The sequence below is a fragment of the Crotalus tigris genome, unplaced genomic scaffold (genome assembly GCF_016545835.1).
Source record: "Crotalus tigris isolate CLP2741 ecotype Arizona unplaced genomic scaffold, ASM1654583v1 scf7180000017791.1120302, whole genome shotgun sequence".
In the NCBI taxonomy this organism is placed as follows: Eukaryota; Metazoa; Chordata; class Lepidosauria; order Squamata; family Viperidae; genus Crotalus; species Crotalus tigris.
This window is the reverse complement of record NW_024096638.1, coordinates 1,018,768-1,086,274: the sequence shown is the minus strand read 5'-3', so window position 1 is coordinate 1,086,274 and position 67,507 is coordinate 1,018,768. Positions and strand designations below refer to the sequence as shown.

The 67,507-nt window shown below is 49.9% G+C and overlaps 4 protein-coding genes across 9 annotated transcripts; 2 read left to right on the top strand and 2 right to left on the bottom strand.

Annotated features, from left to right (window-relative positions):
• Positions 1-9,401: 9,401 nt before the first annotated feature.
• Positions 9,402-12,315, top strand: COPS6 (COP9 signalosome subunit 6). The gene is made up of 10 exons (XM_039342459.1): positions 9,402-9,563; positions 9,657-9,782; positions 9,888-10,019; positions 10,098-10,186; positions 10,273-10,335; positions 10,436-10,483; positions 10,672-10,786; positions 11,002-11,094; positions 11,193-11,293; positions 11,606-12,315. The coding sequence occupies exons 1-10, from the start codon at positions 9,476-9,478 to the stop codon at positions 11,744-11,746; spliced, it is 996 nt and encodes a 331-aa protein (XP_039198393.1). The 5' UTR covers positions 9,402-9,475; the 3' UTR covers positions 11,747-12,315.
• Positions 12,316-14,306: 1,991 nt separating this feature from the next.
• Positions 14,307-23,532, bottom strand: MCM7 (minichromosome maintenance complex component 7). The gene is made up of 15 exons (XM_039342456.1): positions 23,427-23,532; positions 23,248-23,324; positions 22,986-23,150; positions 22,767-22,894; positions 22,454-22,634; positions 22,237-22,374; positions 21,645-21,794; positions 21,445-21,556; positions 19,451-19,582; positions 19,170-19,253; positions 18,397-18,790; positions 18,223-18,306; positions 17,905-18,073; positions 14,712-14,821; positions 14,307-14,603 (listed from the first exon to the last, which is right to left on the bottom strand). The coding sequence occupies exons 1-15, from the start codon at positions 23,461-23,463 to the stop codon at positions 14,396-14,398; spliced, it is 2,169 nt and encodes a 722-aa protein (XP_039198390.1). The 5' UTR covers positions 23,464-23,532; the 3' UTR covers positions 14,307-14,395.
• Positions 23,533-23,589: 57 nt separating this feature from the next.
• On the top strand, positions 23,590-31,373 carry AP4M1 (adaptor related protein complex 4 subunit mu 1). The gene is made up of 15 exons (XM_039342455.1): positions 23,590-23,700; positions 23,788-23,873; positions 23,954-24,063; positions 24,133-24,229; positions 24,310-24,420; positions 27,740-27,820; positions 28,404-28,466; positions 28,564-28,630; positions 29,134-29,187; positions 29,536-29,642; positions 30,407-30,498; positions 30,593-30,637; positions 30,719-30,769; positions 30,881-30,998; positions 31,125-31,373. Exons 1-15 carry the CDS (start codon positions 23,640-23,642, stop codon positions 31,323-31,325), a joined length of 1,344 nt encoding a protein of 447 aa, XP_039198389.1. The 5' UTR covers positions 23,590-23,639; the 3' UTR covers positions 31,326-31,373.
• STAG3 (stromal antigen 3) lies at positions 31,361-61,164 on the bottom strand. Of its 6 annotated transcripts, XM_039342453.1 has the most exons (30): positions 60,777-61,163; positions 60,603-60,695; positions 60,355-60,451; positions 60,183-60,262; positions 59,835-60,039; positions 59,593-59,744; positions 52,581-52,654; positions 52,375-52,498; positions 50,357-50,455; positions 48,162-48,241; positions 47,873-47,980; positions 47,620-47,722; positions 47,404-47,515; positions 45,269-45,375; positions 45,102-45,194; positions 44,678-44,767; positions 44,306-44,506; positions 42,169-42,239; positions 41,907-41,994; positions 41,659-41,742; positions 41,494-41,586; positions 36,682-36,850; positions 36,441-36,574; positions 34,683-34,784; positions 34,451-34,596; positions 34,203-34,331; positions 33,967-34,124; positions 33,709-33,862; positions 31,897-31,939; positions 31,361-31,584 (listed from the first exon to the last, which is right to left on the bottom strand). In XM_039342453.1, exons 1-30 carry the CDS (start codon positions 60,993-60,995, stop codon positions 31,564-31,566), a joined length of 3,429 nt encoding a protein of 1,142 aa, XP_039198387.1. In that variant the 5' UTR covers positions 60,996-61,163; the 3' UTR covers positions 31,361-31,563. The 6 variants fall into 6 exon arrangements, with proteins under 6 accessions (XP_039198387.1, XP_039198382.1, XP_039198385.1 ...); XM_039342448.1 differs by lacking the exon at positions 31,361-31,584 and having other exon boundaries at positions 31,591-31,939; positions 60,777-61,164; XM_039342451.1 differs by lacking the exon at positions 31,361-31,584 and having other exon boundaries at positions 31,591-31,939; positions 41,494-41,583; positions 60,777-61,164.
• Between the last annotated feature and the right edge of the window lie 6,343 nt (positions 61,165-67,507).

Here is a 67,507-nt window from a genome sequence, read left to right as displayed (position 1 = left end):
CAGGCGCCAGAGTTTTGTGCTGGTCCGCCTCCTTCCTCTGAGGCTGGTCTCGGTTGATGGGGAGCGAGAGGTGCTGCTTATGGCCCAAGCTCTTCTGGGGGCTGCAGAGGCCTCACTGCTCTCTCCGCTCCTTTCGAACATCTCCATGAAACCTCTGGGCAAGACCACCCCTAAGCCTCAGGAGGCAGAGGATACCCCACTGTGCACCTGTCCCCGGCGAACAAAGTGATGCGCTTGGAAGCTGGATGTGGTGGGTCAGGCTTCCCACTAAGATGGAGGTGGGGCCCTCTTGTGTTTCTGAACAGGATTGCACTGCCCCAGACGAATCAGGGGTGCGATCTGGGGGACTTCCTGGACTCACAACTCCCTCTTGGGGAGCAGGTGTCAGTTGTGGCTAGGAGGGCCTTTGCTCAGCTTCATGCTGTGTGTCAGTTATGCCCCTTCCTGGACCGAGAGGCTCTTCTTTCTGTCCTGCCCTGATCACCTCCTGTACAGATTGCTGCAATGTGGCTGCCCTTGAAGAGTATCCAGAACCTGCAGTTGGTGTCAGATGCAACAGCAGGAGCGGCTTTGGGCGCTCCCAGAGTGGTGAACTGTATACAGAATTCCTCTGCTATGCAAGCAGCCTTGGCGTCAGTACGCTTCCAGGTTCCCATTCAAAGTGTTGGTTATTACCTTTAAAGATCTTAATTTCATGGGACCAAGTGACCTGGGGTCTTATCTCTGTCTGACAAGACCTACCCCATCTGGTCAAACAAGGAGAGTTAAGTAGTGGACCCTGTTGTTTAAAGAATTTTGCTGGTGAAATCTGGGAAGAGAGCCTTCTCCGCTGCTGCCCCTGCTCTAGGGAACACCTTGCTTCCTATCTGACTCTAAAAACCAAGAATGACATAGGACAGTGTTTCTCAACCTTGACAATTTAAGGCATGTGGACTTCAACTCCCAGAATTCCACAGCCAGCATTGCTGGCTGTGGAATTCTGGGAGTTGAAGTCCACATGCCTTAAAATTGTCAAGGTTGAGAAACACTGACATAGAACATGGAATAACAGGATGGGAGGGGACCTTGGAGGTCTTCCAGTCCAATCCCTTGCTCAAGCAGGAGACCTGCTTATACTATTCTGGCCACACGGTCCTCTTCTTCAAACCCTCCAGTGATGGGGCATCCACAGTTTCTGGAGACAAGCTGTTCTCACCGACTCCTTGGTTCTAGGTTGGATAATTCTTTAATGATCCTCTACCGGTTACTTCTTATCCTGCCTTCAGGTGCTTTGGAGAATAGGTTGTGTTGAAAGAAAAATGTTCATCAAGGTCCAGTCCAAGCTGGGAATAAACAAAATGAAGACTGCTTTAGAAAGAAGTTTTCAGTTTGTTGAAGAGCAGAACCACAAGATATGAGGCTCTGGAGCAGCTGACCACATGTTGCTGGGAGTGGTGAGTTTTTATACCTTCTGGGGCTTTTGAGGTTGTTTCCTGTTCCTGTCTGAGGCTTTGTATTTCCTGTGCATGTACCTTGACCTGAGTCTGAGTGTGCCTTTTTGATATTGGTGGGTTAATCTTATTATGTTTCCTGTCTGTAGAGTCTTTCTAATCTCTTTAGTTTCTAGCTTCCTGGCTCCAATTTTTCTGAAAGGATGATTGAATTTGCATTTCTAAAAGCTGGCCTCGGCTAGTTTCTACTTGGGGTGTGTGTGTGTTAGTTTCTGTCTTTTTAAATATCTTCTCCATTATTCCTTTGGGGAAATATATTCTGCCTTTTTAATATCCCCCAAAATATTTCTCTTTCTGGATTCTTCCCACAGTTGATTCCCCCCTCTTCTCTGTGGCAGCCCCTCAAATATTGGAAGACTGCGATCATGTCACCCCTGGTCCTTCTCTTTGTTAGACTAGACATGCCTACTCCCCTCAACTGTTCATCATATGATTTAGCCTCCAGAGCCCTGATCATCTTTGTTGCTTTTCTCTGCACTCTTTCTAGGGATTTCAGCATCTTTTTTGTATCACGGTGACCAAAACTGGACAGTGTGGTCTCACCAGTGCAGTATAACTAGCAATACCACTTAGACTTATATACAGCTTCAATGCTTTGCAACCCTCTCAAAGCAGCTTACAGAGTCAGCATATTTGCCCCCAACAATCTGGGTCCTCATTTTACTGCCCTCAGAAGGACGAAAGCCTGAGTCAACTTGTGACACCAAGCTTTCGCTATGTCCCTGCACAACAGCTACAGTGCCCTTGCTGACCTTAATAGGGACATTAAGGAGACAGGTAAAGGTATTTGTGAAGATAACCCAAATAAGCAGGGGATTGTGGTCCGAGATGAAGAACTAGATTTCGACAGGGAGAAGTGTGAATCAGGTATTGCACATCAGTCATGCAAGAATAGAAAGGCACCCAAAAAGAGAAGCTACCTTCTGGTAGGTGATTCAATTATAAGGGATGTAAATTTAGGAAAGGACACAGAGGCTTTGAAAGAGGTCAGGTGTCTTCCAGGTGCTACTGCCAGTAGGGACAAGAAGCGTATTTCTAAAATAATCAAGAATGGCAGCAAGGACTGTGATGTGGAGGCTATTGTACATCTTGGCAGTAACGATCTGTCCCAAAAAGATGTACTCTGTGCAGAACGATTTCCAGAGCTTGGGGAAGGAACTTAGCAGAATAGGCTGTAGGCTTACTTTCTCAGAGGTTTTACCAGTGTATAAAGAGCAAAACGGAAAAGGCCAGCGCATAGCACAATTCAATATGTGGCTAAAGGAGAGGTGTAAAGGGGAAGGCTTTGGATATATTAGTCACGATGTCAGTAGCTGGTCCAATCAAAAGATGTACAAAAGAGATGGTTTGCATCCATCAAAAAAAGGGACTGAGTTACTCGGCTATAAATTCACAGATTTTCTGGAGGGAAATTTAAACTAAACAGCGGGGACAGGGAGTTAATTGATACGGAACAACCCTGTCCCCGGCAATTTAAAAATTATAGGGCTATCAGTGCATGTAGCATAGATGTGTGTGTGGACAAGAATACCAACCTTACTATCAAGCAAAATGAAGCCTCTAATAGCGAGTGCCACATAAAGTGCACTAACCAAATAGGTGGTAAGACAATAGGGGAATTCAGGCACCACACAGGTTATGTAGAAAGGAAACACAGGGCCACTCACAAAGGACTCAAATGTTTATACACCAATGCACAGAGTATGAACAGCAAACAGGGTGAACTAGAAATTCAGGTTAATGAGGGCAGATACGATATTGTTGCCATTACGGAAACATGGTGGGATGAAACCCACACATGGAACACACAGCTAGAGGGATTTAAATTATTTAAAAGAAACAGACCAAATAAAAGAGGAGGTGGAGTTGCTCTCTATATAAGAAATAACTACATCTCCACAGAAATAGAGCACAACAATGATAAAAACTGTCTTGAATGCATTTGGGTCAATATAAAAGGGGGGGAAATGACATTGCCATAGGTGTATACTACAGACCACCCAACCAAACAGAGGAAATAGATGAACTTTTTGCTAGTCAGCTAACTAAGGTATGTAGGAAGCACATCACAATAGTAATGGGGGACTTTAACTACCCTGACATCAACTGGGAGACAAACTCCGCACCAAGTGGAAGATCAAACAGGTTCCTGGCAAACCTAGCAGACAACTTTGTCTCCCAAAAAGTAGAGAAGGGAACTAGGGGATTAGCCATTTTGGATCTAATTCTCACTAACAGAGATGAAATGATAGAAGGTGTTGAAGCCATAGGAACCCTGGGAGGAAGTGATCATGCAATATTAGAATTCAACATTATAGAAGCACAAGCAATAGAACACAGTCAAACTAGAGTCTTGGACTTCAAGAGAGCTAATTTCAATAAACTTAGAGAGGGCTTGGAAAGGATTCCATGGATGAGAATCCTCAAGGGGAAAACAACTCAAGAAGCTTGGGAAATTTTGAAAAATGAGATAATGAAAGCACAGTCTAGCACAATACCAACAAAGAGGAAAAACAACAGCTCTCAAAAGAAACCAGCATGGCTGTATAAAGAACTCTCTGACAAATTGAAAGATAAAAAGGACAAGTATAGAAAGTGGAAAGAGGGGAACATAACTAAGTCAGAATATCAGCAAATAGCCCGAGCCTGCAAAGATGAAGTGAAGAAAGCCAAGGCTCAAAATGAACTAAGGCTTGCGACCAAAGTCAAAATAATAAAAAAAGCTTCTTTCAACATGTAAAAAACAAGAAAAAAGTGAAGGAAATGATTGGTCCATTAGTGGGTGGAAGTGGCAAGAAGGTGACAAGCAACAGGGAGAAAGCAGAACTATTTAACTCATTTTTTGCATCTGTCTTTACACAAAGGGAAAAAACAGACCAACCTATCAAAAATAGTGCCATAAAAAACAAAATAGAAACACAAGTTAAGATAGGCAAGAAAATGGTTAGTGAGCACCTGTCCAGCCTAGATGAGTTCAAATCGCCAGGACCAGATGGATTACACCCCAGAGTTCTCAAGGAACTGGCAGATGTGATATCGGAGCCACTGAACTATATTTTTCAAAGATCCTGGAACACAGGGGAACTACCAGAGGACTGGAAAAGAGCTGATGTAGTTCCCATCCTCAAAAAAGGAAAAAAAATGGATCCAGGAAATTACAGACCTATCAGCCTGACCTCAATACCTGGGAAGATCCTGGAAAAGATAATCAAACAACGAATCAACGAACACCTAGAGGCAAACAAAGTCATTACTAAAAGCCAACATGGGTTTGTCAAAAATAGATCATGCCAGACAAATCTTATTGCATTCTTTGACCAAGTGACAAAATTAGTGGATCAGAAGAATGCTGTGGACATAATTTACTTGGACTTCAGTAAGGCATTTGATAAAGTAGATCACAACCTACTACTTGATAAGATAGAAAAATGTGGGGTAGACAGAATCACCACCAGATGGATCCGTAGCTGGCTGACCGGCCATACTCAGCGAGTGGTCCTCAATGGAACTGCATCTATATGGAGGGAAGTGTGTAGTGGGGTGCCCCAGGGCTCTGTTCTGGGCCCAGTACTCTTCAACATCTTCATCAACGATTTGGATGAAGGGATAGATGGGGAACTCATCAAATTTGCAGATGACACCAAGCTGGCAGGAATAGCCAACACTCCAGAAGACAGGCTTCAGATACAGAAGGATCTGGACAGACTTGAACACTGGGCACTAACTAACAAAATGAAATTCAATGGTGAAAAAAGCAAGGTTCTACATTTAGGCAAGAAAAACCAAATGCACAAGTACAGCATAGGTGGCACCATGCTCAATAGTAGTAACTGTGAGAGGGACCTCGGAGTCCTAGTAGACAATCACCTAAATATGAGCCAGCAGTGTGCTGCAGCTGCCAAAAAGGCCAACACAGTGCTAGGCTGCATTAACAGAGGGATAGAATCAAGATCACGTGAAGTATTAATACCACTCTTCAATGCCTTGGTAAGGCCACACTTGGAATACTGCATCCAGTTTTGGTCACCACGATGTAAAAAAGATGTTGAGACTCTAGAAAGAGTACAGAGAAGAGCAACAAAGATGATTAGGGGACTGGAGGCTAAAACATATAAGGAACGGTTGCTAGAATTGGGTATGTCTAGTTTAACGAAGAGAAGGACAAGGGGGGACATGATAGCAGTATTCCAATATCTCAGGGGCTGCCATAAAGAAGAGGGAATTAAGCTATTTTCCAAAGCACCTGAAGGCAGGACAAGAAGCAACGGGTGGAAACTAATCAAGGAGAGAAGCAACCTAGAACTAAGGAGAAACTTCCTGACAGTGAGAACAATTAATCAGTGGAACAGCCTGCCTCCAGAAGCAGTAAATGCTCCAACACTGGAAGTTTTTAAGAAGAGACTGGACAGCCATTTGTCCGAAATGGTGTAGGGTTTCCTGCCTGAGCAGGGGGTTGGACTAGATGACCTCCAAGGTCCCTTCCAACTTTACTACTATTACTATTACTTTGAGCTGGTCAGGATCGAATTCCTGGCAGGGGGCAGAGTTAGCCTGCAATACTGCATTGTAACAACTTCACCACGGCTAAAGTGGTACTAACCCTTGATCTTGATGCTATCCCTTTTGATGCAGCCTAGGACTTAATTGGCTGTTTTGGCAGCTGCAGCACCTGGCTAGCTCATCCTTAAGAAGTGGCCCACTGGGACAAAAAGGACAAGTCTAAAAAGTAGAAGGAGGGGCAGAACCTAGCCCGAACCTGCAAAAATTAAGTCAAGAAAACTAAGGCTCAGAATGATCTAAGACTTGCAACAAATGTCTAAAATAATTTTAAAAGCTCCTTTCAATATACAGAAAGCAAGACAACGGTCAAGGAAATGATTGGTCTATTAATGGGAAAAAATGGCAAGAAGGTGGCAAGCAGCAGGGAGGAAGCAGAACTGTTTAACCCATTCTTTGCACAAAAGGAAAAAACAATCCAACCTACCAAAAAACAATACCCTAAAACAGCGGTCCTCAACTTTTAACGCTCTGCCGACTGACAGGACAAGAAGCAATGGGTGGAAACTAATCAAGGAGAGAAGCAACCTAGAACTAAGGAGAAACTTCCTGACAGTTAGAACAATTAACCAGTGGAACAGCTTCCCTCCAGAAGTTATGGATGCTCCATCACTGGAGTTTTTTTAAGAGATTGGACAACCATTTGGTATAGGGTCTCCTCCTTGAGCAGGGGGTGGACTAGAAGACCTCCTTCCAATTGTTATTCTGTCGTTATTCCTGGCATTTGTTGCAAGGTCATTCTGAGCCTTAGCATTCCTGACGCCATCTTTTCTGATTCAGGCTATTTGCTGATATTCTGTTTTATTTGGGTCCCTCTTTCCATTTTTTATACTTACCCTTTTTGTCTCTATTTATAAAAGAATTATTTATGCCACCATGCTGGTTTCATCTGGGGTCTTTTTTTTTCTGTGGTAGTGTGTTAAATCTGGACTTTTATCATCTGATTTTGCAGTTTCCCAAGCATCTTGAGTCCCCCCCCCCACTTGGGATTGCCATCTATGGAATCCTTCCTAAACTCTATCAGTTTGTTAGACGTCTAAGACACTAGTTTGATTTTGTTCAATTACTTGCACCTGCATTATGTTGAATATGACACGGTCACTTTCCCCACAACCTCAACCCTCTCCCTATCTTTTCATCTCTGTTAATAAGAATTATAAGTCCAATACAGCTGACCCACTAGTTCCCTTCTCTACATTTTGGGAGACAAAGTTGTTTGCTAGATTTGTCAGGAATCTGTTTGAACTTCCACTAGGTGCAGAGTTTGCCTCCCAGTTGATGTCAGGGTAGTTAAAGTCCCCCATTACTACATACCTTAACCCTAACTGATTAGCAAGACGTTCATCTATTTCCCCTCCTTGGTTGGGTGGCCTGGGTGAGACATACCCATGGCGATGTCATTCTTTTTTCTCTTTATACTGACCCATGTGCATTCAAGGAGGCTTTCATCCTTGGTTTTGTAGATTTCTGTAGAGATGTAATGATTTCTTACATTTAATGCTACTCCACCTCCTCTTTTGTTCAGTCAGGTTTCTTTTGAACAATTTGAATCCTTCTAGCAGTATGTTTCAGTCATGCATTTAATCCCACCAAGTTTCGGCTCTTCGCTGTTTGTTCCTCATAGTTTTGAGCGTCAGTGTACAGGCATCTCAGTCTTTTACAGCGGCCCTCTGTTTGCTTCCTGCCTCTCCGGTTTTATGTCTGAGCTGCCCTTCCTTCCCTTTCCCTCATTGTTGGATGGGTTGTTTTGGAGTCTGTGCCTGGGATTAGTCTGAAGCTCTTCGGAGAGACCGAGCCGCTTGTGGCCCAGGCGCAGCCTTCCCGGTTCCCCTCTTGAAGCACCAGCAGAGACTCTTCTGATCAGTTTCTTTTATGGCCAAACTAAAGCAGACTAAAGGTAGACCCGGACTTACGACTGACCCCTGAAAAGGGAGTCCCAGAGTTATGGCAGCCGCAGCAGCCCCGTGGCCCTTGCTCTGTGCTCCAAGGGTGACGCAGGGTCAGGGTGGGGAGGCCCGTGGGGCTCTCCAGGGGCAGGAAGTGGCACATGGGGCGGAGGAGGCCCTGGGAATCCTCCTCCAGGCACTTTGTGCTTTGCTTAACGACCTGCACATTCATGTAACGACCCCACTGGGAACAGCAGGGGTGGGGGGAGGGAGGGTCCTCAGGCGATGATGCGGGATGCTTCGCTTAACAGCTGTCTGGACAGTGATGAGCAGAGGACTAAAGCGCCCCCAGGGAGGAGGAGCCCCCCCCAACACCCCCACTTCCTCCTGCAGGGTGAGGAGTTTCTGCTGCCCTTCCTGGCCCTCCCCGCTCCCGGCCGGGGGAGCCTTCCTCCCAGGCCTCAGGCCTCGCTCCCAGGGGAGGAGGGAGGAGGAAGGGGGCGCTGGGCAGCAGCCGCTTTATAAAACCCTAGTGAGGCCACACCTGGAATATGGCAGCCAATTTTGGTCACCATATCACAAAAAACGATGTTGAGAGTTTGGAAAAATGTTCAGAGAAGAGCAACTACATAAGATGATCCAAGGCCTGGAGACTAAAACATACAAAGAACGGCTGCGGGACTTGGGTTTGGCCAGTCTAAAGGAAAGAAGAAACAGGGGGGACATGATAGCAGTTATTCCAGTATCTGAGGGGCTGCCACAAGGAAGAGGAGGGGGTCACGTTATTCTCCAAAGCACCAGAGGGAAGGACGAGAAGCGACGGTTGGGAACTCATCAAGGACAGAAGCAACCTGGAATTAAGGGGAAACTTCCTGACAGGGAGGACAATCAACCAGGGGAACAGAAGTTGCCTCCAGAAACGGTGGGCGCTCCAACGCTGGAGGTTTCTATGAAGAGGCCGGACATCCACCTGTCTGAGACGGCCTGGGTCCTCCTGCTCGAGCGGGGGCGGGGCTGGACTAGAAGACCTCCAAGGTCCCTCCCAGCTTCTGCTCTGATTCTCTATTCTGTTCCTCCCGCTCCGGGCTTGGGGGGGGCCTGGGGGGGCGCGGGGCGGGGCTTCAACCCCCTTCCCCTTCGGCACTTCCCGCCCTGGGGCTTCTCCGCCGCCCGCTCCCTGCCGGCCCGTCTGGGGCTCCTTTTGTTTTGTTTTGCCCATCCCAAATTGTTCGCAGGTCCCCACAGACCCGTCACGTGCCTCAGATGCGCGCAAGCTGGGAAAGCGCGAGGAGCGCGCGTACACGTGTCAGGGACGGCGGCCGCTTCTTTCCGGGACACGCGTCTCACCCCGCGCGGCTGAGGAGATCCGGGGCGGGAGGGAGCGAAGAGGCCCCGCCCGGGGAGGGGCGGGACTCGCGCCGGGCGGCCCGAATCTCCCTCGCCCGCAGACCCCGCCCCTGTTTCCGCTTCCGCTCGCTCCGCCCCTAGCCTGCGCGCGCGCGCGCCTCTCTACGGAGCCTCGGCGGGAGCTCCGCGGCCAAGATGGCGGCGCCGGCGGCTGCTGCTGCAGCTGCTGCTATGGCTTCCGGCGGCGGCAGCAACGGGGCTGGCATGGAGGTGGACGCGGCGGGTAAGGCGGGATCCGGCGCGGGGGAGGGGCGGGGGGGGAGCGCGGCGACCTCCCCCCCTGACTGCGCGCCCTCTTTCACTCCCTCCCCTCCAGCGGCGCCGGCGGTGATGGCCTCGGGCGTGACGGGCAGCGTGTCGGTGGCGCTGCACCCGCTGGTCATCCTCAACATCAGCGACCACTGGATCCGGATGCGCTCGCAGGAGGGCCGCCCCGTCCAAGGTGAGCGGGGGGGGAGGCCGGGAGGGGGGAGTGAAGCCGAGGGGGAGGGGGAGGCCGGGAAGGGGGAGGGGGAGCTCCCCCACCTGAAGCCCCGACTTTCTCCAGTGATCGGAGCGTTGATCGGCTGCCAGGAGGGCCGCAACATCGAGGTGATGAACTCCTTCGAGCTGCTGTCGCACGCCGTGGAGGAGAACGTGGTGATCGACAAAGAGTACTACTACACCAAGGAGGAGCAGTGTAAGCCGGCTGGGTGGGTGGGCAGGCGGAGGAGGAGGAGGAGGAGGCCCGTCTGAGCTGCATTTCCCTCCCCCGCAGTTAAGCAAGTGTTCAAGGATCTGGAGTTCCTGGGCTGGTACACCACCGGCGGCCCCCCAGACCAGTCCGACATCCATGTCCACAAACAGGTGAGCGGGTCTGAGGGAGGCGGGGGGAACACCTGGCGCTGGCTCTCTGTGTCGGGCAGGACCCTGAGGCACCCTTCTCTACACAGGTTTGTGAGATCATTGAGAGCCCCCTCTTCCTCAAGCTGAACCCCATGACCAAGCACACGGACGTGAGTACTTTCTCCTCTGTCCTGCCCATCGGAACTCTTCAGCGGCTGCCTCTCCAAGTTAAGCCCGATGGTAAGCTGTGTGCACTCTCTCTTCCCTTAGCTGCCTGTCAGTGTCTTTGAGTCTGTGATTGACATCATCAATGGAGAGGTAATACCCGCTGCAACTTTCCCTTTCTGTGTTCCTGGCATTCTGGAGTTCTGGGAAGCCTCATTTCACACCTTATGTATCGTGAGCTGCTTTCCAGCTGGGGGACCCCAAGGGCGTTCTTGCGCAGCCTGACTACGTCGGCTTTTGTGCCGTCGCCTGGAACTCTTCTCAATTCTCTTTGTTTCAAGGCCACGATGTTATTTGCCGAGCTGACCTACACGCTGGCCACCGAGGAGGCTGAGCGCATCGGAGTCGATCATGTGGCACGGATGACAGCAACAGGCAGTGGGGAAAACTCCACAGGTGAGGGTTAGGGTGCTGAGAATGCCGGAATGAGCTTCCTGTCGCTATTGCTGAATGTGGACAGAGTTTGGCTGGGAGGGGTATAACTTACCACTAGTATCCTGGGGTGGACACAAACTGTTATTCTTCACTGCACTCCAGCCCTTTGGACCTTTCCTGCCTCGAGGCCTCTATTGGGAGCAGAGCTCTGACTTCTCCTTGTTTCTCCTTAATAGTCGCCGAGCACCTCATTGCGCAGCATAGTGCCATAAAGATGCTTCACAGCCGTGTGAAACTTATTTTGGAATATGTTAAAGCTTCCGAAGCAGGTGAGACGGAGCTGTAGAAATGCAACGGGCAAACCTAACGATGCCCCAGCTCTCGAGAGGGCAGTGTTGATCTCCCAATGCATTTCCTCTCCGTGCAGGTGAGGTACCGTTCAACCATGAGATCTTGCGAGAAGCCTACGCCCTTTGCCACTGCCTACCTGTATTGAGCACTGACAAATTCAAGACAGATTTTTATGATGTGAGTTCTCGGGAGAGGGGAAGAGCTGTACCTTACAGCAGACTAAATGCAGAATGGAGTTGTTGCGGGGGAAGAGGGGGCTCTTCTCCACACAGAAAAGCAGCTGTGCTCAAGGCAGGCACACACTGGAACGTGGGGGAGAAGCAGAACTCTGGCAGCCAGCCAAGGGAACGCAGGAGGGAGGCAAGAAGGATTCCCAAGTTTTCCTACAACAGATGGCACCAAAATCCCCTCACAGGAGTTTCAGGACTGTGAGCAGCACATGCCCTGACCTCTCCCTGCTTTCTGATGCCTATTTTGTCTCCTGCCCAGCAATGCAATGATGTCGGCCTCATGACTTATCTGGGCACCATCACCAAGACCTGCAACACCATGAACCAGTTTGTGAACAAGTTCAACATCCTCTACGACCGCCAGAGCATCGGGCGCCGCATGCGAGGACTCTTCTTCTAAGATTTGGTGTTCCCTATAATAAAGCGATTGTGCTGAATGAGATGTGCGTAGGAGTGCTCCAGGATCACCAGGGTTATTTCTTCCCGTTAAAAGGCCCATCAAGCCCAGTATGTCCCTTCCTCCCCCTCCCCCCAAAGCACAACCGGGAATAGTTTTGAGCAGGATGCTCTGGCTTGCACCTTTTGTATCCCACCTACGTGCCCAGTGCAGTTTAACAGTGAGGAAGAAACCAATGAACAAGAACAGAATGAGAGGCAGTTTGGAAATGGTACTCAGGGGTGGTTGTGAACTTTGGGTAATTCATCAGCAAGCTGAATCAGACAGCACTATGAAAGCGTTGTAAAAAAGGCAAGTTTAGGTTGCATAAAATTTAGTGTGACTTCCAAACTGCAGGAAATGTTTGTTGTAGTCTGCTGGGCTGCAGTCAGGCCACCAAACAGTAGGAATCAGAAGCTGGAGGAGCTTCAGAGGCAGCGATGATCAATGGATTAAAAACTGGCCCTTATGTAAAAGTGGAAGGAGTTGTGTTCTCTTTGTGGTAGTTTCCAATTAAATATTAGAAAAATCTTCCTACGTGCAAGAGTGGAACTAATTGCTCGAGTGTGTGTGTGTGTGTGTATGCATGCATGCGTGCTTTCCCTTCATTGGATGCCCTCAGTGGAGTCTGCACAGGTACCTGGCAATGTGCGCTGGGGCAGGATGGGCTTTGAATCCCTGAGATGCTTTTTCAGAAGGCAACTGGACTGTTATTTGAAGGCGTTTCACGCCTCATCCAAGAAACTTCTTCAGCTCTGATTGGATGGTGGGGAATGGAAAGATTTATACTCCTTTCAGTCAGCTGGTCATTTGCATCCTTCTTGCTTCTTAGATGAGAAGCAAAACATCTTTGAAGAAAGATAAGAAAGTCCAGTTGCCTCATGAAAAAGCATCTTTGGGATAACTATGATCTGGATGACTGAGAATCTCCATAGATGATTGGCTTTGAATCCTTTCCAATTCAATAATTTCACTGTATTTAACTTGAAAGCATTGTCTCCCTTCAGAAAGACTTGGGGAGGGAAACTTGTCTACTTCTGTCACAAAAAAGGTTCTTTTTACTCTATAAAGTTCATGTATAAAAAGTATAAACTCTTGCATGCCTAGATTTGGTACCAAATCTACTTCGTGGGTGTCAGATGTACTAGTATAGCAGGGGTGTCAAACTCAATTTCATTGAGCATTGCATCAGCATTGCAGTTTCCCTTGGTGTGTGTGTGCGTGTGCGTGGCCAGGGTGAGTGCAGCCTACTGGGTGGGCATGGCCAGCTCTACATCATTCACATCAAGGGTGCCTGGACAGGAATGGGACAGATCTGAGGATCTCTGGCAGAAGGGGGTGGGACCAGGGCAAATGCCAAGGCATGGTCCACTGGAGGAGCCTCACTGTTCCTCTCAAGCCATGTGGGGGGAGCTGAATGGTGGCATGGGTTGCCCGGAGCCCTGGGCAGCAGAGGTCAAACGCCCAGACTGGCCCTCGAGCACCCTTGGCACCAAGCCCAGCCCCACTTCCCAAGGGGGTGCCCAGCTGCACTTCCTCCTCAAGGCTGCTGCTGATGTGCTTGCTCTCCTTAGCCAGATTGCTCATGATGGGTGTGAGGACGAAATCAGAGGGATGCCCATTCCCTCTCCACGGGAGGAGACCCGGCTTTGTATCCAAAGCTTCCTTCGCAATAGGATGGGAGACCCCAGGATAGGCCAGGAGGAGGGGGCAAGGGCATGGTGAAAGGGCAGCAGGGCAGGACTTCCCTCAGACCTTCCCTCTCCAAGTACAAAAGGGTGGGAAAAATATAGATGAGGGAGAAAAACAGGCAAGAAAGGCAGCTGGGGAAGTGTCGCCCTTCGCATGCACCCAAGGGGCGGGGCCAATGCAGCAGAGCCTGGCTCCTCACTGTTTCCAGGATGGCTTCGTGGGCCACATGAAACCACTTCGTGGGCTGCTTCTGGCCTGTGGGCCTTGTGTTTGACACGTCTGTAGTATAGCAATAGCGCTTAGACTTAACACTGCTTCGGTGCTTTACAGCCCTCTCAAAGGGGTTTACAGATTCAGCCTATAGCCTCAACAACTGGTCATTTTACCGACCTCGGAAAGATGGAGGGCTGAATAAACCTTGAGCCGGTCAGGATCAAACTCCAGGCAGTCGGCAGTCAGCCTGCAACACTGCATTCTAACCACTGGGTGACCCGGGCTCCTTCCCTTAAGAGAGGTTGGCATGTTCTCTGCACCACATGGCCGCTGAGATGCACTATCAAGGCCCAGCAGCCTTTTCTGCAGCAATCCTATTTCCTTGGCGGTTGTTGCTGGCCTAAGCAAGCCTCGCTCGGTGTGCCATTTCTCCACCGGGTCTGTTTCAGTTTTTGCGTTGCTCTTTGTTCTCCCACCCTCCCCCGGGGATTTTTTCCAGGACCCCAACTTCAGACTCCACAGTATTTACAACACGGTGCAGTTACTGGTTTAGCCCTTGTCACCCCAAGCATACCCAACAGCTTTCTTCCCTAGGCTACCACTTAAAAAAGATACCATCCAAAATACAGTTGATTTATTGAAAATAATACCCATTAAAATGTTTATTGAGAATAATTGCTTCAATCTAAGAAGAGCCACCATCACTGATCAAATGAAAGTGAGACGGGTCTTTTTCTGGTTCACCTGCCAGATGTTGAGTTCCTCGTATTCGCTAAGAGCAGCCTGGAACTGGGTGGGGGTGAAGCCCTTCGACACGCAGTGCTGCTCAGCCTCCGTCAGCTGGACGGAGTGAGCTCCCCCGGGAGGAACCAGTTCTCGGATGGCTGCAAAAATCAATTCGGAGGGACGTTGCATCCTGTGGAAGGGGAAAGAAATGAGTTCTCTTGAGTCTCCCTTCTTCCCCAAGCAGCAAATGGCCAGCAATGGCCAGGGATTTTAGAGGGCAAAGCACCCCCCTCCTCACCGACTGGGCTGTCCCCTGTCCACCAAAAGGGAATCTTTAGACATCTCCATCAGGCGCATTGCTTCATTGACATCTTCCTTCTCAACCATCTCCACACGCCTCAGCCGGGCCTAAGCAAGGGAAGGAACGGGAACGCTGTCAATTGGAGCCCAATTCCTCCAAGACGGCTCTAAGGGCTCAGATAAATCTCTGGTCATTGTCCCACGATGGGATTAGTTTATTTCAGCCCATCGCTAGGCGTACTGCAACACACTGACAGCAGCTGAACCATGCCGAGGCAAGAGCGGTCATGGGGGTGGGGGGCTCCTCTGTATCTGGGGGTTTATCATCTTTAGTCTTGGGATACCCCACACTGTCTCAGTAAGTAATCCGAGGGTCCCCTTGCACTTGAGTCCTGCTCGAGCAACTGACAGCAGTTGCAGGTAGGAGGGCCTTGGCTCAACACCCCTTATCTGGATCGGGAAGCCCCAATTCATTGTGAACTGCTGCGACGTGCGCTACCCTTGAGGCGCATCCACGAGCTACAACTGGTGCACAATCAGCCACGCAAACAATCTGGGGCGTCCTAAAAATGGCGCCTTTTGCTATGTTGGCCGCATTGGATGCTGGTCTCCTCCCAGGTCCAAATCAAGGTGTTGGCTATGTCCTTCAAAGTCCTGCGTGGCAGGTGGCCAGTTTACCTGAAGAACCATCTTATCCCCATCACATCAATCCACCCCGCCAGTCAGGCGTGTCACGGGCCCCTTCGGTGAAAGGATTGCAAACTGGCAGGGTCCATGGAGAGATCCTTCTCTGCCTTTGCCCCAGAGTTGAGGTGACCCCCACCCTCCTGCCCTTTGGGAAGACGTGGCTCTGCCAACTCAGGTGGGGCAGGAAGAGGGGCACGCAGCCCTGGAAGTGGCTCGCACCCTGAAGGCGCTCCCGCTGTGCCTTTTAACTTTTTATTCATTTTACTTGTATTTTTACTTGGCTCATTTTACTTGGTACGTATTGTATTTTTATATTTTTTAGGCTTTTATTTGTGAAGCCAGACCCCCTCTGATGGGTAGATGGGTAATATCTAAATTTGATTAAAATAAGTAAAATAAACAGTTCTGAAACATGGTTAGGAACCTGCAATTTCTATCTCATTATAAGCAAGTTGACACAGAGGATCAATGTTAATGGACGGGTTCTAGGTAAGGCCAAGCTTATTAGAGCAAACTGGGTTATGGTGGGTCACACTGGGGAAGTAGCCAAGGAGAGGAACCATTGGCAAGTAGCCAAGGAGAGGAACCATTGGCAAGAGTTTCCATTCTGTTTGGAACTCAACACAGGAGGTTCTCAGCAACGGCTTTAATTGGGGATCAGGATCTCCATCAATCAGTGGCCGGGTCATAAAGCGGGGACGTCACACGACCGTGCTGGCTATGATGGCAGGGCTGCCAGTTCCACTTGCCACTGATGGACAGATCCCAAGCGGTCCTTAAGGGTGGCGTCAGGGATCCCTATTTGTGACCTGCTGGCTTCCCCTTTGTCTTTGCTAGTCAGAAGCCGGCAGTGGAGATCACAGGGACACAACTGCGGAGTGTTGTGACATTGTGATTTCAAGCTAGCTGCCAAGCACCCGAGTCGTGATCACGTGGCAGCGAGAATGCTGCGACGGCCACAACCACAATAAGTAGTCCTCATTCAGTGCGGTCTCGACTGGTTGCTGAGCCAGCGATTGCAGAACAAGGAGTGCCAGCCACTGACTTCACTCGTATCTTCCATGGACACAAACAGTTCATGGAACGTTCTCTGGATTTTGGTCCTAGTTTGACGTAGCAAAGATAAAATATTTTGTAAATGTAAAGAATTGACTCAATGAAGCTAAAAGGCATGGCTACTTCTGTATAAGTTTAAATATACAAGGCTAAATTGAAACAGCATTTAGGCAGGAAAGGAAAACGTTCCATGCACCCTTTGCTGCACTGGCGGCACTCCCAAGTACAGGTAGTCCTCTCGTACCTCAAATAATCTCCTACGGCTCCCATGCTCGTTAAGGTGCATGCAGCTCATTAAGTGAACATGAGGTATCTCAGGGTGGAGAAAGCCACGGAGTGCCTAGTGATAGAACAGGCCCCAAGGCCTCCCCCAACCCACTAAGATACTGCATGCTGGAAAGAAAAGATGGAGCTTGGATCAGGGTGTCAGAGGCCTTTTCCAGACTGCTGCCACCCAGGAACAGGCTGCTGGAGGGGCGCAGAAGCGTCCCCCTGGCCTCAGATCGGAGCGGCAGTGGCCTAGAAAAGGCCTCCAATGTCCTGATCCCACTTCTGGAGGCATGTGGAAGTGTCCCTCGGCTTCAGTTCCATTCTCTGTTGCAGAGAACAGAGGCCTAAAGTACCATGATATCACGGCCCACTGATCTCATGTGATCTTGCGTTACTTTAGGTCTCCATTCTCTGTGAACGCCGCCCAAAAAAATCGAAGGATCTCGATCTTTGCAGGGCGAGTATTGAAGGCCTAGTAGTGCCTAGGGAGACCCAGGGTGGGGGTGGGGAGGAAGGGAATAACCAGGGTGAATGTTGCAGTGCCACTGCGGTCTCTCATAAGGGCGAACGATTGCTGTGGTGAGGCAACCGTTGTAATCTCTGGACTTGCTCATAAGCACTAGGGGGCGCTCATCACCTAACTAGGGGATTACCTGTACACACAAGCCCAACCACAAAAGGAAGTGAAAGGAAGCAAATCCTCTTTGCGGTGGGCCTTTGGGTGCAAAGCAATCACTTAAATGGCTTCAGGCTTTATGGAAAAGCTCAGACTTCGCACAATCCTCAAAGGCCACAACCCCCCCCCCCCAAGAATAAAAGCATGAAAAGTTGAAACCTGAACGTCAACAGAATCCACTTAGCAGCCAATGAGAATTCACTTGAAACAGAAGTAGAAACCTGATGCCTTTCAAATATATTTGAACTACAACATCCATAATACACTGTCGGGTTTAGCCAAAACTATCCGCACACAGTATCGGATTGTGTACTCTGGTGGGGAAAGACCCTTTGCATCAGATTCTTGGGATCACTGTTTTTCCCAGCAGAGGGTGCAGCTCCCCTCCACCCCAGAATCTGCTTTCTGTAGCCTCCCCCCCCCCGTTTTAGCCTCTCTGAGACCCGGTCTATCCACATCATTCCCACACACCCTGACCTCTTTTCCTCCCCACTTTGCTCACCAGGGCAGTGGCCAGGCGCAGGATGCCCAGTAAGGTGCGGGCGGAGGTGTAGGTGGTGTCCTTGTTGGCCCGGGCCTCCTTCCGCATCTCCACGTAGGCCGCCGTGATGTAATCGGCCAGAGCCTCGGGCACCGCTGGCTGCTTTTGCTTGCAGGTGGCGATATATCGCCTGTGGAGGGACCAAGGGGAACGAACCTGACCTGGGGAATGCCAGGCAGGCAGGCAGGCAGTTCACCATCATGGTCTCCACCCCCAAAGTCATCTGGCCACAAGAGCCTCTGGGGCCACCTGGAAAGCAAGACTTCCCCCCCTGCTCACCTCATCAGGCCCATGTCGAGTGGCTGGAATTGGCAAGGCGGCTGCCGGCTGTGCTGGTGTACGTAAGTGATGTGCTGGGCCAAACTGTGGAAAACACAACCCTCCTTAGCAAAGCAGAGGGATGGAGGGGGGAAGGGTTGCCAGAGAGTTTAGCGACTCCCTCCTTTCTCTCACCGCAGGTCGTTGTCCCGGTCAGGCCTGTCCTGGATCAGCCAAAGCAAGTCGAAGCGAGAGAGCAGCGCTGCAGGCAACTGGATATTCTGCTCCAAGCTGCGTTTGGGGTTATACCGCCCGTAGGCAGGGTTGGCAGCTGCCAGGATGGCACAGCGGGCGTTCAGCGTGGTCAGGATGCCTGCCTTGGCGATGGAAAGGGTTTGCTGCTCCATCACTTCGTGGATAGAGGTGCGGTCCGACTCCAGCATCTTATCAAACTCGTCGATGCAGCAGACCCCCTGGTCGGCCAACACCAGGGCTCCGCCTTCCAGGGTCAGCTCCCCCGTCAGTGGGTCACGGAGAACAGCAGCGGTCAGCCCCACCCCGGAGGAGCCTCGGCCTGTGGTATACTGACCTGCAGGGATGGGGCAGAGAGGAGATTTCCACAATTCCTCCCTCTCCTGCTCTAGCAACGATGCTGGGCGAAGTTGCTTTGTTTTAGGCACCCCTCCCCCAGGGACTTCCAAAGGGCCCCGGCTGATCACTGGAGGCACCTGGATCCCGGATATACAAGCGCACTTGATGACCCAGGTTTATTTTTCTTCAGAATTTCCCCGATCCCCAAGAATAGTCCCCGATCCCCAAGAATAGCTCTTCTTCCCCGGCAGAAGCTAAGCGGCTCTTGATATCCGCCTGTGACTAGTAGGCAGCCACTCAGGGGCTGCAGCTGCCAGCCGATCAGCTCTGCAAAACCTGGCATCAGCCAGCAGGTCCCCTTCTCATGAGAGACTCACTGCGTGGTGCAAGGCGGGTGATGTAAGACAGCAGCTGGGACTTGGCCACACCGGGATCCCCCATGAGGCAAATGTTGATGTTCCCTAGGGATAGAACAGAGGGACCCTGCTCTTAAACCCGAGCCCTGACAGGATCACGGGTTAAAAAAAGGGGGGACGCCCCTCCCCCATCACTTTTTGGGAACGCTGCTGGCAAAGCTAAAGGTCACCAAGGGTGGGGAAGAGAGGGAAGATGCCCGAGGGCGGTGAAGCAGGATGGGCTTCCCAGGCACAGAACCTACCCCGGATCTTCATGCCCCTTGGATTCTGGTCCACGCCGCCCACCAGCAGCAGCAGCAGGGCCTTTTTCACGTCCTCGTGGCCGTAGATCTCGGGGGCGATGGAGCCGGCCAGCTTGTCATAAAAATCCTCCTCTGCAAGAAGAAGAAGGCCGTTGAGTGGCCGTGCACGTGGCCATTGACGCAGAAAGCAGACGGACAGCTTATTCCTCTTCTAGAGCAGTGGTTCTCAATCTTTTTAATGCCGTGACCCCCAACCGGTTGTAAGTCGAGGATTATTCAACCAATCGTAAGTCGAGGACTACTCAACTGGTGCAGCACCGTTTGCAGAATGGGCCTATTGGTGGGCTCAGCAGGGCAGAGACAGCCTGGACAATTCCTATTGGCTTTTGAAAGCCAATAGAATTAGACTCTATTTAAGAGAGTCTATTCTATTGGCTTTCAAAAGCCAATAGAATAAAAGGGAGTAGCACAGCTAAGGAGAAGGGGAAAAAAATGGTGGACTGCGTTGTTTGGCGACCTCCGTGAAATGGTTGTTCGACCCCAAATGGGGTCCTGACCCACAGGTGGAGAACCACTGTTCTAGAGGATCGGCCTTAGAATAGAGCTGGAAGGGACCTTGGAGGTCTTCTAGTCCAGCCCCCTGCTGAAGCAGGAGAGCCTAGACCATCTCAGACAAGTGGCTGTCCAGTCTCTTCTTGAAGACCTCCAGTGATGGAGAGCCCACGATTTCTGAAGGCAAACTGTTCCATTGGTTAATTGTTCTATCAGGAAATGTCTCCTTAGTTCTAGGTTGCTTCTCTCCTCGATTAATTTCCACCTGTTGCTTCTTGTCCTGCCTTCATGTGTTTTGGAGAATGTCCTCTTTGTTATGACAGCGCCTCAAATGCTGGAACACTGCTCTCACATCACCCCTATTTCTTTTTTCCAGACTAGCCAAACCCAAATCCTGCAGCTGTTCATATGTTTTAGTCTCCAGGCCTTTGATCATCTTAGTTGCTCTTTTCTGAAGTTTTTCCAAAGTCGCAACATCTTTGCAAACAGCCTTGCAAACAGCTCAGCAGAAGCAATGAGGGTCCAGCCTCCAGCCCGGGAAGGCAAACACCCCAGAAGCTGTTAAACACATTCCTGGTCCTAGGGAGGGGCCGAAAGTCTTCAGGATGTGACCAGGACTATTTCTAGCAGTGCGACTCGCGCAAGGTCAATGGACAGGCCCCCAGCCACCAAATGCACGGCCTGCCCTCTGAGCAACTTTTAAAGTCCGGCTTTCACCATACAGGTAGTGCTCGGTTTACAACCATTCAAAGTTACAACGCCACCGCAAAAAGGGACACGGCTGTGGCAGCATCCCTGGGGTCGCACAATCCCCTTTTGCCACTTTCTGACCAGCGAAGTCAATAGGGAAGCCAGATTTATTTAACAACTGTTTTGCTAACTTAATGACAGTGATTCACTTAACAACTGTGGCAAAAAAGCTTGTAGAATGGGGTAAAACTCACTTAACAGCAACAGAAATTTTGGGCTCAGTTGTGGTCATAAGCCGAGGACTACCCGTACGGCCAAGCAGACAAGAGGGGAGTCCAGGAGACAAAACGCAGGTCAAAGAGGAACAAAGTTCCCTTAGGCGCTGTGGCAGCACGGCTGGATATTGGGCCAGGCTGGCTGTTAGGCGATGACCAGGGAGAGCTGGGTTCAAGTCCACTGTCAGCCACAGCAGCTAGTGGGGTGACCGTGGGCCAATCGGGCTCTCTCAGCCCAACCAATCTCACCAGGTTAGTTGATACTGTGACAGAAAAGTGTGTGTGTGTGCGTCGTCCCAGAAGGAAGAATATACAACTAACAAGTATACAAAAAAGCCATCATCAAATCACTTCGTATGGTTTGAACTACAGGCGGGACAGCCACACAACTTCTTTCTTTAGAGGGGAAAAAAAGGTTTTCTTCTTTTCTTCTCAGGAGGAGCAGAAACAAAAAAGAAAGAAAGGAAACGTCCCTACCTGTAATCTGGCGCAATTCTTCTTCAGTGAGTTCTGCTTCTTCCAACTCCTGCTCACTCTTGCTCATGCAAATTAGGTGGTGGGCCTCCAGGTACGTGTCGGAGAGAAGGCCCTGCAGCACAGCAAGCCACACACTCAGCTCGCTCAGAGCCTGGACCCCATGCCCCGCCCCGGCCTCAGGCCCCACCCGAACTCCCCACCTGCAAGAGCTGCCGGAAGCCCGTCTGCCGCAGAGGAAGGAAGATGCCGGTGATGCTGACGTGGTCGCCTGGCTGCACAAGACGCGTGTTCTCGCCTTGCACACTGACACTGATGGAGCGCGGCAAGTTCCCCACTGGCACCTGGTCACTCTGTAAGCAATAAAGGCAACCCCACAAAAAACGTAAGGCCCCCTAGAGCAGGCATGACCTACAACTTGGATGGCATGCCTTTCTGTGGTATGGGAAGAATAAAATACATGGACACTTTCAAAACCATTTTATAAAAAGTGCACTTCTATGGGAAAAAGTAAAAGTGAAAATCTATATTAAATTACCTGGATGGCTTTCAACAATGGAAGTATTTGCTTACCCAAATTTAATTAACCACAAGAAAGTTGTGGCCTATAAAAATATTTTGGACAATGAAGGGAAACTGAAAGACAGATAAGGTTTACAAGAACAAGGTGTTGATTTATCATGGTGGCCATACTTACCTTTTCCGTTGCCATCGCAGTAAGTCAAAAGCCAAGACAGGAGCAGCCCAGAAAACCACCCGACCAGATACCCGATTATCAAACCTCTCCAAACTCACATGCTCCTGTATTTTCAGCTCCTGATATTTGATGAACTTGGACCCTCTGCTCTGCAGGTAGAGGCGGCCGCCAGCTCGGTTGGTCTGGCACTCGCGACTAGGGCACATCAGCAGAGGCATGAAGCTGGAGGACTGGATCTGGGGGGGGGAGCGCAAAGAGATAGGAGGAGGGCCAGGCAGAGGGAACCCCGGGGGATCCCACAGGCCTCCTACTCACCGGTTGGTAGGTCTCCGCACCGCACTGGTCGCAGCTGTAGGTGGCCACCACCATGCGGGGCTTCACTTCAGAGACTCGGGTGACGATGCCCCGGACCGTCACCAGCTTCCCGATGGCCTCCGCCTTCACCTCCCGGATCACCCGAGGCTTGGCGCTCGAGGGTGCCTTGAAGTACAGCTCGCTGCGGGACCAAGCACAGCACCAGGGGGCAGCTGTGGCTGGCTCCGGGCAGAAAGACCCCCGCACACCCCTCCTTTGTAGGAGTGCCCCGTCCAACCTGCCCCTCCCTCCCGGAGAAGCGGCCACCACTCACAACCGGCGCAACAGCTCCGCAGGGAAGCGGTTCTGCGGGTCGCGGGCCTGCCCCGGGTCCTCCCGCGCCCGGCCCTCCATCAGCAGCCGGTGCTCCAGGTAGACGTCCAGCCCGTCCCGCGGCGCCACCTGCGGAAAGGGGGGGAGGGGTTGAGCGGGGGGCGGTCGCGGCGCCATCGAGGCCGGACCCCTCCCCTCCCCTCGCTCCCCTGGCGCTGACCTGGCGGCGGCGGAAACGCGGCAGGAGCTCCCAGACGGCGTCGGCGAAGATGCGCTGGTAGCGCTTGGCGTTCTCGCAGGCGGCGTCCAGCAGCGCCGGGTCCTCCTCGGCCACGTCGTCCAGGTCTACGTAGAGGGCCGTCTGCTCGCGGTGCGCCAGCCGCTCCTGCGGGGACCCGGCCCGGGGGAGGAAAGGGCGACGTGAGGGGGGCGCGGACGGAGGCCCCGGCTCCCCCAACCCCCCCGCACTGCCCGTCGCTCACCAGCTGCTCCCGGTAGGGGAAGACCTTGCCCGGGCCGCCCTGCCGCCGGAAGCCCTCCAGGAACGCCTGGGCCCTCTCTGCGGGGAAAGGGGGGGAGAGAGAAGCGGTCAGCCACGCCGCGTCCGTCGCCCGCCCGCCCTACCTCCCTCCGGCCCTCCCTCCCTCCGGGCCTCCCTCACCGCGCTCCTCCGCGTAGTCGCGGCCCTTGCCCGCCATCGCTCCGCCGTTCGCCCGCTTTCCCGCCGCTCGGAAAGGGCGCCAAAGCGGCTCGCCCCGCCCACCCCCGCTCGCCCAATCGCCGCTGCCCGCCCCGCCCTTCCCGGATGCGGGGAAGGAGGAAGAAGGGGGGCTGGGGGGGAGAGAGCGCGCGTGCGCAGTGCCGGGCGGCGGCGATGATGCTGGCGCAGCTATTCGTGCTCTCGTCCAAGGGCGACCGGCTCCTCTACAAGGACCGTATCCCGCGAGGGAGTGGGAGGCGCGGGGGGGGGGCGCGGGGTTGGGCCCGGCTGGCCGGGGTGCTCCTTAACCGGCTTCCCGCAGTCCGCGGCGACGGGAGCGCCGACCTGGTGGAGACCTTCGCGCGGAGGATCGCGGCGCTGCCCGCCGACCAAGCGCCGGTCTTCATGGTAGGGGGCGCGCGTGGCCGGGGTCCCTCCGCCCCCCCCGCGCCCCCTCCTCCGCTGACCACGGCCGTCTCGCCCCGCAGGAGGCCGGGCCGGGGCTCCACTTCGCCCACGTGCGTCACGCGGGGCTCTACCTGGTGGGCACCCTCCGCCCCGACGCCTCACCCTTCGCGGCCGTGGAGTTCCTGGGCAGGTAGGCGGCGGGGGGGGGCGGGGCCGGGTGTGGGCGGACGGCGGCTGAGTCCCTCTGCGGCCCTTGCAGGCTGGCGGCGCTGCTCCGGGACTACTGTGGCCGCTTGGACGAGAAGACCGTAGGGCTGAACTTCGCCCTCATCTCCGAAGTGCTGGACGAGCTGCTGGTGGGTCGCGGAAGGGGAGGGGGACGGGTGGGGGGCAATAGGGGGGAGCGTGCGTGGCTGAGCCCTCTCCCCCTTTCTAGGATTACGGCTACGTGCAGAGCACCGCCCCGGAGGTCCTGAAGAGCTCCATCCAGATGGACCCGGTGCTCAGCCAGCCCTTCAGCCTCTTTGACCTCAGCACGGTGGGCTTGGTGAGTGGGCGCTGGGGGCCCCACAAGCGAGCAGATCCGGGCGTCCAGGGGGGCTTCCTGCTCCAACTGGTGGACTTTCCCTGGGAGAAAGCAAATCGTTTGGGGGTGTTCAGTCCAAAGTGCATAGTATCCAGCCCAGTGGTGGGATTCCAATATGTGAACAACCAGTTCTCTGTGTGGATCCCGCTTCCAGAAGTCCGTTCTGGGCCTAGGCAACAAAAAATTAGCTACTGGTTCTGCTGAAGTGGTACGAACCGGCTGAATCCCACCGTTGTATCCAGGTCATGGTTGTCCGAAAGGTGCTTTTTCAGGAGGCAACTGGACTTTGTTTTTCTTTGACGATGTTTTGCTTTTCATTCAAGAAGCTTCTGCTCTGGCTAGGTGGTTGGGAATGAAAGGATTTCTACTCCTTTCAGACAGCTGGTCATTTGCATTCTTTTAGAGGGTAGATCAGGGCTTTTCAACCTTTTCACCCATTGTACCACTTTTAGGATATGCAACATCCGAGTACCACCAGACCCCTAACAAGGTGTCAAAAACTTGATGACCAAAAAAAAAAAAAAGGAAAAAAGTGATAAAGCACAGGTTGTCCTCGACTTACAACAGTTCGCTTAGTGACTGTTCAAAGTTACAATGGTACTGAAAAAAGTGCCCCCCAAGCCACAGCCAAGCAAGACACCTGCCTGCCCGCCTGGCGGCAGCGCTCTTCCTCCTGTCCAAGGTTTTCATTGTTGTGAGCATTTTTGTTGAGGATTGGCAGCGGGGGTGGGGGGGTGTTTGGTTTTTATTCCCTCCCCCCCCCCCCGTCTGCTGGGTGGTTGCAGCAGGTTTTGGTCACTTCACATGACCCTGGGACACTGACCGTAATAGTAATAGTAGTAAAGTTGGAAGGGACCTTGGAGATCATCTAGTCCAACCCCCTGCTCAGGCAGGAAACCCTACACCATTTCAGACAAATGGCTGTCCAGTCTCTTCTTTAAAACTTCCAGTGTTGGAGCATTTACTGCTTCTGGAGGCAGGCTGTTCCACTGATTAATTGTTCTCACTGTCAGGAAGTTTCTCCTTAGTTCTAGGTTGCTTCTCTCCTTGATTAGTTTCCACCCGTTGCTTCTTGTCCTGCCTTCAGGTGCTTTGGAAAATAGCTTAATTCCCTCTTCTTTATGGCAGCCCCTGAGATATTGGAATACTGCTATCATGTCCCCCCTTGTCCTTCTCTTCGTTAAACTAGACATACCCAATTCTAGCAACCGTTCCTTATATGTTTTAGCCTCCAGTCCCCTAATCATCCTTGTTGCTCTTCTCTGTACTCTTTCTAGAGTCTCAACATCTTTTTTACATCTTGATGACCAAAACTGGATGCAGTATTCCAAGTGTGGCCTTACCAAGGCCTTGAAGAGTGATATTAATACTTCACGTGATCTTGATTCTATCCCTCTGTTAATGCAGCCTAGCACTGTGTTGGCCTTTTTCGCAGCTGCAGCGCACTGCTGGCTCATATTTAGGTGATTGTCTACTAGGACTCCGAGGTCCCTCTCAGTTACTACTATTGAGCATGGTGCCACCTATGCTGTACTTGTGCATTTGGTTTTTCTTGCCTAAATGTAGAACCTTGCTTTTTTCACCCTTGAATTTAATTTTGTTAGTTAGTGCCAGTGTTCAAGTCTGTCCAGATCCTTCTGTATCTTAAGCCTGTCTTCTGGAGTGTTGGCTATTCCTGCCAGCTTGATGTCGTCTGCAAATTTGATGAGTTCCCCATCTATCCCTTCATCCAAATCGTTGATGAAGATGTTGAAGAGTACTGGGCCCAGAACAGAGCCCATCATAAATATGAACCAGTTGCCAAGCATCTGAATGTAAATCACAAGACCCTGGGGATGCTCCAACATTCCAGCTGATCGGCACTTCTTCTGGGCTCAGCAGAAGCGCCAGGATCAGCACCCAGCTCCAGCTTGATCCTGGTACTTCTGCTGAGCCCTGACAGCCCTGCAGCTCCAGCCATCTCCCGTTCAGGGTTGTGCGGTGCTGCCACTGGTTCAGCTCATTCCCCTCCCCGCTGCCACTTTTCTAGGATGGTCACGTACCACCTGCCAGGTGCCAATGTACCACAGGTGGTACCCGTACCACTGGTTGAAAAGCTCTGATCTAGATTATCTTTGTCCTCAGGTCATAGGTAATGTCCTGAGGACCAAAATAATCTTCCAGATGTCCTGTTTGGGGGTGTAGGTCCAACTCTGGCTTTTGGCCAGTGTGACTTTGTTTTGTCTGGAACAACTCTCCTCCCTTTGTGTGCACACACATCCTCTGAGGCAGAGTCATGCGGAAAAAGAAAACATGGTTTATGTATTGGTACATAGTAAAAATCATCTGGTCTTTAGTCATTTTTTAAAAGTAGACAAATACAACCCCAGATGAATGACAACACATGACAGATTACATGATGCCATCATTTTTTTAAAAAAGCAAAAAGGGAGAAGCCATGTGTGAAAAACTAAGTACACCCTCGCTGCTTCCATAGGTATAAGGAGGCTAAGTAGCTGCTGATCAAGGCCTCTTGATCAACTGATCACCAGCCAGAGGGACTCCCTCTGTAAAAACCAATGTTTTAGGAGTTTGCTGGTTTCCAGCAGTGAGGCCTGAATTAACACAGCGCTAAAGAGGAAAGACATCAGCACTGATCTCAGAAAAGCAAATCTTGCTGCCCATTGATCTGAGAAGGGTTTTAAGGCCGTTTCCAAACCATTTAAAGTTAATCATTCTACAGCGAGGAAGATTATTCTCAAGTGGAAAACATTTAAAGAGAGTTGCCAGTCTTCCCAGGAGCCCCTTGCCATAGTTTCATTCCATACAGCATTAACCTTGTGAACTCTCAGGCTTCCTCCTTCCGCTATATATTCAAAATGAACAGTATTTAATATTTATTTGCTATGCATACGTAGGGGTGTGGGTCTATATATATGTTGTACGTAGTATATTTAAGTGTGTCATGTATGTGTTTTACTCTGAGAGTGGGCAACTAAAATTCATTTTTGATGTGTGCTGTTGTGCCCACAGTAATAAAATGACAATAAAGTTTATCTTATCTATCTTATCCGAGATGCTGAGTGTACAGTATAGGGTACTGTTTTTCCAGTTCCTTTCATGGTACCTTTTAGGGAAACAGATTGTTTTATACTCTATGATCACAATCGAAGAAAGTCCCATCATAAATTTGATATGCTTGGCCCTATCAACTTTAGGTATTATTTGTATACTGCTCCCATTCTTAATATCGTTTCTGTCTTACGGCCACACACATTTCTACTGTTTTATGTGGTTGCAGTTTGGAGCAGATACGCAACAGAGCAGAGTGGCCCCTAGTTGTGCAGCTGCTCGTCCAATCCTGTCACTGCGGGGAGAGCAGGTGAGGTCCTCCAGTTCCCACTCTGGTCAGTCCCCTGAAGCCTCCAAAGGGATTGACTGAAGGAGGCCATAGCCAGGCTGCCTGATGGGTGTCAAGTTCGGGTGGAAGAGGACAAGTTGAAGCCAAGTCTTCAAAGGCCCATAAAAATTGTGGAAAATGAACTTATTTATTTTAAAACTGTCCTAACTCTCCTAATTTTGAGGCATCTTTGCCTCATCTCGGATGTCTCAACAATGCCAAATGTGGCCCTCGCCCTATAAACGTTTCACAAAATCAGAAGTTCTTCAGAAAAGGGTTACTCCATAACTACTCCATCCTCAGATCTCTTCATGCAATCAGTTTAGAGCCCACCATCCAAAATCATCTAAGCCGAGGTCCCAGAAGTGGATTCAGCCACTCTGTTGGGTTGCCACATCTTTGAGCAGCAAGTTTGGTGAGGGTGGCTTCCCCATTTGCCTCGTGTGGGCAGAGCAGCGAGTCCCCTGGAAATGGGCGGCGGCGGCAGACTGGCCTTGGGTCCCTGAAAGCGAGAGGGTGGCTGCCCCGGCTTAGAGAATGGGACGGTGCCTTTCTCTGCCCCCAGGTTTCACAGCCTGAGGTTTTCCTGGATGTGGTGGAGCGACTCACAGTCATCATCGCTGCTAATGTGAGTCAGAAAGTGCCAGAGAGAACCTGGTTTCCTTTAAAATTCGAGGTCCTATTCAGGATGGAGAGGTTGAGGCGCTTTTCTTTTCCTTTTCTAGGGCACTCCCATGAAAACGGACATCCAGGGGGAAATACGGCTCAAGAGCTTCTTTCCCGGCTGCTCTGGTGGGTGGAGGCTGCTCGGATGTATCTGCTGCCTGCTGGAGGCCCAGCGCAAAACAGGGAAACCATAGTTGCTTTGGCTGCTGTGTGGTGCAGCTCTTGAAGTGCTGAAGGGAGGACCGGATTCCCTGGTATCGGCCAATTTAGGATTTGTGGATGGGATACTGAAGAGGGCGTACAAAGGGAAAAGACGCCAGGATAATTACAATTAGGACTTATTAATGAAAATCCAGTACTTTCAATAACAGAGCCAAGAGAAAAGAGGGGAATAATTATCTAATTGGGCTTAGAGCAGGAAGTTTGTTATTTCACAACTTGTGAGAGTAAATAGGAAAAAAAAGAACAGCTAACACCTCCTTCTAGATATTGATTTTAAAAGGGGGGCAAATCACAGGATGCAGACCCTCTTCCCATGGGAAAGCCAGTGCCTGCCCAGCTTTGCCCAGGTTAGGGCCGGAGGACGAGGCGGGAGTCCAGAGTCCATTGGGCCGCGGTTTCTCTTGCAGAGATGCGGATTGGCCTGGCGGAGGAGTTCTGCGTGGGCAAGGCGGAGCTCCGAGGTGTGTAGCCCCTTTGGTTGTGGCCCGATTGTGACGACACATTGAGCGGAGTTATTGCCACACCAGCATCAGAGTGACTCTTAGCCCCGAAGGGTCTTGGCTACTTGGGGGGGAAACTAAATGTCCCTAAGGCGGCGGCAGCAGCATCTCACCTCCCTGAAATGAAACCCTGGAAATGGGCTGCCAAAAGAGGCTCTCGGGGGAGCCTCTCTCTCAGTGGTTCAGCTGCCGCTCTCCAGTCAGGGTGTCCAGAGTCATAACGCTGCTGCTCCTTGCTCCCCTCTGGCTGAGGGCCAGCTGACCAGCCGTCTCACCCAAAGGGGGCTCGATTTGCTCTTTTGTCCCCAGGTTACGGCACAGCTGTCCGCGTGGACGAGTGTTCCTTCCACAGTTCCGTTAAGCTGGATGAATTCGAGTGCAGTCGCATTCTCCGTGTCAGCCCCAGCCAAGGGGAGGTAAAGGCAGGGAAGGGACAGGTCCACATGGTTGGAAGAGTAGACACTGTAATGAGTTGATCCTGAGCATCTCTGCTCAGGCTGGGTGAAGGTACCTTCTGGGCCTTTTGCTGGGTTGTGCCTCAAGGGACACAGATATCCTTCCCCACCCTTCACCTTGTTGTCCTCTGAGCCGTCCCCCACCTGGCAACAGGCTTTTGGGGATGGGGTGCTCTAGGCTCAGGTCTCCATCTCCACTGGGGTGGTCAACGTCTCCCACATAAACCTGTCCTCTTGTCCCACTGGAGGCTCCCAAAGGTCTTCTGTGCTCCTGAGGTCCCTGGCATGAGACCCCAAGACCAAACACAAGTGCTCTGCCATCCCTCACACAATCAATGCAGGGACAGCAGCAAATGGTTTAATGTAAATTTTGCAACCACCCCTACGAAACATAAATCCACAATTGTTAAGACCTGCCTGTACTCCCCGTCACGTAGAAATCACGATTCCACGGGTATCTTTACAGTGTTACTTTCCAGGGTTGCATTAACCTTCCTGGCAGGTGCCTCCCACTGTTAACTCGTTCGGTCTTTTTCAAGGTCTACTAGTTGTAGTTTTAGTGTTTGAGATGCCGTTATGAGCTGGATAGCTGGTAAAATACAAGTAGTAGTCATTTAAGCATGCTTGCTTTTTCGTTCCTTGGGATCCGTTTAAATTACTTTAGGTGGATTTGTCCTTAAAATCTGCTCAGAAAGCCTCATCTGCAAAATTGCTTTTTTGAGCAGCTGACTCTGATGCAGTACCAGCTGGCTGATGACATCCCTGCCGCCCTGCCCTTCCACCTGTTTCCCACCATTCGGCAAGCCTCCTGTGGCCGGTGAGTGGCAGCGCGCTCGTCGGCCAGGCTTCTTTTCAAAATGCCACGCCAGTGTGGGCTCATCACACGTGCCCATCTTTTTTTTCCTTGGCAGGGTGCAAATTTATCTCAAGCTTCGCTGCGATTTATTTCCCAAAAAGTAAGAATCCCTTTATTGTCCTCTGAAGGGGGAATAGACTTAAGTCTCTTTCTCTCAGCTTAACCTTCTAATTTTTTGTAGCCATGCTGTCAATCTTCACATCCATCTGCCTGTTCCAAAAACTACACTGAGGTGAGTTAGCCATTGTCCTACCGTTCTGCAAAGGGGGGGGGGTTGGGGGGTGGGGCTCTCGCTGCTGCCCGGCCTGTGGACTCTGCTGAATCTTCTGGTCTTCCTTTACAGCTTTTCTCAGGAGTTGAGCAGCCCTGAGCAGACGGCCATTTTGCAGCCCACCACCAAATCTATTGAGTGGATTGTCCCCCGAATGCAAGGTGGCTCTCAACTTTCTGCCATGTTTAAGGTAAAGAGCCATCAGGTTTCCGAGGCGCAAGCCTGCCCCTTGGGGTCTTGAGGCTTCCTTGGTGGGAGGACAAGGGGCTGGGCACCCCCTCCTTGTCCCGAGTCTGCCCAATCTCTCCTTTGGCAGCTGGAGGTTCCAGGGCTAACCCAGGCAGGACTGCGTGAGCTGGGACCGGTCAACCTGTCCTTCGAGATGCCAGCCCACACCTGCTCTGGGCTGCAAATCCGCTTCCTGCGCTTCACAGGACCACAGCCCACTCTTCCTCACCGGTGGGTGAGGTATGTGACTCACAGCGAGTCCTATGTGATCCGACTCAGTGCAGGATAGGCTACCTCCTTGTTATTCCAAATTAAACAGCTTTATTTTTTTAACTAATTAAGTATGAACAGCGAAAGCCACGAAACCAGGGAACATTCTGCATGGCCCCCATAAAGCGTGCAAACCAGAGAAGTAAGCAAATTCTATACAGCAAGAGCAAAACAAGACACAGAAGAAGATGCCTGGTGGGGAAACTATGCCAAATGTTCTTCTCCAGGAATTTATAGCCCCCCGGGAGGGGGGGGCGTTAAGAGACCTCAGAGGAAACCTGCAGGGAAAGAGGTAGAGCCCATGACCCCCTTTCCCCTTTCCCTGCCACTCCCCGGCAAGAACCACTTCCTTGGCCTAGCAAAGTTGCTCTCCTGGAAAAGGATCCCATCACCCACTTTTCAGAGAGATTTATACACATTTCCTATCCGTTCTTGGGGTGTTCCACAGGTTTAATTATGCTGCAGTTGAAGGCGTGCTGCTTTTTTTTGCCAGTTTTAAAATCCCTTCCCCACAGCTGCTCTGCACTACTCGGCCAAAGGAGTCCTAAAGCTATTGCAGCCTTTTCCCACAGGAAAACCGAACCGGTTACCTCTCCCTCCTGGCTGTTCTCCGGCTCTTCAATCAGGTGCAGCCTGGGAAGACAAAAACCCAGGCAGGCTTTCAGACCAGACCTCCAAGGGCCAGAAAGGACCTGGCCCTCCCAGCCCAGATTTTGCCCTTCTCGGTGGCTGTTCGGTAGTTGCCAGCGGTCGCCCCAACCACTGAAGGGTTTGGCAGAACAAAAAGCACACCAGGCTTTGGGTACTGCAGCCTCTGCAGCCAGGCCCTTTCCCCACAGAAGTTGGAGGGGGGAGAGGGGAGAGAAGCTAGGGCTGTGCACACACACACTCCCTCTAAGGGCAGAATTAACCTTGTTTTAGAGTGTAGTTGTCAAAAACAAAAAAGGGGGTCTGCTGGGAGAAAAGCCATCACTAGAGCCTAGGAGGTACCAGTTTTACTTAAGCATGAATGGGAAGGGTTTTTTTTTTTTTTTTTGAAAGGCCAGTGGTGCACATGCACTCTCTAGTTAATGAGCCAGGAGCTGCCATGGCGATTTTCAGCGTTTCTAAATGTTCCCTGAAGTTTCAGCAAGCCAGAAGACAAAAGTGAGCGACATCCAAAAGCTCTCAAGTCAACCAGACGTTCCTTTCTTTCCCAAAAGCTTTGTTACTGTCTGGGCTGCGTGTGTGGATGTGCATACTCTGACTTCACCTTCAAACTGCTCTTCTATAAAATTCTCCCTTCTATTGGTACCAACTGCTGGTCTGCTCAGGGCCGCACCCCCAGACTGGCTCTCATCCTGGGATTCAAACTGCAAGCTCCGTGCACAAGTTAAGGGGAGCGAGGGGAGGGGGGCTAGCCAGGTCAGACCCCCCCCCCAGCACTGACTGGTCCTGGCTGTGGAGAAGGGAGCAAAACACCGCAAACGGCGCCTCTCCGACCTCTCGGCAGCATTCAGCAGCCACAAATCGTGGCATCCCTACGGTGCACGTTAATATTTGGCACCGCTGGAAAATTGGCCAACAAGGTGGGAACTGCAGTTCAATGTTCCCAAATGTCATGCTCTTACATGCCGGGGGGGGGGGAATCTTCTAGCATAGAGGGGGGCAAGCATTGAGAGGGGGAGGGGATGGTGTGCGGTGCCAGGACAGCAGAAGAAAAGGAATTTGGGCCTGCTCGCAGCAGACGGCTGCCAAAGGAACAGGCAGTGTGGAGGCAGACAGAATTCTGAGATGCGTCACTAGAAGAATCTCCAGCAGGACAAAGGGGGCCCTAATCCCACTATGTAGGCTTTCAGTCAGACCCCATTTGGAGTCCAATTCTGGAGAAACCCCCCCCCCTTAGGATATTGATGGGCAACCAAAATGGGGCAAGGCCTGAGGGAGAGGTTGGGGGGACTGAATACGCAGAGGACAGGAGGGAAAGGGGGGGCGTGGTCAAAACCTTTAAATTCTATAAGGAGGGTGAATCAGGTTCACTCTCCTGCTCAAAGAGCCGATGGCCATCAGAGCCGGGAGGGCCTTCACACAATCTTGTGTTCCCAGACGAGGCCCTGCCGTTGTCTCTCACACCCTTGTTACCACAGAGCAAAGCCTCCACCTCTGTCCTAACTATAGAATTTTAACTGACGGGGAGGGGGTCTCTCTCTGACATTGTCCCTTCGTTGTGGAGGGGAGGAAAGCCCCTCCCATCTCTGGGCCTTCCGGGAAGGGGTCAAAACGTGGCTCTGCCACAAACAGCCCCTCTGGTGTGGCTGCCATGCCCCCCCCCCCACCGGGCAGGGCCGGTCGAGCCCAGCTGCCTTTCTGGCCAAGAGGCAGCTCGAACCCCAAGGTCCTTCTCGCCCACCGGCCTCTCTCACCTCTGGGCAAACTCGGCTTCACTGCCCGAGCTCTCCTCTCCCAGCGGAGGCCCTGTCAGCGGGCGCTTGGCCCTCAGGGCGGTGGAAGTCAGCAGGGGGGTGTGCAGGCGGCTACTGGAGGCGAGGCTGGTGCTGCCACTGTGCTCGGAGGACCCTGGTAAAACAGGGCCCCAGACAGGCTGGTTTCCACCCTCAGCTCTCCAGAAACCCAACGGGCTCCTTTTCCTCACGGAGCCCCTCAGATGCCCCCTCACCCACCGTTCAAATGTCCCCTCTTGGAGGCGGCAGCGCGAGGCTGGGGGGCTGCCTGCTCCTGAGGGCTGAGGGAGTGCCGATAGACCAGGAGGGAGGGCCAGCAGGGCTCCTCTTTGCTCTCTGAGAAATGAGCCTGGCCCGTCTTCTTCAAGTAGGCGAGGCTGCGGGCGGGAGGAAAAGGATGGCTTCAGCTGGGAAGGAGGCTTCCCCAAGGCCCCCCCCCCAGCCATTTTACTCACAGCAGGGCCTTATCCGGAGGCAGCAGCCTGGGGGAAAATTCACTCAGCAGTTCCAAGAAGGGCAGGTTGATGAGACCCAGCTTGGGGTTTGGGGATGCTGCCTCCTCAAAGGCAAATTTTATGCCATCCCTAGAATGAAGACGCTGTGAGGAAGGCCCAGCTACCTCCACTCCTCACTCCCCCCCCCCCAATGAACGGGGACTGGGCCCCAGCCCTTCTTTCCCTGGCCACCTCCAGAGCATCCTCACTTGTGCAAAGCCACCAGGGCTGGGCGGTTCTGTAGCTGGTGCAGCCCAAACAGCAGAGAGAACCGCCGTGCCAAGTCCCGGATCTCCAAGAAGGCTGCCGAGTCCGTGGCCCCGGGTCCCTCTTCCAAGAAGAGCTGGGTCAGTAACTGGGAGCAAAGAGAGACTTTGCTAGCCACCAGCTGGGCTCCGTTCTCCAGCAGCCCCACCACCGCTGCGGGGCGGCACCCCTTACCTGCTGCAGGCTGAGTAGCAGCGTGTGGGCCCATTCCATTCGGTCAATTTGGCGAGTCTGATTCAGAGTTTCTTTGATGATGTCCCCATAGTCATCGTAGAACTGGTAGGAAAAATGGAATCCTGGATTCCTTGGTTTTGTTTTTTTATTAATTACATAGTAAAACAGCAAAAACAGAGTAGAGAAAGAATACATTTACATACATGAAGTTTTATGCTGAAACAAAAGTAATTATTATGAAGAGCCCTGGTGCTGGCACAGTGGTCAGAATGCACGCTGACTGCTGGCTGCCAGCAGTTTGGCAGTTCGACTCTCACTGGCTCCAGGCTGACTCAGCCTTCCAGCCTTCCAAGGTCGGTAAAACGAGGACCCAGATGGTGGGTGGGCCATAGGCTGACTATTAAACCGCTCAGGGAGGGCTGTAAAAGGCCCTGGGAAGCCATATAGGTGCTTTTCACACAGACAGCCAGATTCCCGGTCTGCCAGAGTTGGCTCTTGGCTTTCAACCACAACTGGGATCAGAATGACTGTTGCTAAGCAAGGCAGTTGTTAAGTGAGTCGTGCTAGATTTTATGATCTTTTTTGCCACAGTTATTAAGCAAATTGTCTGAAATGGTACAGGGTCTCCTGCCTGAGCTGGGGGCTGAACTAGAAGACCTCCAGGGTCCCTTTCAACTCTTATTGTCACATCACAGCAACTGTTAAGTGAATCATGCAATCACTCAGCAAACCCAGCTTCCCCCATTGACTCTGCATGTCAGAAGTCGGCTGGGAAGGTGGCAAATGGCAGCCATCTGGCCCCAGGATGCTGCAATGGCCGTAAATACATGCCAGCTGCCAAGCACCCACATTTTGATCACATCATTCCGGTGATGCTGTGATGGTCGTAAATGTGAGGACCAGTTATAAATCATTTTTTCAGTGCTGTTGTTAACTTTGAACAGTTGCTAAACAAATGGTTGCAAATTAAGGACTACCTGTAATCCAGTCATCACTTTGTCAAAAAGTAATGAATAGAATAGAATAGAATAGATGGAATGGAAGAATAGAATAGAAAGGGAATAGAAGCTGGAAGGGGCCTTGGAGGTCTTCTAGTCCAGCCCCCCACTCAAGCAGGAGAACCTATACCATTTCAGATAAGTGGAGCACCCACGATTTCTGAAGGCAAGCTGTTCCACTGGTTAATTGTCCTCACTGTTAGGAAGTTTCTCCTTAAAAGATACATCAGATTTGACTTTAAAATTAAAATTCTTTAAAAGTATGTTTTCTTAGTTAAGGTTTGATTTTTATATTTAAATCAAGTTTTCTAGGTCAATGGTTAAAAAAGTTATTGGGATTCAGGATGCCCTTTGATATTGCACATATTTTTAAAAAAAACCTCTGCCGCTTCCAGTCATGGCCCTGCTCCTTTCTGATATCAAGCTGTTTGATCACCACCTCCCAAGTCCACATTTTTCCTTTAAAGTTAGGAACAGCATTGGATCTTCTTCAATCTTTTAGCATTTCCTTTAAGCTCCAGATTTCTCCGAAATTTCAGTCAGTTCCTGCAATAACCTGGAATTCCACCTATCCCATCCAGGAAACTCAAATTCTGCACAGCCAACATCCTCTTTGGATGTTGGAGACACGGAACTAGAAGCTCTAGAAACGGCTGAACGACTCTCGAGACAAGGCATGGAACAGTTAAACTGGAATGACGATTGGCGCTGAATACGTCCAGGGCAAATTCCCTACGCCTTCCCATCCAGCCTTGCATACCTTAGAGTAATACTTGAAGACATCTGAAGCAGCGCTCAATTCCAGCACTCCATAGACAACCAATTTGCAGAATCCAGACAGCAAATTACGGCGCTGGTGCAGCTGTTCGACCTGAAGCTCTCCGTTTTCACTATCTGAGTTCATCAGCCAATTAAAAAGAAGGGAAGGGGTATTAGTGTGTGCACCCACCAACTCAAAAACTCTAAACCTCTCAAATCCCAACTTCAAGGATAATGCACACCATCCTCGGGGGCTTGGCTGTGGTTGAAGACACGGTCCATTAGAAAGCCAGACAGCTGTGACTGCAGAGCAGACTCTGGCTGAAACACCAACTCCTGCAGAACAGGGTGCCCCCTGTCAGTCAGCTGGGGACCGAAGATCAGGAGCAAATCACTCAACAGCACAAAGGCCTGCAAAGAAGAAAGGGAGCAAATGAGAATCACGCACTGAAGATGGCCATTTTTCTCCCAAGGTGGACATAACGAAACATGAGTATAGGGTCGGGTCCTTGGTGCTCCTTGGTGGTTTCCTTACAGATGTTTCATTACCCAACTAGGTAACGTCATCAGTGCTAGCAGAGAGTGGGGTTTGCTTCAGTTTATGTCCTGGTGGCTTCCTCTGTCAGTGTGGGTGGTGGGAGTCTTGGTGGTTCCTCGTTTTACCGTTAGCCTCCTTGGGGTATTGCTGGCTTCTTGGTTGTTGGTCTAATGTTAATCTTGGTGTTAATCTCTGCTCATCTGGATGCTGACTGCTGTCAAGAGTGCTAGGCTGCCAGCAATTCTCTGACATTTTTGGACTTGTCTTGGTCTAGGATGGTCACTGTTTCCCAGTTGAAACCATGATTGAATCTGACCATGTGTTATGAAATTAAGGATTTTCATCATCAAGTACACACTTTGGAGAATCACAAAATGAAAACCAGGAAGCTAATTCTTCCAAATATCTATTTTCCAAAAGATACTCCTTAAAACCTCTGCTCCAGCTTATTTATTTATAAAAATTTAATGGCCGCCCATCTTACAATAAGGTAACTCTGGGCAGCTTACAGACATACAAATACGTCTACCTTAAAACCTGAATAAATTAAAAACAAAGATTAAAATCAAAGAAAATCAGAGGAGAGTGGGGAGTGGAACTGAGGGAGAAAGTGGGAGAAAGCGGCAAGAAGGTGACAAGCAACAGGGAGAACTCATTTTTTGCATCCATCTTTACACAAAGGGAAAAAACAGCCCAACCTATCAAAAACAGTACAGTAAAAAACAGAATAGAAACACAAGTTCAGATAGACAAGAAAATGATAAGCGAGCACCTGTCCAGCCTAGACTAGTTCAAATCACCAGGACCAGATGGGCTACACCCCAAGGTTCTGAAGGAACTGACAGATCTCAGAACCACTGAACTATATCTTTCAAAGATCCTGGAGCACTGGGAAACTACCAAAGGGCTGGAAAATGTAGTTCCCATCTTCAAAAAAGGAAAAAAAAATGGATCCAGGAAACTACAGACCTATCAGCCTGACCTCAATACTTGAGAAGATTCTGGAAAAGATAATCAAACAACGAACCAGCGAACACCTAGAGGCAAACAAAGTCATTACAAAAAGCCAACATGGGTTTGTCAAAAATAGATCATGCCAGACAAATCTTATTACATTCTTTGACCAGGTGACAAAATTAATGAACCAGAGGAATGCTGTGGATATAATTTACTTGGGACTTCAATAAGGCATTTGGTAAAGTAGACCACAACCTTCTACTTAATAAGATAGAGAAATGTGGATTCGTAGCTGGCTGACCGGCAGTACTCAGCGTGTGGTCCTCAATGGAACCACATCTACATGGAGGGAAGTGTGTAGTGGGGTGCCCCAGGGCTCTGTTCTGGGCCCAGTGCTATTCAACATCTTCATCAACGATTTGGACGATAGATGGGGAACTCATCAAATTTGCGGATGATACCAAGCTGGCAGGAATAGCCAATACTCCAGAAGATAGGCTTAAGATACAGGAGGATCTGGACAGACTTGAACACTGGGCGCTATCTAACAAAATGAAATTCAATGGTGAAAAAATAAGGTTCTACATTTAGGCAAGAAAAACCAAATGCACGGGTATAGTATAGGTGGTATCTTGCTCAATAGTAGTAACTGAAAGGGATCTCGGAGTCCTAGTGGACAATCACTTAAATATGAGCCAGCTGTATGCTGCAGCTGCCAAAAAAGCCAAAGTGCTAGGTTGCATTAACAGGGATAGAATCAAGATCACATGAAGTGTTAATATCATTTTACAACGCCTTGTTGAGACCCAACTTGGAATACTGCATCCAGTTTTGGTCACCATGATATAAAAAGGATGTTGAGACTCTAGAAGGAGTGCAGAGAAGAGCAACAAAGATGATGAGGGGACTGGAGACTAAAACGTATGAACAACGGTGGCTAGAATTGGGTATGTCTAGTTTAATGAAGGACTAGGGGTGACATGATAGCAGTGTTCCAATATCTCAGGGGCTGGCTCAAAGAAGAGGGAGTCAAGCTATTCTCCAAAGCACATGAAGGCAGGACAAGAAGAAATGGATGGAAACTAATCAAAGAGAGAAGCAACCTATAACTAAGAAGAAATTTCCTGACAGTTAGAACAATTAACCAGTGGAACGGCTGGGCACCAGAAGTTGTGGGGGCTCCAACACTGGAAGTTTTTAAGAAGAGACTGGACAGCCATTTGTCTGAAATGGTATAGGTTTCGTGCCTGAGCAGGGGGTTGGACTAGATGATCTCCAAAGTCCCTTCCAACAACAACAACAACATTACCATCATAACTTCATGAACTTTTCCCGACATTAATGCTTAATCAATGGAGCAGCTTGCCTCCTGCAACTGCTCCATCGCTGGAGGCTTTCGAGAAGACTCTGGACAGCCATTTTAAGGTATAAGGACTCCTGCTTGGGGAGGGGGCTGGACTAGAAGACCCTCAAGGTCGCTTCCACTTCTAGGATTTTATGAATCCAGATTGTGGGAAGGGCACCTTTATTTGCATCAGCTGCACAACATCCTATCTGTTTACAACAGCTACCTTGGGAGGAATTAGGGTGAGGGGATTGTGGCCGAAGCCCCACCTCTTGGTGAATCTTCCCCAGAGGCATGAAGGCAACAAAGACACCCAAAAAAATACTTGCTTAATTTTTATTTATTCAATTTCTATTCCCCTCCCATCTGAAGCAAGCAATTTCACGCAGCGAATAATCATAAAATCAGTTCAAACTACAAACATCTCACACACACACACACACACACACTTATTAAAAAAATATAATTGTAGGTATTAATATAACCCAGGGACAGGGCCTTTCACACACTCAGGGCCCAGACCGGGACACACAACCAGGTCTTCGTGGCTTCACCAAAGGGCAACAGGGCTGGCGGGAGAGTGTCTCTAGAAGGGCAGAGGGTGCCACTGAGAAGGGCGGCCTCCTGGCTGACGGGACACGCTCAACACTCCAGGCTGAACTGGGCGGGTACAAACAACTGGGAGGAGATGATGTTCTATGAGGTTAAGCAGAAAACTGAGAGGAGGAAGAAATAGCTTAGTGTAGATTCTTCTAGACCAGGGAGGAGAAAAGGGTGATGCTGAGCTCGGAAACAAAATAAATATTTAAAGATGTCCAACTTGGAGGCAAAGGGAGGTGAAATAAAGAGTAAGCTTATGGGCCAACCATGTTAATGGTTGTAATATAAATGCAATAAATAAATAAAAATAAATCTTATGCCAGAATTCTTAAAACCAGCAACAAATTAATGGCACATGATCAGTCAATCGATCGATCAGTAGCAAGTACTACATACTAAAGTCTGGGCCAGACAGTTAAGCAACTTTGGCTGTTGATGTGGGGTTTTTTTATTGGGGCTTGCTTATCTATTTTAACCTTGGATGATAAGAGTCATAGGTGGATGGTGTAGTTCTGATTTAGTCCTTGTACACCGCCCACAGTTACTGTTGTGAGACTGACAGTCACACAAATTATTTCAATAAACGATAAAGGATATTTTATCACCATCACCGCTGACTTATATAGCAAAAAGTACTGGACAGGGCAGAGTTACCCTTAGAAGCATCCTAAATATTTTTAAGCATTTACTATTGTAGAAGTACACTCAAAAAAGGATCTACTCATTTCAAAAAGTAATTAATCTCGTTTAATTACTGCTTTTGTCCTTAGTGGCATTAGTGTCCTGCAAATAATCTCTCCCATGGTTCATTCTTACAGTCTTGCAGTTAGTCCTCAGGTTACGACAGCAATTGGGACTGGAATTTCTATCACTAAGCAAAGCAGTCATAAAATGAGACATCACATGATCGCTTAGCAACAGCAATGCCGTCTTTCAGTGAGGAACACACAGGTTGTTAAGTGAGGACCTCACATTCCCCCGATGGCAGAAGCAGCACTGAAAACGTGTCCCAGGCAACCATATGGGGGGGTGGGCGTCACAAAGGGGGCTACGGAGCATGGGAGGAGCTGCCAGCAAGCATTACGAATCACGGGAGGGTGGCTGTGGGCGAACACTGACGCAGGAGGGCAGGCAGGCACTGCAGAATACCAGATGCCCACTGGCTGCCGGGGCCCCTCCGGGGAAGACCTGGAAGGGTCTTCTGGCTTCCCTGTTGACTCTGCTTGTGGGAAACAGGCAGGGAAGATGAGAAATGGGGACTGTGTGGGATGATGCAATGACGCAACTCTGAGGATTGACCACAGATTCCCCCACCCTCCCGCCTTCCACACTGCCGTAATGTGGAACTGTTCCTAAATGGGAGACCCTCACTTTAGGACCACCTTACTAATTAAGTGTCTCACTTCCTCCTTTTTACACACACACCCCCCCCCCCTTGAAGTTACAGTTTAAGGCACATGATGAAGTACACTCCAGCTCAGAAGCCCTTTCTCCCACCTTCCCTTCCCTTGATCCATTGCCCAGCAGAGGCCGATGGAAAATGCGAAAGACCGACCCAGCCCCTGCCCCTTCTCATTCCCCCCCCCCCGCGGGTCAGGCTCAGAGGCCCCTCACCTGCTCCTGGACACAGGGCTCCACGTCCACGAGGCAGCTCTGGCAGAGGGAGCAAAAGGTAGCCACTTTGTCCTTGAGGCTGAGCAGCTGCTGCTGGGGATGGAAAGGGAAGCATGAAGGCCTGGCAAGAAGGGCCCCGGCTGAAGATCCCAAACACCTGCTCACCTGGTCAGGGACGGCCCCGGCTGAGCAGCGGGACAGTTCCCAGAGCAATGAGAAGTGGGCGCAAGTCATGGCAGGGATCACCACCTGCAAGGAGAAGAGGGAGGCAGCGGGGAGGCATGTGATCCCCGTGGGCTCCTGCCAAAAGCAAGAAAACGCCCCTTGGGAGGGCGGAAGAGCGACCGAGCAAGAATGTGGCCCAAGCAGGGAGGCGCCCAGCTGTTTCGGGCCCAGGTCAGCTGGCCCAGTACCTGCTCGTAGGCCTCGCCCGTGTTCAGCAGGTGGCGCAGGAGATGCACGCAGGGCTGGAAGAACCCCCAGGGAGTCAGGTCGTGGGCGCTGCGGATGAAAAGGGCACAAGGAGCAAGGGCCGGCCCCTGGACACTCACCAGAGACGCCACTGTGCCTGTGTTGGAGACTGCTGCGGGGGACCTGCTGCAAGAGCTCCACACAGGAGCAGGGACCTTGGACAAAACAGCATGGACACAGCCAGGCTGAATACTGTGCACTCACCTGTGGAAGAAGGCAATGCGTCTTAACGTGGTAGCCATGCTGTACACCTCCTCCTGCTCAGAGAATGAGGACTGCCAAGAGAAGAACGAAGAAACAACAATGCAAGGTGCTTCTCCTCCTCCACATGAGGGAGGAACATCCAGACACAGAATCACAGACGTGAGGACCAACCCCAGGCTCAGAGTAGGAACCCTCAACAGCATCCATGACAAAAATGGTTCAATCTTTTCTTGAAAACCTCTAGTGACCGAGCACCTGCCACTTCAGAAGGCAGCCTCTTCTATTGCTTGGCAGTCTCCCGGGCAGGGAAAATCCTCCTTATTTCAAGTCAGGATCTCCCTTTAGAGGCTTCCGTCTTCTGCTTCCCGTCCTGCCCTTGGGCATTACAGGGAATAAATTCTGCCTGCCTGCCTGCCCTGTGGCTTCCCTCCGTGGATGGGAAGACGGCTATTGTGTCTCCGCTCGGCTTTCCCTTCCTTAGGCTAAACGTACGAAGTTCAACCGTTCCTGGTAGGATTTAGACTCCAAGCCTTTTACTATCCTTGTCACTCTTTATACTCTTTCCAATTCCACGGCCAAAAACGGCATTGGCTCTTTTGGCAGCTGTGGCACATTGCTGGCTGAGATCTACCACGACACCCAGATTCTTCTCACAAATACTAGGCTGGAGCCAAGGATCCCTTATCTTGCACCTGTGCATCTGATTTTTGCATTTCTCACCGATGAACATGGTGAGGCCTCAGGGCCAGTGTTGAAAGTCTGTCGGGATCTTTCTGAGCCTCGAGCATGTCTTCTGGAGCGCTAGCAACCCCTCCCCCCGGCTTTGTGTCCCCCAGAATGTCTTCTAGGAACATCTCTTCCGTTCCCTCACCTAAGTCTTTCGTGAAGGTCGGAGACAGAACCCCGGGGTGCCCTCCTGCACCTCCCTCCTTCCAGGTGGACCCTTAAGGGCCACATGCTGTCCATAGTCATTCAGTCAACTGCAAATCCATCTGGGAATGAGGCTGTCCCATCTCTCACTGTTCCGGTTTATCAATGAGACTGTGGTCTATCGGATGTCTTACTGAAGTCTGAGAGCACAGGGCTTCGTTCCCTTGGTCCACCAATCAAGTATCACATGGTCAAAGAATTTAATTTTATTTACATTAATTTAAAGAAAGCAGTAAGCTTCGTCGACATGACCCGTGCCGACGGATCTGGGAAACCACCTTGCCCCTTTCCAAACGGCTTCATTATATTTTCTAGGATTTTCCTAGGTATGGATGTCAAGGTGACCGGTCTTCGTTTCCCAAGTCTGCTGGGTTCCCCCCTTTCTGAAATATTGCAACAAGACTGGCTCTCCCGTCTTCTGGGCTTCTCTAGGCAGAGTTCAGCCAGTTGCTGTGAGACGGTGCCCAGCAGTTCCTCTGGGACACTCTGGGACCTGCCCTCCATCTGGCCCAGGAGAATTGGATTGGCCCATAGCACATACCTACAGCCAGGTCATTATTGTTTTTTTTTTCTTTAATCTTTATCTAGACACTTTCAATGGAGTTTTCATCCTTGGTGTCACTAATCAGCATATATTAAGATGAAATTTCATTGCATTCAGCTCTCAAAGGGTAACCACCTCCAATATACACTACATAAACATGACAAAAAATATGTATATACCCACATATGCACACATATATGACACAGAGAAACAACACACTCTAGTTTGGATGTATACATATATATGGTAAGAAAAAAAGAATCCTGCGAATTTACAAGACAGGTAGCATAAGGAACAAAGCTGTTACAGAATCTAGTAGTCCTGCTAGAAATATTTCAAAACCTCGATCCCAGTGTGAAAGTCTGTCTCGTGATTAAATTAGTGGACCAGTGAAGTGCTGTGGGCATAGCATACTTGGATTTTAGTAAGGCATTTGACAAGTAGACCACCACCTATTTGCTCTTTTACTACGATTATGTCAAAAAGCAACCAACTTCTGGAAGGGACCGGAATCCTTATGCCTGAGGCTAGGCGCCCTCTCCCTCCAGGCCCACATTTGAAGGAAGCTCTTTGCGTACTCAAGACCAGAATCCTACCATCAAACTGCTCTTCCTCCAAAAACTCACTCATGTCCAAACACCCGCCACGGGGCAGTTATTCTACCTGGAGGAGTTCAGTAGCGTCATGCTGGAATTTATCCGCCAGATAGTCCATAATGCAACTACGGGCAAGATCCACACGGCTGTAGAAGGCAAATTCTGTGCGGCAGAGCAGCTGGAGAGTCTGGGAAGCCAGCTCCAGCACTTCGCGTCCCGTGTGCTTTTCCACCACTTCCTTCAGCTGGGTCAGCAGCAAGTCTAAGTGCTGGGAGGAAGAGTCAGAGAGTGTGTCTCCCCCCCCCCCCGCAGCATCCAAGGGCTAGCCTTTGGGGTGGGGGGTGGTGGGAAGAGTAGGATTTGGACTTTCGGGGGAAGCAGGAGGAAGCGCCTCCTCGGGAGGAGAAACACGGTACAGGTAACGGCAGGGGCCTCCCACCTTCTCCAGACGGCCCGTGCTGTAATAGGTCAGGTCGAAGTAGCGCAAGGCCTCCAGCAGGGGTCCCACTTTCTCAGCATCCGCAGAGAACTGCCGGGACAGAGCAGAGAAGGGAGGGCTGAGGGCCCAAACAGAACAGAACACGCTGCTCCTTGGGAGGAAAGCCGAGGGCATCGACCGCCCAGGATCCCGGAGGGGACTGATTAAACCCCCGAGTGGCCTCAGTGACTCTCAGAGAGGGATAACGACGGACGACTGCAAAGAGCACAAAGCCTTCCATTCCCCACCATTCAGGCAGAACTGAAGGAGGCTCTCAGCTGAAAAGCAATTTTGGGACAGCCCTCTAGAACCAGCAGGCGGGGCCACATCCCAACCAGAAGGCTTTGGTTTCTCCTCCCATTGGGTAAGAGAGGAATGCATTCACCTTAGCTAGCAGCTGGGGCAGCAGAGGGACAAAATGCTGCGTGAGCCTTAAACGCTCTTCAGACTGCGCTTTGCGTTCCCGAGCAGAAAATACCTAACAAGAAGGAGGAGGAGATGGCAGGAATCGGTCCGTCCTTGTGAAAGGCGAGGAAGGAGCGAGAAGGTTACCTTCTTTCCAGAGAACCTGCCAATTGGTGGGTGCCCTTCGGTGGCTTGCCGCATGCTGGCCACCAAGATCAAAATGAGGCTGCTCTCCTTGAGATCACCCAAACCTGCTGAGAAACACAGCGCTTTAGCTAGGGAGCATCTAACACATAGAATGAACCCACATTACACAACTATCACAACCCGTAGTCCTAAACGTGCAGCTACAGTTCCCTAAATTTGCAGGAGAATTACACTGCAATATCCATAAAGAAGCACCAGTTTAACTTTATTTCTAATTGGATGCAATAAGCAGAATTTTTAAATATAAACTGCCAAGTCTTCTTGAAAAACCCTGGGTAATTCCCTTAGATATGTCTCCTAAATATGTTTAGCAAATAAGGGATCCCCATTTATCCTTGCCCTCAGGGACGACCCGCTTGCCAAGCATCCTCGTGCATGATTTACTACTATTCTCACCATATTTATATCAAACATTCCATAATTCAGTTTCCTATTGACTTTCATGATATTTTTGCTTTTGCTAAAATTACAAACACAAAATAAATTTACTGCTTACAATCATATGTTTCTTAATGACCCGAAGAGCAAAATGCAGTGTGCACGATTTCTTCCCAGCATGAAGAGGAACATAACCAAAGAACATAAAGTACCTCCAGTAACTACAGCAATCATGTCAGAAAAGCTAAAGCTCAGAATGAATGAAGGCTTGCACAAGACAGCAAACACAACAGAGAGTCCTTGGTACTTTCTGAGCCTAGTGATTTCCTTCCAGACGTTTCATTACCCCAAAAGGTAACATCGTGAGAGTGAGTGTGGGGTTTTCTCCTTGTTTATGCACAGTAGCTTGCCCTGCTAGTGTTGGTGGGGGTGTAATTTCTCCTTGGTGATCCCTTGATTATTGTTTTCTGAGTGTTTGTCTGGTGTTAATTCCCTGCTTATTGGGGTGCTGGTTGCTGCAAAGTATGTCTTCTGGTCTTTTGTTTCCTTCTTAGCCTTTCTATTGTCTCTGATGTATAAATCTGGTTTATCTCTACGTTATCTAGTGATGACTGATTTGTCTAAATGCCAAGTTTCCAGGAATTCCCTGGCATTTTTGGATTTGGCTTGGTCTAGGATGCTTCTTCCCCGGGAGGGGGGGGGAGGGAATGTGGCTGAGACTTTCCGAATGTGTGGTGAGAATAAGCAGTTTTCATCTGATCTTCCGGCTACTGGTTTTCGTTCACGGATGAACCCTGCCCATCTTCCGCCCGTCTGTCCTGTATAGCAGCTGTTACAGTCCTTATGCTGTATGTTACAGGGCTCCTGGGACTTTTGTCTTAGCCATGTAGGGCTTTAATTGGAGCAGAACTTACACTCACCAGCACTGATGTTAGTTGGTTGTGATGAAACCTCTGCAAGCGAATAACCCTGAACTAAAGGAAGTCTCTCCCGTTGAAGTACAAGTTCTTTGGGAAGTGAGAAATGAACGGGAAGCCCCACCTAGATGCAGCCCTAAGAGAGCGGTCAGCCCACAATGGCACAAGAAGCAGCAGGGCCTTGACTTCCTTGTGTCGGCCTTCTCTGAGAAGGGAAACGGAGCTCCAGCGGGTCATCACTGTAAGAAAACTAACGGATTTCCAGGTTCAACCCAGAAACTCCAGAAGGAACGTGAGGAGAGGACGGCAGGTCTGCTTTAAGTAATCTTGTGATTACTTTCATGAGGAAGATTCGTGAGGAAGAATACATGGGAAGATCAGGGTATCGGCGTCAATCACATTCTACGTGAATCCACAGTGCGATGTAGCTGCTGGGAAGGACAATGCCATTTTGAGAGGTATTCCAACTAGTCCTTGCTTAATGACTGTCCCGTTTAGCAACTGTTCAAAGTTACAACACCATTTCACAACCAGTGCTCACACTCACAGCTGTCGCAGCATCCGCACAATAACGTGATCAAAATTTGGGTGTTTATAACCGTCATGGCATTCCACAGTCACATAACAGCCACTTGCGCACTTCACAACTTCCGGCTAGATATCCTCGGGGAGGGATCTCCAAAATTCTGGGTGGGTTTTAAGGAAGCTGGAGAGTACATTTTTTCCATTCACTGAACAGCCAAGACTGACGTGAGCCAAAGCCCATCCACCTCTGCTCACCTTCTACGGGGGATTCCTCCAGCAGAAGGCCCGTCGGCACCTGCCAGTCCTTCAGCAGGGCAGAGGCAGAGTCCCACAGGCTATCGACCAAGTAGGCGGCGTGGTCGTGGAACTGTGGGCGGAGAACAGAACACTGCAGTAAAACCAGCCTGGCTAAGGGTCCCCCGCGGGGGCTCTGTCTGAACCTTCTCTTTGGGGTTCAAACTTTTCACTCACCTCGCTTTCAATAAAGAACACCAAAAGCCATTGAAGGAAGACACGCGTGGCCTCGTGGCGGTCCCCCGATTTTCCCCTGGCATCCACCTTGGGTGCCAACAACCTACAAGCCAAGCCACCATCGTTAGGAAACAGAGGCCAAGTCAGAAATCTTTGGGAAGAAGCAGGAAATTGCATTCCCGTGCACTACAACAGCGCTTTCTCAGAATGCTGAGGTGCATGGGAGGGAGGGGGGAGGAGGACAAAACCTTACTTTTTGTACAAAAATTCACCTGCAGCAGCAGCTACAGGACGACTGGAGGCATAAACCAGTGGTAAGACCCTTTCACAGTCAGCATCCGTGAGGGCACCGTCCGTATTCCTGCAAAGAGACCAACCTTCAGTGCGCCTGAAAATGCCAGTCCCCAGCACTGCTAGGCAAGGGTGTAGAGAGGGCAGGCCCAAAGCATAGAGAGGGGACCCTCCGCCAACGCAGAGAACGCTGACTCTGAGGAGTAATTCAAATGCCAACAGGGCCTCCAGACTGCTCTGGCACCACTTACTGAAGGATGAGGGTAAGCAGCCTCACAGCTTCCGCTGCCACTTGGGGCTCCTTATCCAGAACCATGGACACAATCCGTTCCTGCAGTAAAACAACAACTGGAGGATACCGACATCATACATGCAGCGCATGTATATTACTCAACAGATAAAATATGTTTCTGCTTGCTGGCTTATTGTTTTACATAATCATTACGTATCTTTGTTGTCAACGTTTTGTAGTTTATGCAAGTTGTCACAGGGGCACGGAATCTCCACCACGTAAATATGTGACTCTAGGAACTTGCCTCCAGTCAAGACTCCCCTCCTCTGCCAGCACATTGTGGAGGACAAATAACACAGATCTCACTTATAACATCTGACTGCTCTCGGGGACCCTGAACCTGGACAAGAGCAGGCAACCCTGAGACTGCTGGATGACCCTGGAGGGGAAGGAGCTGGGTTATAAAAAACAGGCTGCTGCCTTTTCCTCCGTGTGAAGGGAGATGGGTATAATAAAAGATACTTTGTTGAAAGAGGCTAATGCTGGTGGAAAGGCAGGCTTGGAGCCTCCTTAGAAATACAGAATTTAGACCCACCAGGCGTGCTGGTAGTAAGGTCGGGTCTTGTTTTTGATCAAATGCTATATTTCCACTGCATTTCTCACGTATCAGAAGGCACATGAGCTTTGGGACTCCCCTGTGTTCTTCTGGTGAAGAACCCAGCGACCACTGTAGTTGTGCTTGAGCATAAAATACTTCGTTGTTTTGGTACTTTAGTTAAGTGGGCATTTACCGTACCCTACAACAAAACTGTCCTTTTTGGGACACAGTTAAGATGTGAGTTGCCTATTTGAGGGTGTGCAAAGTACTTCGTTTTGACGTCTCAAAAACAGAACTGTCCTGAGCATTTCTGGAAGTCTTCTCCAGCCACTATACCAACTGCAAAATAATTAAACTTCAAGAATGAATTTCCCAACAAATAATTTAGCCACAGTGCTCTGTGCTAGTTGTCTTTAAAGGCAGCCCAAGTTACTCTATATTACTGTAGCATACAGTAATTGTGTGATGGTTTGGTGATCACAATATGCAAGTTACAAAAATTAAACTTGTTAATTACACTTGTCAAATGAAAAGAAAAAGAGGAAGCTTAGAAAAGTTTCAGCTAAGAAAATTTCAGCAGGTGTGACCCATTACTCCAACAATTCTAATTTCTGACTGAAACAGACAACAAATGGCAGAGATGAGGCTCCTTGTCTTAAACTGCACCCAATAAGACTGAGCAGTCTCCAGGAGGACACCAAAGGGGCTGGGCCCTGGACGGGGAGCCCCTTTAAGAGTGGGGGTTTTATTCTGTAAAAACGAACAGATACAAAAGTGGTGCGTCCTGAATTCTGTTCCAATGCAATCTCTTCGGTTACAATACTAACAGAATAACAGAGTTGGAAGGGACGTTGGAGATCTCCCTAGCCTACTAGTTCAACCCTCTCGCTCAGGGAGGAAACCCTAGACCATTTCAGACAAAGAGTTGCCCAGTCTCTTCTTAAAAATTTCCAGTGCTGGAGCATCCATAACTTCCAGAGGCAGGCCGTTCCACTGATTAATTGTTCTAACAGAGAAAATTTCTCCTTAGTTCCAGGTTGCTTCCCTCCCTGATTAGCTTCTTGTCCTGCCTTCAGGCGCCTTGGAGAATAGCTTGACTCCCTTTTCTTTGGGGCAGTTCCTGAGATACTGGAAGACGGCTACAATGTCACACCTAGTTCTTTTCATTAAACTAGGCATATCCAATTCCAGCAACCGTTCTTTTTATGTTTTAGCCCCCAGCCCCCCTGATCATCTTGGCTGCTCTTCCCTGCACTCTTTCTAGAGCCAATGGGGATGCTGGAAGGAAGGTCTGAAGTAGCTCCTCACTCCCACCTGTGGCCATTCTGATCTTCTGTTTAGGGAAGGAAATATCTATGAAACCGTGACCCAAGAGGTTGCAGGTTGCCTAGTTTATTTCTGAAAGCTTTTGTTAGTTTCTTACTTAATTTATATATTGCCCAACTCCCAACAACCTTTTGAGGATGCTCGCTCATGAACTAGGGATGAGACAGCAGCAAGGGGAAAAGTGGGTGTTTCCAGAGTATGCAATTAAGAGAAATGGAGGACAGAGTGACCTATCCTATCAATACAACTCCTGACTGTCAAAGCTAGTGGGAAACGTTCTGGCTGCTTACCTTAAAGCGACCGGTGAAAAGCTCCATCTGCAAGGCTGTCTCTGGGCTGCCGTACAAGCCTTGCAGGGCAAGGAGGCACCTGAGCCGGACCTCCCCCTGCTGCAAGACAAAGCCTGTGTCAGAGCCAAAATCAAATAAGGTCTAAAAACTGCAAGGAGTAACACCAAGTCTTTCCCTTTCTACTGAATTTGCATTTGTCAGCTCTGACAAGTAACCGACCATCATCAGGTTCAGAAAGTGGCAAGGGCAACAAAAATGGTCAAAAATTGAAAATTGTTCAAATGAGAGACATTTGACCCTTAAGAAGCAAAGACTGAGTCAGCATGATAACTTAAATGGGCATATCCTAAGTTGTTTGTTTGTTTGTTTATGAGACTTATATACCGCTTTAAATGCAAGCACTCTCTAAGCAGTGTACACCAGTAAGCAATGTATATATATATTTACACTGCCCCCAACAATCTGGGTCCTCATTTTACCTACCCCGGAAGGATGGAAGGCTGAGTCAACCTTGAGCCGGTGAGATTTGAACCACTGACCTGCTGAACACAGTCAGCTAAAGTGGCCTGCACTACTGCACTCTAATTGCTGCGCCACTCGGCTTGTTCTTTATTACCACACAATGCAGAACAACAGAAGGACAGCCCTGTTACTGCAAGACCAGGAAAGGGAGAATACAAGCGAGTTAAGCTCTCCATCAGGGGCAATGCGGTTTGGATCCCTGCATTCAATCCTGAAGGGGCCTGAACTCAGGGGTTTCAATTTTAGGAAAAGTCCTCATCTCTGTTTGAACTTCATTCTTCTCTCAATCATCACAATCAATACACAGACACGGGGTGTTTGCTCAAGGGTTTTGTTGTATAACAATCCCAATACATGAATCAATATACAGAAGAAGAAATCCTACAAAACTGGAACAACCTCTAATCAGCTATCAAGCCTGGTCCTCCGTTTAGTAGAGAGATTTAAATTAAAGCCTCACAGACAAGTGGACTCCTGGCTTTTTCTTAAACACACCCACTAATATTAAGATGCAGAGCTGGTTAAATAGCACTGTGTTTTCTTCTGAGTAGGAATAGGAAGGAGGCCACCCCTACTCTAAGGGACTTGCAGTTCCTTAAGGAGGAGGTTGCAACAGGAAAGATATACTTCTAAGACCCCCAATCCCTTTCCCTTCTAGATGTGGGGGGTGGGATACGAAGCATTCCTTGCTGACTCAAAGATGAGGAAGATTTTACCACCAGGATCAAGCCCGGCGAGCAGCTTTGGAATGAGAAAGAGAACTGGATCACGCTGTACAGGCAGTCCTCCACTTATCACCATAATCGGGCCCAGAATCCCTGTCGCTGAGCGAAGTGGCTGTTAAAGTGAGATGTCATGTGACCGCTTCACTCAGCGACCGCAACCTCAGATCTCCCAGTTAGGGTCATTAGAGCAGTAACAGTGCTAACTCAGCCTTCCTGTCTCAGCTATTGATATAACTGGGACACCTGGCAGCATCCCTTCCCTCAGGTGGAAGTGCTGCAGAGGCACATGGGTAGAATGGGCAAGGAAGAGTCACAACGGCCACCAATCCAGGAATTTCTTCTTGTCAGGGTAAAGGGGAGTGGGCACCGATGCCACTCTGATACGTCCCACTGTACTGAATTAGCACCAACAATCTTAAGAGGATGACAACAGTGTAGCTGCGCAGAGCATCTGGGAGAGATCCTTCACAACATGCAAAGGGCATATGCAAAACACTTTTTCAAATCGTTAAAGCACCCGTGTCTTTTGCAAACCAGAGGCAGCTGGGAGCATCTTTTGAAGAAGAGCCCGTCTTGAAAGAAGTTGTGGCTGCTTTAGCACTTCAAAAACAAGCAGGCTACGGGCAGGCTCTCGTCTGCTACAAAGCATCTTGTTTAAATGTTTTGCATAGTTCTATACAAACAAGCAGATGGGCTCATAATCCTTGCATAAACTTTTAATTCCTGAATATCCTACAAATATTTTTTTCTGCAAGCGTCCTGGCGACCCACCTTGTCATGAAGAGTCCAGCCAATGTACTTGAGGTAACCGTCAGTCAGGAAGGAGGTGGCGTAATGTTGTATCCACTCACCCATCTCTCCAATGCAAATAGCCCGGATTTCAGGTATGAGGTCCCTTGGAAAGCAAACAACCGGGAGAGCCATCAGGGTCCAGATCCTAAGCCTGCTCCTTTCGCGCATGCCCTGACGCCACTCACCGATAGCGATGAACGAAGACTCCCTTGAAGAGAGCATTCATCAAGGTCTCCAGCTCTTCTTGCTTCTCCTGGAACTAAAAACAGGTGAATTGCTGGCAGAGAGATGATAGCAGTCAATGGTTGTCTTGTTTACAACTTTTAGAAAGGTTTAGATAAAATAATTTATGGTTTTGAACACTGTAAAACTGAGTTTGAAAGAGAACGGAGATCAATGCTGAACATACAATTGCTAAAATGTATAAACTTATTGGGATTTGAAACAAAAGAACAAATGAAAAAATGTAGGCTAAAATGGGCTAAACACTTTGGTTCTAATATATGATGAAACAATGACAAGTATTTGGATAAAAGAATTGAAATTTATACTAAAACACTCCTCTTTTATGACCCTGTAATCCCTTAATTCAGAGTCAGGGTGACCGGATGGAGCAGAGTTACTAACCCTAACCCCAACCCTAACCCTGAAGCCTATGTGTGGAATTCGCAGCAGGTATTTTTTCTCTGCGCCCCAGGAGACGGAAACATCTGCCCCTGCCTAGGACTGAACTCTCAGCCTTCCGAGTGGGAGGCGAGTCTCTTCACTGCTAGGCCACCACATCGCTCAATTGAAATTTATGCTACAATTCTAAAAATAATTTTTATAGAATGTATTGTTGATATACGTCACCAGATAAATTATCTAGAATGTATAAAGGCACTTCAAATTTAGGTTGGAAATCTGAACAAGAAGGGACAGTTTGTCATGTTAGCTGGATGTATTAAAAAAAAAAAAACTGAAAAAATTCTGGTTGCGAATAGACTGATTCGCAGGGTGTTAAACATTCATATACAACTGAGGCCAGAGGTTTTTATTTGGGGGTTGATGGACAAACACTTGAAAAAAAAGAAGGCATGGAACTGTTCCTGTACATAACTGCAGTTGAGATTATTGCATGGGAGGATGCTGTCAGGTCCCCGTCAGAACGCTACCATTCCTGGGGAGGGGGGGGGAGATGGTTACCTGGGGACTGAAGAAGTGAATGCTTGGAAATGGGCTATCAGGGCCATCTGGACAGACTCCTTTCCGGCCAGCTCCCACCTCTTACCAAGGTCACGGGGACAGGGAACGACTTATCAGTCATCTAGCACCATGGACAACATCAAGACCGAGCGGAAGACACGGGGTCCGACTGCTGATGATAACAGAGGCTCACAGCTGCCTCAACAATTACATAAAATGCCTCACTGTGCAAAACCTCCTAGGCAGCAACCCCACTGGACCACAACTCATGCAAAGTTTAAACACAAACCCAAGACAAAAGAAGCACACTGCCCTGCAAAGCAAGCTATCCAAACTAGTGGCCAACAACCCCCACAGCAATGAACAAGCCTGGATCAAGAACCTCTCCAACCACCTTCTTCTTCTCAAAACGCCTTCACGCCATTGGACTGGCTCCCAGTGGGCTGGGGCTGGAATGATGGGGACTCCAGATTCCGCCTGGCTTCTCTGCAATCGCTTCCTCTCAGTAAAAGGTCCTTTTGAAATGACGCTTGTTTCAGGGGTCAGGCTTTCCTGAGCAGATAGCGGAGGCAGGACCTTACAGATGTGGCATAACCCATAATGGAGGGACTGTTATGGAATTTGCTAAATTGTCTTTTTTTGAGAAAAGGCAATATCTGTATTTATTACTGACTGGAAACCCTTTATGGGCTTTTTGTGTGAAAAAGAAAAAAGGGAACTCATGATTTATATTTTTGATGATTAGACAAAATAGCGAAAGGCCAAAGGCCACAACTTGGCATCTCTATTTGAGGAAGCCAAGCAGTGAGTCCTGATCCCAGGCAGCCTCTGCATAGCTGGAGCTGCTGCTCCTAATCAGTCCCATGAATGAATCCAAACTGCTTCTTCACTGAAGCTTCCTTCTCCAAAACTCCTTTCCTCCCTGATGTGGATAGGATAGGATATAGAATAGGATATAGGATGGAATGGAATAGAATAGAAAATATGGAATGGAATGGGATGGAATAGAAAATATGGAATGGAATGGAATAGAAGCTGGAAGAGACCTTGGAAGTCTTCTAGTCCAGCCCCCTGCTCAAGCAGGAGAACCTATACCATCTCAGACAACCTATACCAGTCTCTTGTTAAAAATCTCCAGTGATGGAGCACCCACAACTTCTGGTGGTGAGCTGTTCCACTGGTTAATTGTCCTCACTGTCAGGAAGTTTCTCCTTAATTCCCGGTTGCTTCTCTCTTTGGTCAGTTTCCAACCGTTGTTTCTTTCCTTCCCTCTGATGCTTTGGAGTATGGATTCCCTCACGCCCCTTGTGCAGTTTGTATACTCCCCACACCTTCAGTAACCATCTCCTCTAACTCTTATCCAACTGCTCCATCCACTCAAATCTTCACTGTTTCTAAAATTCTCCTTCATTTACAAAATCTCCCCTTTAAAGTTTCCCTTCCTTCCTTCCTTTTATTCTTTCACATCCACTCATTCCCACATACTGTTTCCCTTCTTCACTGTAAAACTGTCCACCTTCCAGAACGGTTTCCCGGCCATCACTCATTCCCAGGGGGAAAAAAGCCAACCTTGAAGGTAAAGTCCTCTCCCCATTCCTACTTTAGAGACAATGCTGCCCCTATTGTGACTATACGATGCTGTTTGCATTCACAAAACTGCCCCAACTGGGAGGAAACTTATAAACATGGAACTGGCAATAATTTTGGGAACTAGACACCAAGGGGTAATAGTCCTATGCACACAAAAAGAAATAAACTTTTCTAAAATCTTATCCTTCAAATCTCACATGAGATTTTCAAAAGCAGTCAGAACTGAGTAACTTTAATTCCTATAACTGGCAATTGTGCTGACAGTTTTCCAAGTGAGTGCCCGGTATCTCTGATCAGAGCACTGATTTTGCTGGCCTAGCTCAAGGATAGTTTTAAAAAATCCAGTTTCCAGAGTGTGAATTCAATGACCAAACAAAAATTTGGCAATGACCCAATAAATGTTACAGAGAAAACCCTTCTACAGGGGCACCACCCACTGCCTAAAAAGTGGAGACAGGCACGCTAACCAAAAGACAGCGGCCACGCTTGACATGCGCCATCCAGTTTTGGTCACCACAATACAAAAAGATCTTAGAGACTCTGGAAAGAGGGCAAAGAGCAGCTGAGATGGTCAGGGGTCTGGAGGCTAAAGCACATGAAGAACGGTTGCAGGAATTGGATCTGTCTACCCTGATGAAGAACAGAAGGTCTGGGGTGTTCCTGCATTTGAGCGGCTGCAACAGAGAGGGAAGGGGGGGGGAGGCATTTTCTCCAAGGCCTCCCAAGGGCAGGACAAGAAGAAGCAACGGATGGAAACTGATCGTGGAGAGAATCAACCTGGAACTAAGGAGAAATTCCGACACTGAGAACAATTAACCAATGGAACAGAGGTTGCCTTCGGAAGTTGGGCATGTTCCATCTTCTGGAGGTGTTCAAGAGATTGGACAACCATCTAACTAGAATGGTATAGACTTTTCTGCTTGAGCAGGGGGTTGAACTAGAAGATCTCCAGCATCCCTTCCAACTGTTATACCCTCACTGTTCTGCAGCCATGTGTAGACTGCATCAAGGCAGAAAAAAATGGAGCAGCTTATCCCACAGGTGATATTTTGGCATGCCCACATGGGCTCCCCTTCCTTTGCAAGATGAGGTCCTGGAATCCTCAAAAGGTGTGAGACGGGTGACAGGTATGTGGAGAGCAGCCAAAACCCTGCGGGGTCCCTGCAGGGTGGGACAGTTTGGGAGAGGTGGGGGGGGCTGCAGCATCCTTGTGATTGGTCATTAAGGACCAATGACTGCAGGAGCACAGCCGAGGCCATAACTTCAATATAGGGTCCTATGTAGCCTTTTGAGAGGTCAGTCGTAATTACAAACAGCCATTAAGCGAAGGGTCCTATCCCGCAGGATAACCCGTAGTCAAATTTGTTAACTTGAAAATGTGCTACCAGACTCCTCCTGATTTTTAGGATAGACCAGAAAGGGATAGGGGTGCCTTAATTATTTTCACTCAATTCATGCTCCAGGACAAGATGGGTTGCCTCCCAATGCACAGAAGGAACCAGCAGCGATTACAAAACCATCCTCAGTGATATTATCATGAACTCCCAAAGGTCCAGTGAGGTTTCAGATTGGAGCAGAACAAAACCATCCCCTTAAGAATATAAGTAATGCCCTTTGGGATTGGAACCCTGGACCGCCTGGTCCGGCAGTCTATTCTCACCAGAAAGCCCACTAATCTCCTGGCAGATGGCCTTCAGAGGCAGTCCCGCTGCTCCCGAGACTAGGATCTCCTGATCCTCGTGATTTCCATGAATTGGCCTAAACTTTTAAAAAAATCTAGAACAGGGAGGAGAAGCCAGGAAAAGCTACAGATACTGTCATCATGATGACTATACTTGGCAAAGCCCTCAAAACAGGCGATGAAATGCTTGAAGGGCCATGCTACAATTACCAGCAGTCAGCAGGGGCTCTCACAAATTGTGCAAGATGAACTCTGGTGGAGAATATTTGTGTAGCTCACGGTTGAGTGGGAGGTCCTGCGTGCCAGGCTTGTTTTCTTTCAGACATTTCACTACCATATCGTCAGTGCTAGCAAGGAGTAAGGTCTGTTCTTCTTTTACATTCTGGTGGCTCGCTCTGTCGGAGGGGGTGGGGGAGTGATCCCGGTGGTTCCTTGGTTGGGCTATCTACCGTTAGCTTAATTAGGGTCTGGTTTGCTTCCTGGTTATTGATCTGATATTAATGTTGGTGTTAATCTCTGCTCATCTGGATGTGGACTGCTGGTGAGGGGGTCTTTTTGTGATGGTCTTGATAAGATGAACTCTTTATCTTTTTAAGGCCCCCTAACGCCCATCCTTTTCACAGCTTGTGTCGGTTGTGCTACGCTGGGTTGAGTGGTCAAAACGGATATGGCACAAGAAGAAGTGGATAATGGTTGTCTGGACATTTTGACTACCCGTTTGGGCTCTGCTGCCTCTTTGATTCTGGGGTTTGAGCAGTTTGATTTGTAGTTTGATTTTCCTTCTTCCGGCACGTCTTTGGGAAAGAGTCTTGATGGTGGTTGTCAGCCTTTCTACGTGCCCTGGGGTGATGGTCTGTTCCAGCTGCTCCTTGAGGTTTGCCACAGTATGCTGATATTTGTTAAAGGTTTGTATCTGTGATTGTTAAGCCACATCCTTTTTCACCCACTCTCCTGGGCTATTTTCCATCCAGCCGTGCGGTTTATTGGAGGTTGGTATCTGGCAGTGGTGAGCAGAGGATCCTGTTGTAGGCATTCCTGCAGGAAGGAAGGAATAGCTGCTCCTTGGTGAAAGAGAGCCTTTGCACAAATGTCTTCCCCCTATGTGCATTCTGAAGCATCTGGCGCTGGTATGTGCTCCTGATGGAGAATGTTTGTAGCTCAGGGTTGACATGAGAGGTCCTTGGTGCTCCCAGTTTGGTGGTTTCCTTACAGAGGTTTCCTAACCGAAATATACGTCATCAGTGCTAGCAGAGAGTGGGGTTTGCTCTCAATTTATGTCCTGGTGGCTTTCTCTGTCAGTGTGGGCATTGGTGGTTCTTTGGTTGGGCCGTTTACCATTAGCCTCCTTGGAGTATTGCTCGCTTCTTGGTTGTTGGTCTAATGTTAATCTTGGTGTTAATCTCTGCTCATCCGGATGCTGATTGCTGGTGAGGTGTTTTTGGTCTCTTATCTTCTTAATGTCCCCTTAACGCATGAAGGAGAGCATCTTTAGAGAACCTCTATCCTTGGCTCTGTGGTGTTGAATACTAATTATTAATAACTTGGTGGAGGAACCTGATTTATAGAGTCTGTAGCCAAAACTAAGCTGGGAAATATTTTAGATGGAAATAATTTAAATGGAAGACTGGGGGAAAAAAACAACTCCAGACTTGAGCAACAGCACTGGGCAGGGAGAAATATTCTGCATCTTAGTAGGAAAAACGGAGGTGTAGTGTAGTTATTAAATGGAGGGGGGGAAATGGCTTGGCAGTGAGAGGACATGGGAAAGGGATTTAGCGTCGTCTACTGCACATCAAACATGAGATGGCAGCGTGATGTAACTTCTACACAGGTAAATCCACCTCAGGGCACGTTAAAAGGTACAAAACCTCGACAATGGAAAGAACTGTTCTACTCTATCTTGTCCCAATGGCCACACCCTGTTTGGACGCCTGTGTCCAGTTTTTGGGTACCAATGTTCAAAAAAGTAGAGTTACCAAGATTGAGAACGAACCAGGAGCCAAGTCTTTTGAGGGCCTGCGTAGCCTATTGAAGGGAGCCATCTAAGAGCAGTTTTCAAACACCTGAAAAGTTTCAGAGAGATGACAGAACTGACATGTTCTTTACTGCCCTGGAAGGCAGGACCAGGACAAAGCATTAATACTATGACGAAAAAGTTCAAGTTAGATATTAGAAGAAAGTTCCTCAGGGTAAGAGGCATCGGTCAGGTGGCCACATGTAGCAATGAGAGGCTGTATAGTCATCTCTCTGAGACAATTTAGTGGATCCTGCACAAATTAGGGATTAATGACCCAGGGGTCTGAGGCTAAGCAACAAGATGCAGCCAAACAAGTCCTTTAACCGGCATTTTACCTTGCATAAAAGAAAATAAGAGCAGTCTTCAAATACCTCAAAAATTGATATTCAAGAGAAGAGTTGCTTTTTCTCTTTTTCCTGAGAGGGTGGGACTAAAACCAGTGAATTAAAAATTGCAAGTTCCAAATTAAACATTAGTACAACTATCTGACTATACAAAATATAAGCGAGTGGAACAGACTGCCACATGGCAGTTCTTTTTCTTTGCCAAGATCATCAAACGAAGGCACTGTTATATGTTTATCAAAATGATATAGCAGTGGATGCTGTGTTGAAAAAGGGGTTAGACTGGATGGTCTTTGAGATGCCCCTTAACTTTATGATTCTGTGACTGAACAAAGTACAGGTAAAAGTTGTCTTTATCAGGCTCCCTGTCAGATACTCACCTCCTTATGTTTCTCCAACAGCCCTTCCAGCTTCCCTGGGGCCCAGCAGCCCAGTCCCTTGGCCCGCTCAGTCTCATATTGTCGCTGAGCATTGTCTTTCTGCATGGTTACACTCAACGCCACGTGCACCAAGGCCGTCATCAGTTTCATAGCTGGAAGGAAAGAAAGGACCACACAGCAAGAGACTTCCAAGCACCAGGAAAGCCACAGTGGCCTCTCTTTTGCCCCAATTATTGCCCTACCTGCCAGGGTGCTGGTATGACGGAAGGCACGCACTTGAGAATCAGACATGCCAGTCAGGAAGGCAATGAGACTGTCCATCAAGTATTCATCATAAACAACATTATGCTGGGCACGGTGCACAAGCACCGCTATGAACTCACAGAATCCTGCACGGAAACGCCGCCACGTGGGAGTATTCAGCAGCAACGGGTATTCGGCTGAATCCTGGCATGGGGGGGAGGGGTGTGCAGAGAGAAAGATCCATCAGAGTCAACTGTGTCTCTGCATCTTTGGTGTGTGTGTGTGTGTGTGTGTCTGCCACCCACTCCCTCGAAGGGGAGCCTCCCCCCTCCCCACCCCCCCCTCACCTCCTCGAAGGATTCGGTCAGGCTTTTGATGATCTCCGAGTTCTGCAGGCCGCGGAGCATCTCCAGAGTCACGACGCCTGCTGGGCCCAGAGAAAGGCAGCGGGGGAGGAAGAGGAAAACGAGAACGATCCACCGGCCGCCACCCCGGCTCCCCCCTTCACCCCGTACTCACCTCGGCAGCCGCAGGCGCGCACCACGAAGTTCAGCAGCTCCGCGAAGCCCCCGGGGCGGTCCCGCCGGTAGCCCTCCAGCCACTCGTCCACCAAGGGCTGCGGCGGGGGGGGGGAGAGAGGAGGGGCGACAAGAGGCCGGGCTCGAGGCGGGAAAGGCCGCTCGGGGCTCCCCCGGCCCCTCACAGGGCCCTCTGCCCCCGTCGAGGGAGCGGGGAGGGGAGCGCGGCCGCCGCCCGCCGGGTCTCACCTCCAGGGCGCTCCTGCCGGCCTTCACCGCCTCGAAGAGGCCGCCGGCGGATCCGGCCTCTTCCGACGCCCGCGGCCTCGCCCGCTTCGGCACCTGAGCCAGGCGGGAGGCAGAGCCGCCGTCAGTCACCCCGCGTCGACCTCGCCGCCCTCGCCCTTCCCCCCGCCTGCCTACCGGGGAGCCGCGGCGCCTGGCCGGCCGCTTGGCGCGCCGTCCTACCGCCGCCTCCGCCTCGACGTCGCTGCCCGAGTCCCAGCCCGCACCGCGCCCCGGCTCGCCCGACGCCGCCGCGCTCCCAGCAGAGGAGGAGGACGACGAGGAGGAGGAGGCGGTCGAGGCGGCGGCGGAGGCCGGGGCGGGCCGGCGCCTGAGCGCCATCGACGGCGGGGCCATGGCGGGGACGGCGGGAGCGGCCTGAGGGGAGCGCGACGACTCGCCGGCCGCGTCACGTGACTGCGAGGCCGCCGCTGCCGCCACCTGCCCGGCACGCGGGGGACCTCCCGGCCTGCGCGTGCGCCGCCTGGGGCGGAGGGGCTCTTCCCTTCGCGGACTCCCCTCCGCGGCGTCTGGAAAGGAGCCAAAAAGGCGGCGCTAAGAGCGGCCGTCGGACAAGCGGCCGCCGAGGGGGCGGGCAAGGGGGACCCCGGGGGGGACCCTCCCCTCCAGAGGCTGGCAGCCCCTCCCTGGGGTCTCCGTGGGGGGGAGTCGTTCCGCAGAAGGAGTGAAGGGGGCAGCCCTGAAGGAGCGGCCGGGATGCCGGCTCCGTTCCTGGAAAGCTCCCCGGCCCGCGGAGCCTGGGGATCGGGTGGCCGCCCTTGGGCAGACTCTGCCGGGCCGGAGACCCAAAGAGGGCCCGGCCGATCCACCGCTCAAGCGGCTTTCCCTGGAGTGGCCGGCAGCCGCCCCCGAGACGAGCCGCGCTCTGGCGGGCCCTGTTGGGGGAGACCGAGGGCGGAGGGGCTCTTCCTGGGGTTGTTTTTTCTTTCTTCTCCTCTCGAGCAGGCCTCGCTTCTCGCCCCAGGAGCTGCTTCGGCCCTTTTTTGGCCTTGTGAAAATGAAAAGGCCTCCCAGAAAAGGTGCCTTTGGGAAAAGCCCCTTTGGGATGCCAACAGATCTGGGTTTCTTCCAGTGTACAAAAATATAAAAATGGAAATACTGGGAAACAGAAAAGAAGTTGGAAAAAGGAAAGAAAACATGGGATGATCTATGGAGGTTCTCCGTCATGCAGGTCCTGGTTGTCCCAAAGGTGCTTTTTTCCAGAGGCAACTGGACTTTCTTGTTTTTCTTTGAAGGCGTTTCGCTTCTCATCCCCAAAGCTTCTTCTGCTCTGACTGGACCGTGAGGGATAGAAGGATTTATACTCTTTGCGGGCCACCTAGTTATTTGCTCCACACTCATTTGCACCATCCAGGTGACCCCAAGGACATAGACAAACCTCCAAGTGGCCTCAACGCCTCTCTAAAAGAAGGCAAATGACCAGCTGTCTGGGAAGAGTATAAATCCCCCCATTCCACACCATCCAGTCAGAGCTGAAGAAGCTTCTTGGATGAGAAGCAAAATTCCTTCAAAGGAAAACAGTCTAGTTGCCTCCTGAAAAAGAAGCACCTTTGGGGAAAACATGGAATTATGACTTCCACCTCTCTTTCCACCAGATAATTGCCAATTTATTTTTCCCTTTAATTCTTTTTAATCCCCAAATTTTTAAATCATCAATTCAGTCTTCTTTTAATAAAAATATTTTGTAAAAAGCTTCCAGCCTTTTAAAAAGTCTTCATTTTTTTTTCCCCTGAGATTTTGTGAGGGAAACTCCCAAGAGAAAATAATTACTTGAGGAGGAATGTTTTTTTTTTTTGAATCCCAAGAACATGTTGCTGCATTACATAATTTTATTACATTTTATGAAGCATACACATAAAGAACAACATAATCCAACCATCTAGAGAAACCATAAAGAGTAAAAAGAAAATAGTGATAAAAATGTGAAAAGCTATAACAGAAAAGAAAATAAATGTATACAATGACTTCAGACTTCTTTTTCCAAGGATTTAAGGAACACTTACTTTCAACTTTTAGGTTAAGACTGTATTAAAATGTCCATTTTTCCCCCAAAAGAAATGAGGAAATAAAAAAGTTCTTTTTCCCCTTCTTAAATTTTAACAATCATCAAATCCATATGTCAAAATTGGATTTTTCTCCATCTTCTGCAAAAAGGGCTTCTAATTATGTATTAATATATATTGCACTAATACCACATAGATAGAATCAAGATCACGTGAATTTTTAGTACTGCTTTACAAAGCCTTAGTAAGACCACAGTTGGAATATTGCATCCAGTTATGATCACCACAATAAAAAAAGATTTTGAGACTCTGGAAAGAGTGCAGAGAAGAGCAACGAAGATGATCAGGGGACCGGAAGCTAAAACATACAAAGAACGGTTGCAGGAACTGGGCAGGGCTAATCAAATGAAAAGAAGGACTACGGGTGACATGATAGCGATGTTCCAATATCTGAGGGGCTCCTACAAAGACGAGGGGGTCAAACTATTTTCCAAAGCACCAAAAGGTAAGACTGGTTGGAATCTACCAAGGAGAGAAGCATCTATAACTAAGGAGAAATTTCCTGACAATGAGACCAATCAATCAGTGGAAAGGCTTACCTTCAGAAGTCGTGGTCGCTCCATCACTGGAGGTCTTCAAGAAGAGATTGGACAACATTTGTCTGAAACGGTATAGGGTCTCCTGCTTGAGCAGGAGGCTGGGTTAGAAGACCTCTGAGGTCCTTTCCAACTTTATTATTCTATGTTCCATGTTTTAATTGACTTTTCTCTCATAAGGGCCATTAACCTGGGCACCATTGCTCAATTGTGAGTATCATACGATCTTTCCAATACTGAACATATAAAAGACATGCAGTTGTGATATATAATTATGAGGCACCATGTGATTTTTCCAATGGTTTGAATTACATTAGAATTTTCCATCCAAAATTATTTAGCTTTTTTACAGGGTGGTAAAATATTCCTATATGAGTCTTACATTTCCATCAACTATTTGGGGATCCTTTATAGATTTTAACCAATTTATCTGGGGATAAATACCATCTATAAATCATTTTATAGAAATTTTCTTTGAGGTTAAAGCATAAAGTAAATTTCAGTCCCTTTATCCAGATATTTTCCCATTGATCAATTGGTATGTTATATTGAAATTTTTTGCCCAACTTATACAATTTATCATTTCCAATTTTAATAAAAGTTTATACATTTTAGGAATAAGGGGTTCATTGTTTGTACACAGTTCTGTTTTCAAAGTAGTTTAACAAGAGTCAGAAAGGATCTTGAAGGTCCTAGTCTAATTTCCTTGTTTCAGAGGAGAGCCTACATACCATTTCAGACCAAGGGCTGTCCAGCCTCTTAAAAACTTCCAGTGTTGGAGCATCCACAACTTCTGGAGGCAGGTTGTTCCACTGATTAATTGTTCTAACTGTCTGGAGATTTCTCCTCAGTTCTAAGTTTGGTCTCTTCTTGACTATTTTCCTTCCTTTGTTTCTTCTCCTACCTTAAGATGCTTTGGAGGATAGACTACCCTCTCTTCTTTGTGGCAGCCCCTCAAATACTGGAATATTGCTATCATGTTATCCCTAGTCCTTCTTTTCTCTAGACTAGACATACTCAATTCCTACATACCCAATTCCTACAACTGGTCCCCTAATCATTTTAATATAGAATGGAACGGAAGAGAAGAGAAGAGTTGGAAGGGACCTTGGAGATCTTCTGTTGTCAAAACACAAGCTTCCAGGCAGATGGCTGGGTTTGCACAACACACTGGACCACACACCGGTTGTGATCATCTTTGCTCTATCTCTCCTGGAAATGGTGTGTTTTGATTGACGGTTGAGGTTGTATTCTGTATGAGCCACTGTTTGGAAGGGGAAAGACCAGCGCTCCTGTGAGTAAGCGCCAGAGGATGAGCGCCTGCAGACTCAGCACTTACTAAGCACAAGGGCTGCTCTGAAGACGGGCAGGGGGTGGGTGGGGGCTGGAGAAGAGGGTTGAAGGAGGAAAGCCCTGCCAAGAAAAACCCTGCCTGGATTACCCTGGATTACTCGGTTGGGCTACCTAAACAACTCACCCCACTCACTGCCTGGCAGAGAAGACGGCTGGTTTCTCTCCCCGGGAAGCCTGACGCAGAGCTAAGCAAGAGGGCAGAGGCGGCCGGAGTGGAACACCTGCCCACCGCCAAGGCTTAAGGGGGCTTTGTGGGAGGCCAGGAGGATGAGCCTCCTGCCACCTCTCCCAGGTCCACCTGTCTCTGGGCTGAGTTCCTGGTTTGGACCGCTGAGGCACCAAGAAGGCTCTTTGAGTCACCAATGCTCCCTGCCCTGGACGTTTCACAGCCAGGGAAATAAACTTTGGCAGATTTTCCACATCTTTGGAGAGTCTGGGGTTGGCTGTCGGTTACTCACTGGTCAGGTCCTGGCCTCTCTGTCAACAAGGTCTCTGCTGCAGCCACCGAGAATCACTTTCCACTGTGGCAGCGTTTCAGAAATCCATAACATAAAGTGAGGAGCCTAACCCATTTTAGTCTAATTAGCATTCCGCCCATGCCCGGTCTTGTTGGGTGGGTAGAAGGGTGAGTCTCCTGGGCGCAGGGCGTGCGGATGAGGGCCGGGACTTCCAAGCCACCACCCCTTCCCTTCACAATGCCTTGGCGGCTTCCTCTGGCACAGGGCTAGTTTATTAGTGGCTAAGCATTCGGCAGAGTTGGCAACCAGGAAAGGTTGCCAAAATGCTGGTGGGCACACAGGCCCTGTGAGCAAAGTGGGGAGGGGTTAAACAGACCCAAGGTTTGTTTAAGCTAAACAACATCCTCAGTCTCGGGCACCGGAGAGGTCTGGAAGGAGGGGAGCTTGCTGCAGGGGGGCGCCGGGCGGAGGCAACCCCCCCTCCCGATGTTAGGCGGTTGTGCCGGGCCAGGCAGAGCAGAGCTGCAGCCACACGGGTCTGGTCACTTTTGAGATGTCCTTGGGAAAGAAAGTAAATCCCTGGTGTTGGCAAAACCTTTTGGTTGCTGCAACATGAGGCTTTGCCTTCAAGAAATTCAGGTGAAACAGCATTGCCTTCATGTTCTTTTCCTTAATTGTGATTTGTGTGGCTCTGAGGCACAGGAGAGCCGGCCTCCCTTGCAAAGCTCTTGCCGGCGGGGTTTTCCACCTGATTGCCACCACTGGAAGGGACACCTCCCCCTCCCTTTTGCAACGTGTGCGTTGATTTGAGCCAAGGTTGTCTTGACCCAAGACCTACAGGTAATTTTGCCGGCACAGGGGACGGGGTGTCAGCTCTGCAAAGATCTGGGGGGGCAGCCTGCCTGAGGCCCCTGCCCCCCCAGGTGCCAGTCCCAGAAAAGGGGAGGAGTGTGACGTGCCTGCCAGGAGAGAAGCCAGTGAGCGGCTTGAGGCCCCCAGCCACAATCGCCGGGGCCACATTCCAGCCCTGCAGGGCCCTGGATGCCTCAGCCTCCCCCACTGCAACACAGCCCTACTCAGGGTAGAGTTGGCTGAAGCAGCACCTGGCCCTCCGCCCCCGCCCCTCTCCATCTGCCGCCTGAGCCTGCCGGCCTGTGCGGCTCCAGGGAGCAGGGCCGGGGAGGAAGGGAAAGCCTCCCGCAGGTGGGAGGGGGCAGGCTCGGCATGGCCAGCCCAGAAGGGCCCGTCTCCGGGTCCTTGACTGAGAAGGCGTAGAAGAGAGGGCCTGGCTGGCAGGTGCAGATCCCCAGATCCAGGCTGCTGTTGGGGTGACCCCACCTGATTTCTCTGCCCTCTTTCCAGATCCAGGAGAGCCTTCTGGGAACCCAGCGCTTTCCTCCCTTGAACCACAAGGCATCCTAGCCCTGAAGGGAGCCTTCACCTGACGATGGTAGCCCAGTGGGTAGGAGGGAAGTGGGCCCCACTGGAGCAGGCTGGGCCCAACCTCCAGTTCCCTCCACAAAGGTACCTGAGCCAATTCAGCCCCCGAAGGACAAAGAGAAGTCGAGGCTCCTGGGGCCACGACATGGAGGGGGACAGGGGTCATTTTTAAGCTGGAGAGAGTGTCACCTTAGGGTATCACCTGCCAAGTGGAGCACCGAAGGGGATCGAGGGGCCAGGCGCCGTTCTGCAGAGCTCGGTCGGCTTCCAAGAGCTCCCCGAGGGGGTCTCCGAGGGGTCTCCAGTTGCCCAGGGCATCTGGAGGAGTTCGGTTAAATGCAAAGAGACACCCACTGGCACACAAAAACAATCCAAGGTTCACGTATATTATCAGTGGATTTTAACTGACAGCAGTTAATCAAGGATAAGAACCTCAGAACCATAGCGAGTCCCCCAACCTCTTTCTTCTTCTTCTTGTGCCCTATCCATTATCGGACGTTGCCGATCATGTTGGCGATCCTGTTTTTATCGGCAGCCGCACGAAAAAGTGCTGCTGAGTTTTGTCCCAACCAGTCCCTTAGATGTTCAAGCCACGATGTTCTTCTTCTGCCTGGACCTCGTTTGCCTTCAATCTTTCCCTGGACGATTAAATGGAGTATGCCGTATTTCTCTGGGTGTCGCATCACATGTCTGAAATATTCTAATTTTCGTTTTTCAATTGTTTTGATGATTTCCCTTGGCTTTCCCAGGCGGCTTATCACCTCATTTCCGATCTTGTCCACCCAGTTTATAGGTAACAGCCGCCTGTCAATCCACATTTCAAATGCTTCTAGTCTCTTCCGGTGGCCTTCTGTCAGAGACCAACTCTCTACTCCATAGAGTAGGATAGAAAAAATATAGCATCTGACAAGCCTGATTTTCAGTCGTAGGCTTATGTCGTGACTGCAGAAGACCTTTTTCATTTTGAAGAATGCTGTTCAAGCTTTTTCTATCCTTGT

What these genes read in the sequence shown, in the direction of transcription:
- COPS6 (XM_039342459.1), top strand. Translation starts at nt 9,476, where the DNA reads ATGGCGGCGCCGGCGGCTGCTGCTGCAGCTGCTGCTATGGCTTCCGGC. An exon ending in CATGGAGGTGGACGCGGCGG is followed by an intron (nt 9,564 to 9,656) that starts GTAAGGCGGGAT and finishes CCTCCCCTCCAG; the next exon opens with CGGCGCCGGCGGTGATGGCC. An exon ending in TTGACATCATCAATGGAGAG is followed by an intron (nt 10,484 to 10,671) that starts GTAATACCCGCT and finishes CTTTGTTTCAAG; the next exon opens with GCCACGATGTTATTTGCCGA.
- MCM7 (XM_039342456.1), bottom strand. Translation starts at nt 23,463, where the DNA reads ATGGCGGGCAAGGGCCGCGACTACGCGGAGGAGCGCG. An exon ending in CACCCGCCTTGCACCACGCA is followed by an intron (nt 18,791 to 19,169) that starts GTGAGTCTCTCA and finishes CCATCCCTGCAG; the next exon opens with GTCAGTATACCACAGGCCGA. An exon ending in CTCGACATGGGCCTGATGAG is followed by an intron (nt 18,074 to 18,222) that starts GTGAGCAGGGGG and finishes GTCCCTCCACAG; the next exon opens with GCGATATATCGCCACCTGCA.
- AP4M1 (XM_039342455.1), top strand. Translation starts at nt 23,640, where the DNA reads ATGATGCTGGCGCAGCTATTCGTGCTCTCGTCCAAGGGCGACCGGCTC. An exon ending in TGCGATTTATTTCCCAAAAA is followed by an intron (nt 30,638 to 30,718) that starts GTAAGAATCCCT and finishes AATTTTTTGTAG; the next exon opens with CCATGCTGTCAATCTTCACA. An exon ending in AACTTTCTGCCATGTTTAAG is followed by an intron (nt 30,999 to 31,124) that starts GTAAAGAGCCAT and finishes CTCCTTTGGCAG; the next exon opens with CTGGAGGTTCCAGGGCTAAC.
- STAG3 (XM_039342448.1), bottom strand. Translation starts at nt 60,995, where the DNA reads ATGGCCCCGCCGTCGATGGCGCTCAGGCGCCGGCCCGCCCCGGCCTCC. An exon ending in TGCCCCAGCTGCTAGCTAAG is followed by an intron (nt 44,768 to 45,101) that starts GTGAATGCATTC and finishes CTGTCCCGGCAG; the next exon opens with TTCTCTGCGGATGCTGAGAA. An exon ending in GAAGCCGAGTTTGCCCAGAG is followed by an intron (nt 31,940 to 33,708) that starts GTGAGAGAGGCC and finishes TTGTCTTCCCAG; the next exon opens with GCTGCACCTGATTGAAGAGC.